The 72,089-nt window shown below is 44.0% G+C and overlaps 1 protein-coding gene across 1 annotated transcript; it reads left to right on the top strand.

The window, feature by feature from the left end:
- The first annotated feature begins 56,392 nt into the window (after nucleotides 1-56,392).
- Nucleotides 56,393-69,469, top strand: c15h16orf72 (chromosome 15 C16orf72 homolog). The gene is made up of 4 exons (XM_041206628.1): nucleotides 56,393-56,693; nucleotides 57,325-57,405; nucleotides 60,522-60,800; nucleotides 68,411-69,469. The coding sequence occupies exons 1-4, from the start codon at nucleotides 56,483-56,485 to the stop codon at nucleotides 68,653-68,655; spliced, it is 816 nt and encodes a 271-aa protein (XP_041062562.1). The 5' UTR covers nucleotides 56,393-56,482; the 3' UTR covers nucleotides 68,656-69,469.
- Nucleotides 69,470-72,089: the final 2,620 nt, after the last annotated feature.

Below are 72,089 nucleotides of genomic sequence, written 5' to 3'. Positions count from 1 at the left end.
GTCCTCGCACATCAAGCACTGAAAGCAAGCGTGCAGGTGCAGAAAGCAGTTAAGAAAGCAAATGGTATGTTGGCCTTCGTTGCGAGAGGACTTGAATACAGAAGCAAGGATGTCTTACTGCAACTGTACAAGGATTTGGTGAGAAAACACCTGGAGTATTATGTGCAGCTTTGGTCTACTTACCTAAGAGAGGGTACACTTGCCACAGAGAGAGTGCAGCAAAGGTTCACCAGACCTATTCCTGGGATGGCAGGATTGTCGTATGAGGAGAGATTGGGTCGACTAGGCCTGTATTCACTGGAGTTTAGAATAATGAGAGGAGATCTCACTGAAACGTTTAAAATTCTGACAGAGCTGGGCAGACTGGATACAGGGATGATACTTCCTCTGGCTTGGGGGGGGTCTAGATCAAGGGGTCACAGTCTCAGGATACGGGGTAGGCCATTTAGGACTGAGATGAGGAGAAACTTCTTCACTCAGATGGTGGTGAACCCATGGAATTCTCTACCACAGAAGGCTGTGGAGGCCAAATCACTGAGTATATTTAAGAAGGAAATAGATAGATTTCCAGGCTCTAAGGGTGTAAAGGGGTATGAGGAGAGAGCGGGAGTATGGTGTTGAGACAGAGGATCAGCCATGATCATACCGAATGGTGGAGCAGGCTCGAAGGGCTGAATGACCTACTCCTGCTATCTATTTTGCTATGGGGAGAATTTTCTCCCTGTCGTGCGTGTTGGGTGGGAGCACAGCCAATCACCGCCCGTGATTGGCTGTGCGCCACCATTTTACATTGACGGGCTAATTAAATCCCGCCCAGCGTGAGGTGCACCTGGAAGCGCTATGCGCTGCCTGTACGGGCCGGCTGTGGGTGGTGAGGGGGAGTGGTGGGGGTGGGGGGGGTTGCAGGTGGAGAAGGGAGAGTCAGGGCCTGCGTGCGAAAAAGCCCAAAAATCTCCCTGAGCCATGGAGCTGCCTCAGGGAGTTTAATCTTGCTGCGAAAACCTGAAAAAAAAATTGGAAAAGATTAATTGGACATGTCCCCACATGCAACAGTGTCACGTGAGCTGGGACATGTCTATGAATTTTATTTAAAATATTTTACTAAAGTTATAAAACCTTCATGGACCCTCCATCCCGCCTGTGGATGAGGTTCCACGAGAAATGCAAAGGCCGCCTGGGCTCTTCTCTTGCCCGCCAACCTTAAGCTTGGACGGGGCAGTCCAGTTAATGAGTCCAAGTAGTTAATTAGTGGCCTCAATAGGCCTTTGACAGTTTGGCGGGCTTGCAGCTGTCTCGGCTGCGCGCCTGCCGAACTGAGGATCAGAATGATGCGCGGTGATGTCAGGATGCAGTCTACCGCACGTCATTTTATGCGTCGGTGAGCGGGACCCACCCCTGCACGCTGACCAGAAGATTCAGGCCTATGTTTCTATCAGAGTATGGAAGGGAAAAAGCAACCTACAGTTTTCATTCAACCTCTTGGCATCTGCAACAGACATTTAATCAGCTTCTTAACCTCCTTTCTGGATACAGCACTGCCCTATATCTGAGCTATTTGCTTAAAAGGCATCTTAACACCATCTTGCTTCTCTAAAAATAGACTATGAATGTTATGAATGGTCTTTGTGGGAAAGCTATTCGTTACTTTACGGTGTGAGCGCTTCAATACTATTTTTAATCTTTTTTTCTTAAGTATTATACACCTGTTAGGGGGTGTTGATTAATGAGAACAATTAGCTGGCTTTACATACAGCCAGACCAACCCCCTCCACTTCTCTCTCTCTCCCCCCACCCAAACCCCCCCCCCAACACACCTTAAACCAGCTTATATTTCACCCCTTTCTTGGACTCACTCAAGTTCTGTCGAAGGGTCATGAGGACTCGAAACGTCAACTCTTTTCTTCTCCGCCGATGCTGCCAGACCTGCTGAGTTTTACCAGGTAATTCTGTTTTTGTTTTGGCTTTACTTACGTTGGGTTATACTGAATGATCCAGCAAATCTGTCCCTGGAATGACAGTGGGCATGTTCCAGGAAGCTGCCAGTTTCACTCGGTGTTGACCCCAGCCAGGGTCATAGGGTTTCCTCACCTCCACCCCTTGTCCCAAAGTATTTTACAGATTATGGGGTTTAAGGAGACAGGGAAAACAGCCAGGGTGTGTGTGAGTGTCAGGCGAGGTCAGGAACGTATTCAGCTATTGCATCCCCTGCCATTGTCTTGCCTGTCAACAGTCACTGTCAATGTCCTTTTGCGAGTAATGATCACTAAAGGGTGAGGAAAAGAAGCACTTTAACTGCAGTAAAATAAAAGTGCTTTCATCAATTAAAACCAACTGCAAACAGCCCGAAATGACATTGGGCGGGTGCCTAGAGGCAAGGATGATATTTCCTCTGGCTGCAGTGGGGGGGGGTGGTGGGGTCTAGAACAAGGGGTCACAGTCTCAGGATACGGGGTAGGCCATTTAGGACTGAGATGAGGAGAAACTTCTTCACTCAGAGGGTGGTGAACCTGTGGAATTCTCTACCACAGAAGGCTGTGGAGGCCAAGTCACTGAATATATTTAAGAAGGAAATAGATAGATTTCTAGGCTATAAAGGCCTCAAGGGGTACGGGGAGAGAGCGGGAATATGGCGTTGAGATCGAGGATCAGCCATGATCATATTGAATGATGGAGCAGGCCGGAAGAGTGAGCGCCCCATCGTCGTTGCACACTTGCGCAATATTTCGCTTGGCAGGTGTGTGCAAAAGTCGGAAGTGGGCCCGCCGACAATTAAAGGGGTAATTCAGCCCGTTGACGGAGCAATTTTCTCCGATTTTTTGTGGCCCGTCCAACCTGACGGTTGGCGGACGGGCGAATTGGCCGGGCGGCCTTCACGTTTTTCATGGAACCTCATCCGAGGGCGGGGTTATGAAATAAAATGAAAGTAAGTATCTGTGGACGGCATTTCCACCAGCTGTACTTTCAGGTGATTGATTGTGATGCACGGACATCTTTCTGCAGCTTTTTAAACCTTAATTTGAGCATTTTCAGGCCTGCAGCTTCCCTGAGGCGGCCGTCCCCCTTCTCAGGGAGTTCCCCGCCGCGCTCACCCACGCCGTGGGGACAGTCATTACCCGCCCACTTCCTGCCCCCACCCTGGCGGTGCCGAGCTTTTCAGCGTGTGTTTCACGTTGGTTGGCCGCTAATTGGCCAGCCAGCGCAAGATCGCCATCGGGGGCCGATCGTGGTAGAGGACCCATGTCCCATCTGCTCCCAGGCCCGCAGATCGCACCTGCCCACCAAAGGTAAAATTCAGGCCCAAGTTAGACTTGGTGACAGCCTTCTTTCTTGTGAGACCTGGTTAGCACTGTAGTGGTCAACGGTGTGTTAAACATCACCTGGTGTGGCTCAGGAACTCCACTCTGACATGGCGGTCTCCTCCGCATTCACTGCAGAAGAAGACAATTGGCCAGGAAGGTGCACGATTCATTGGCCACTGTTTTCTCTGGGCCCTCTTCACATACCTGGGCTTTTTGTTTCTGCTCACCTCTACCAATGCCCTTCCAAACAGTCAGACTCCAGAGGTCACAGCCGTCAGTGACTGTGTCTCAGTTGTCAGTGTCAATATCTGCCACCTTCATACCTTGCCTGCAGATGTCCTTGTAGCAGACGTATGGACACCCAGGAGGTGGTGACCCAATGGCCGGTTCACCGTACAGAAGGTCTTTGGGTATCCGACCAGCATCCATTCCGTGAATGTGGCCGAGCAGCACAGATGTTGTTGCCTTAGCTGATGGAATGAGCATACTCCAGGACGTCTGAGTTGGAGAACCTGTCCTGCCAAGAGATGTTGAGGACACATCTGAGACAACGAAGGTGGAAACTGTTCAGCCTATTCTCCTGCCTGGCATTAGTTGTCCGGGTCTCATCGCTGTAGAGGAGTGTGCCGAGGATACCATTGACAATGTGATGCTGGAGGTTGTTGGTAGCTTCATTAATCTCGTCTCCACAATCGCCAGCAATCAGTCACTTGAGGCTGAAATCAACATACAGATCGCAAACGCTGCAGCTGTTATGTCCAAGCTGAGTAAGAGAGTGTGGAAGAACAGCAACCTGACTGAGAGCACCGAACTGCGAGGTGACCAGGCCTGCGTCCTCACTGCACTCATCTACAGAGGTGAGACCTGGACTATAAAAACTGGGAATATACATATCAGATCAAAAAGCACCTGCAAAGAGGTAAGACTGTTTTGTTGTCGAAGCCTTTCTTTAATCTGAAAAGACAAGTGGATTGCATTTATAGATTGTGTGTGCTCAGGATTTCGAAAAATGCTTCACAGAAGATGAACTACTATGGAAGCACAGTGACCTCGGTAAGGTAGGAAAATGTTTCAGACGATGTGCACATCGCAAGGTCCCAGAACCAGCACTGAGATGAATAGCCAAATAATCTGCTTTAGTGACGTTGGTTGGTGCAGCCTCACTGTTGATCCAGAGAGAAGTATAACATGGTTGGATGTGACATCGGTAAGGGCAGTAGTCTGCACCAGTTTGGTAGGGAATTGACAGTTGCTGTTACACTGGTCAGTCTGTTTTCCACTTGAAATCACTGGGAAAAGTGTAAGATGAGCTGTTGATTTGCTGTTGGTCTGCTTCACAATGCTGGTGTTGATCAGTTCACTCTCCCCACTCCTCCCATATAGCTTAACAGAAAATGCTGAAACATTGGTAGATCTTTCCCTTCAAGTCATTTTGTTGGCTGACTCAAATTATTTATACAATGGTTCTAACGAGCCCGTCAGTTTCTCTTACTCGATGTAACAAATAACTTCTATCTTCAGGAGGCAATGCTGTCTGATGCAATGCCTTCCACTTCAACTTACAAGGCTAGTTAGAGACAATGCAATGGCTGCAATGCAGAAGGCACTTAAATGATCATACTGCCGATCACAGCTCACCAATCATTACCTTTTTAATGTTACTTTTAAGATTGGTTTAAAAGTTAAATGATCGCATTGGGGTTACAGGTCATGCTGACAGAGAAAGTGTTATCATTGGCATTTCAGCTCAGTGCAGTTCCACCAGAGTCCAACATTCGGTGTTACTTATGTAAAGTCACTGAGATTAATTTAGTGTCAGCGAGTTTGTTGACGCTTTCTTTTTGGTTCTGGTGAGGACACTCTCCTGACACTGAGCTTTGTTCACTTGCAAACAGCGATCGGAGAATGGGGCGCATCTCTGATTCACGGTATTCCCAGTTTTCCAGAGATTCTCCCAATGTTCTGCACCTGTTTCCCCATCCATGGGCAGAATTTTGCCATCAGTGAGCAGGGGGTGGGGCCCACTCACCGGCGCAAAAATGACGCGGGATGACTTTGGGGGGAACCCCTGACGTCATCCCACCCAATTTAAATATTCAGGAAGGCGGGGTCACAGCGCAATCAGCTGTCCACCCGCCGACCTGTCAATGGCCAATTGAAACCATTGACAGGATAATTAAAACAATTAACGGACTTGCCTGTCCAACCTTAAAGCTGGTGGGCAGGCCAGGAGCTCCAGCAGGGAATAGAAAAAACATGAAACCTCATCCACTGGCGGGATGAGGTTTCATGTCTGTTTTAAAAGAACTTTAATAAAGTTTATGTGATATTTATTAACATGTCCCATCTCGTGTGACATTGTCACATGGTGGGGACATGTTAATAATTTTTTTATTTTTCTATTTTTGAAGTTTATAAAACTTTCAGTGCTCTCCCTGAGACAGCACTTAGCCTCAGGGAGATGTGCGCATGCACGAAAGAGCGCACTTTAACAGGTGGGGAATCCCTCCCCCCCACACAGGAAGTGCATAGCACTTCCCGTCGGGCAGCCTGCGCCCTCAAAATGGCGGCGGGGCCTGTTTCAGCGGCGGCAATTGGCTGTTCTGTTGAAGGGTCATGAGGACTCGAAACGTCAACTCTTTTCTTCTCCGCCGATGCAGCCAGACCTGCTGAGTTTTTCCAGGTAATTCTGTTTTTGTTTTGGATTTCCAGCATCTGTAGTTTTTTGTTTTTATCTTAAGATTTAAGTTATTTACTTCTGTAGGGGCCACTCATAAGCATGCACAGTCCTCTGAAGAAATTTCTTCGACTCCAGCTATCCTCAGAGGTAAAGCTTTCATTTGCCATCTCTTGACTGTGGATGCCTCAGTCCCTTGTTTTGGTTACTTTTCAATTCTTCCAAGCTATCCTGCTGGTTACTTTCTTTGGAACAAGACTCTGTGAGGACCACTTTAGATTCTTTCACTAGCTTCAAACTAGGCAATCTTTCAGCTTCTGTTCCCTCACAAAATTCAAACTGAGAATAATCCTCAACCACATTCAACATGGTCAATGATGAAATTAGGTTTTTACTCTGCTTACAGTGCAGGCCAATGTGATGATTTTTTAATTTGGCTATCTCTTAATGAGCTGCAAAACAGGCAAGGTCAAAACTGCAACTAACTCTCCTAGCAACACTAGGATTTCTCTTTTGAAACCAGAGAATGTTGTAGCAATATTTAAAAAAGGGTGTAAGGGATAGGCCAGAAAATTATAGGCTGGTCAGTCTGACTTCAGTGGTGGGCAAATTTTTGGAATCAGTTCTGAGAGACAGGACAAGCTGTCACTTAGAAAGGCAAGAATCGATCAGGGATAGTCAGCATGGTTTTGTTAGGGGAAGATCATGTCTTACTAACTGAATAGAATTTTTTGAGGAAGTACCAAGGAGGATTGATGAGGGTAGTGCAGTGGATGTTGTCTACATGGATTTTAATGAGGCATTTGACAAGGTCCCACATGGCAGACTGGTCAGAAAAGTGAGATCCCATGGAATACAGGGGAAGGTGGTGAGGTGGATCCAAAATTGGCTCAGCGACAGGAAACGAAGGGTAATGGTTGATGGATGTTTTTGCAAGTGGAAAGCAGTTTCCAGTGGTGTTCCACAGGGCTCAGTTTTGGGGCCCTTGCTGTTTGTTTTATATACATTAATGATTTGGACTTAAGTGTGGGAGGCATGATTGGGAAATTTGCAGATGACACAAAAATTGGCCGTGTTGTTGATAGTGAAGAGGATAGCTGTCGACTCCAGAATGATATCAATGGTTTGGTTGAGTGGGTGGAGAAGTGGCAAATGGAATTCAATCCGGAGAAGCATGAGGTAATGCATTTGGCGGGGGAGGGGGAGGGCACACAAAGCAAGGGAATACACAATAAGTGAGAGGATATTGAGAGGGGTTGAGGAAGTGAGAGACCTTGGAGTGCATGTCCATAGGTCCCTGAAGGTGGCTGGACAGGTGGATAAGCTGGTGAAGAAAGAATATGTATTTCTCTCCTTTATTGGACGAGGTATTGAATACAAGAGCAGGGATGTAATGTTGGAACTGTATAAAACGCTGGTTAGGCCACAGCTGAAATTTTGTGTACAGTTCTGGTCACCACATTAAGAAGGACATAATTATCCTGGAGAGAGTGCAGAGGAGATTTAGAAGAATATTGCCAGGGTTTGAGAATTGCAGCTAGGAAGTAAGATTGGATAGGCTGGGGTTGTTTTCCTTGGAACAGTGGAGGCTGAGGGGTGGACTGATTGAGTTCTACAAAGTTATGAGGGGTCTACATAGGGTTGACAGGCAAGACCTGTTTCCCCTAGCTGAGGGGTCAATTACCAGGGAACATTGATTTAAGGTGATTGGTAGAAGTGTTAGAGGGGACGTGAGGAAAAGCTTTTTCACCCAGAGGGTGGTGGGTGTCTGGAATTCACTGCCTAAATTGAGGCTGAAACGCTCAACTCATTTAAAAGGTACCTGGATCTGCATCTGAAATGCTGTAACCTGCAAGGCTACGCACCAGGTGCTGGAGAGTGGGATTAAAATGAGCGGCTAGTTTGTTTTTTCTCTATTTATGGCTGGTGCAGACACAATGGGCTGAATGGCCTTTTTCTCCACCATATGTTTCTATGGTTCTAACCCCCATAAGTTCTGCCCATATCCATGACAATGTAGCCTGCTCTGGAATGTCCTCAAACTGACCTTTAGATTAAGCATCCCTCAATTACAATTTCTTCTTTGATCTGATGATGTAAATGGGGTTTACAACATTTCAGGATTCACCAAATGCTTTTAAACCAATTTAGCTCTAATTCCCAAAACAAAAACATCTCTCTGGACTGCCCATGTTGTAATGTACAGACGTCATGTCCAAAAATGAACAAAAAAAATTACATGAACCATGAACTAAATAATTTGCAACAATTGGACCAGATGTCCCCCTGAATTTATTGGGGAATGGATCTATACTCTGGCGTACGTCAAGAATTTCTATGAATGTGACCCTGAATTAATTCTTCCGTAAGTTGTCAGGTCTACACAAATTAATGGCAGGAGTCAGGGACAGGGTTTACAAAATGAACCAATCTGCCACTGTCTCCGTCTGAAACAGCTGCTTGCAACCTCAGTGCCTGATATGACCCTGAGCTGAGATTCCTATATTGTATTCTCTCCATCACAAAAAAAATGCCTATTTCTGCCTCCATAATATTTCCCGTCTCCACCTCCATAGCCACAATTAAGAAAAATCGGGAGTGATGTGAAGCAAAATCTCCACTTGCTATCAACCCTTTTATGCCATCGCATAGTCAAAATTCATCTCAAAATGTCATCATGCATGGTAGAAATGATATCATGGAATTTAAAGATGGTTAAATTATCTTTAAAAGGTAGAGTTACACACATGAGCATATTCGAACGTTTTTTTCTTCCCGATCTGAAGTGGTTTATCAAAGTTAGATTTCTGGAGCTACTGATGGTGCTGTTGTTTTTCAAGGGTTCCTAGCATTTTAGGTGAAGCAGCAATCTCAGCATGACCTATACATGTTAATCAGAAAACCTCTGCTTCCTGTTCCATGACGCACAGTGAGAAAAAAATAACAGACTAGCCACTCCACTTGGAGACAAGGCTTGTGGCTCACTCATTGAGTTTGAATTTTTGGCTCTAAACACAAATCATCTCAGCAGCAAAAGGGATTTTAAAAAAGGCTAATTAAAAGCAACAGTGCAAAATAGATATCCATCAGTGTGAACAACTTGCTCATGAGAAAAAGGCGTGGTGAAAATCCACCCATGAAGGCACTCGGACTATAAGACTGTTCCCATGGCTGATGCCAAATGTAAACACCAGCTGAGGAAGAGTCATTCAACAAAGTTCCCAAAGTCTGTGATCTGCTGTTCAATCTGCCAGTGTTTGTTCTGAGTGAAAGTGGGTCTCGTCAGTCCTCAAGGAGCTCATTGTGAAAAATGAGGTGATATTCTGACTATATTCTTTGATGTCAAAGGGCTAATGATGATTTAGACCTCTTCATGCTTCTTCATGAATGACCAATAAGAAACAAAGACACATACTTATATACTTCCTTTCACAATTCCAGGAAATCTCAAAACATTGAAGTATTTTTGTTGGCGCGCAGTCACTATTATAAATGGCAGAGAAGGTTCTGGCCAAACTTGCTTATCTACATTTCAAATGCTCATTGAATACAATAAAAAAAATCACTTGGTAGTACAGAACTTGAATATTGCTGAAAAGAGAGACACAGGCCAGGAGATTTCGGATGGCAGGGTTTTGCTTCCCGCCATCCGAAGAGTCGGCAGGAAAGACATCCCTGCCAACTCTGCCTGTCCCGCGGCTGTTTCATGCTAACAATCTGATTGGCCGGTAGCTCTCTAGTCCCTACAGGGACAGAAGCTGTAGTGAACAGAAGAGGAAGTCCATGAAGATGGCAGAGCCTAAATCCCGGGACTGGATGGAAAGGTAAGTTTTCAGGATCCCAGGGTGGAGCGGGGCGGGGGGGGGGGGGGGGGGGGGGGGGGGGGCGGGGTGGAACGTGGGTGATTGGAGTGTTGGGGAAGAGTTGGGGAGTGGTGTGGGGAGAGGAGGGAGGTTCAGCAGCCCTGAGACATTAAAGGGGGAGGGTGGGGGGGCGCTAAGCAGAGATTCAAGACAAAAGGGATGTTAATGATAGTGGTAAAGACTAAAGAAGGTGCTGATTCATTGCTTTAATCAACAATTTATATTTATAAAGTGCTATGAATATAGTATTACATTAACTGCATCATTGAAACGCAGGTTGGCATATTGTCCATATTGACAGATTGTCCTTTTAACCTCTCTCTCTTCCACAGCTGGAGCTATGCTGACTTGTTGTAAAACTTACGAACATGTTGAACAATGCTAAGCACTGTTTAGGCTCTCATTTTGAGGATGGCCCTATATGGATGACATACCAGAGGGTGACAGGCTGGCCTCAGCTAGGGTTTTGCGGATGTTTTAAATGACCATTCCTCCCAATCAACAAAAATACATAACCCTCTCGTTGTGATCCACTTCACAGTACCATACACACAAAAAAATCCTCCAAAGCTTATTTCATGCAACAGCACTTTTATTCCGTAAACCAATTGTTAATATATTTTTTTGTTTTCTAGTTTCTTGCTTACTCTGTTGTACATGGGGTGGTTGGGGAGGGGAGGGGGGTGGAAAGGGGAACCGGCTGTGCCCCCATTTCTTTCTTCAGCTTATTTACAACGAAAATGTCAGCTTTTGGGGAAACCACTCAGCTTCATGGCCTACAATGCTGTTTCCTTCATCTGTGTGTGATCGAGTTCCAAACCAGCCCAGGGCTGGCAAGGAAATCCCTTCTGTCTGACAGCTAGGGGGTCAAGTGAGGTGGCATGTTCAGCTGATATTGTTTATCCATGGGTTGAAAGCATCCTGGTCAGATAGATTCATTTTATGTAACCTTTCTTAGAAAGAGCAGGCTATAACTCAGTGTGAGATGTGACCTTTCTCCGAATGTTGTTCTCTTCATAAGTGTAGAGAGCCCATCGGCCACAATGCAGCAATTTGGGGTTTCTTCGAAAGTGCCTTCTGAAACCACAACCTCTACTGCCTAGAAGGATAAGGGCAGCAGCTCCAAGCTGCTCCACTCCACCACCTCCGAGTTTACCTCCAAGTCACACACCCTCCTGACTTGGAAATATATCACCGTTGATTCGCCGTCGCTGGGTCAAAATCCTGGAATTCCCTTCCTAACAGCCCTGTGAGAGCACCTGCACCACACGGGCTCCAATGGTTCAAGAAGGCAGCTCACCACCACCAAAAGGTGCTAAAATGCTGCTTGATACATAGGAGGTTCCCTCCCTAAACCTCTCCCCCCTCTCTCCCCCTCTTTTCTCCTTTAAGATGCCTCTTACAAACTGCCTCTTTGACCAAGCTTTTACCCACTTGTCCTAATATCACCACATGAGGCTCAGTGTCAAATTTTGTTTGATAATTGCTCCCGTGAAGCACCTAGGGCTGTTTTACTGCAACAACAACAACTTGCGTGTTTATGACGCAATTAATGTAATGACGACATTCAAGGCACTTCATAAATATAAACTGTTGATTAAAGCAATAAATCCTTAGGAATAGTTTATGTTTGCATTAGCTAAGTACCATTACCACATGTTGAACAGTATTTTTAACATAACTGTCTTTGAAGCATAAGGATAAATTCCCACGCTTCTAACCGAGAGCTGCACTAGAAAAGTATACAGGCCCAATCAGCATTCAAATACAGTGGCCATCATTCTGACCTGTGCTCCCTGTGAACTTAGCCCTCTACTGGGGGAAGAGTGGAATTGCTGAATTCCTCCCCACCTGGTCATATGTGAAATGTTCCAAAATTATTTAAAAATATAAATTTATTTCAAATGAGTTATGTAAGGAATGTCATATGAACACGCTAAAATTCCAAACATTCATATCTCGGCTTATTTTACTTTCCTAGTTGGTCCAAATGTTTTCAGTGATGAATCTCAATCACTGAAGAAATACAATTTGACCGAGTCTGTCCGCCTGTGCCGGTGGGCGTACAATATTCCCTTGGCCCTTTTTGAAGAAGAGCAGTGGATTTTCCTGGTATTCACCCCCTTGGCGAACGCCGCCGAGAAATGGACAAGAAGGCCATTCGTCCTTCTGCTGCTCATGGGACCCTGACGCTCACAGCTTGGCTGCTTAATATCAGTGGCCACTCCTCCAAGTGACTGACAGGCTGTGAAGTGCTTTGAGGCGGCTTGAGAGCATGAAAGATACCGACAAAAGCTCGGGCCGGATTTCCAGCTCGGCCCGCGGGAGGGTCATTGACATCCCGACTTGCGTGATATTTAGATCGGTGGGCGTGCGCCGGAGTTGGCAGTGAGCCCACGGACAGTTAAATTAATGAATTAAGGCGAATTTTCCCCTGTCCGTCCAATCTTACGGACAGCAGGCAGACGAAAAGGCCAAGCGGCCATTGGATTTTTGAGGAAACCTCATCCACGGGCGGGATGAGGCTTCCGCTGTTAATTAACAGTAAAATAAAAATTTTCAGGTCTCATTTTTAACGCGCCCCCTGCTCATGGGGCAGAGTCACGAAACACAAGGGAACGTGTTTACCTTCATTCTAAGATCTTTATTTTGAACGTTAGAAGCCTTCAGCTCCCTGAGGCAGCTCTCTGCCTCTAGGCCGCTCGTGCGCTGATTTCCGCGCACCCCCTCCTCCCTCCAGCCTCCCAGGCAGCGCTACGCGTTTCAGTGCACGATTCCAATTAACGGCCAGCACGAGATCGCGTCCGGGGCCCGATCGTGAGCGATTTCGATGCTGCTCCCAGGCCACCTCCCCCCCGTGCCTGCCCAGTAAGGTAAAAATCTTGCCCCAAGTTCTCTCCTTTTCGTTTTTCAAATACCCTTTACATTCCAAAGGCTGGGTCCCTTGATGATTTCATTGTTATGCACTGCGGCAACTCACCAAAACTCCTTCGATATCACCATCCAGACCCTTCAACCCCCCCACCACCCAGAAGGACAAGGGCAGCAGATGCATGGGACACCACTTCCTGCAAGTTCTCCTCCAAGGCACATGCCATCCTGACTTGGAACTATCCTGAGTAAAATAAAGTTTTTTTTCTAATTCTTCCATAGGATGTGTGTGTTGCTGGCTCGGCCTGCAATTATTGCCCAACCCTAATTGCCCTTGAGAAGGTGCTGTTGAGCCATCTTCTTGAACCACTGCTATCCATCTCGTGTGGGCACACCCACTGTGCAGTTTGGAAGGGAGTTCCCGGATTTTGACCCAGTGACAGTGAAGGAATGGTGATATAGTTCCAGATCAGGATGGTGTGTGCCTTGGAGGGGAACTTGCAAGTGGTGGTGTTCCCTTGCATCTGCTGCCCTTGTCCTTTTAGGTGGTAGAGGCTGCGGATCTGGAAGGTACAGTCAAAGGAACCTTGGTGAGCTGCTGCAGTGCATCTTGTAAGTAATACACACTCCTACCATCCTGGGTTGGTGGTGGAGGGAGTGAATGTTTAAGGTGGTGGCTGGGGTGCCAATCATTGTTGTTCTCAGTCATTCACACCAGGCACGTCATGGATTTGACACTTGGCCTGTGCTGATCTAACCAAGCTCAGCTGTGGAAATAACAGAGGGGACTACAACTAGCCATTGTTTATCTGGACTAGTAATGGGAAAAATCGAGCAGGTTTCCTGATAGAATTTGCCTGAGTCCTATAGTTAATCACATCCCAATGTGATTATTAGAATTTGAATTTGTGTTAACATCAGTTATTGGCCAGAACAATGGGAGTAGAAACTATAGCAGACATTTTGACTGCATCCCACATCAGGTGCGAGTATCGGGTATTGGCCAGAACAATGGAAATATCCAGAACAGAAACAAAAATATCTGGAAAAACGCAGCAGGTCTGACAGCATCTGCGGAGAGGGATACAGTTGACGTTTCAAATCCGAATGACCCTTCATCAGAACTAAGACATAAAGAAATTAGATGAACTATAAGCTGGTGGAGGAGGGTGGAACAGGAGAGCTCGATAGGGGATCAGTGATAGGTGAAGGCTAAGAAAAGATTGCCAATGATGTCATAGACAAAAGGACAAAGGGGTGTTGATGGTGGTGATATTATCTAAAGGATGTGCTAATGGGGATATTAAGGGAAGCAAGCTAGTGGCAGATGGATGGGGTGGGGGGAGGGATCGAAATGGGCTAAAAGGTGGCAATGAAACAATAGATCGAAATAAATTTTAAAATAGGAGGGAAAAGAAAAAATATAGTGGAAAAAAATTATAAATTATTGGAAAAGGGTGGATCGGAAAGTGGGTGGGGATGGAGGACAGAGTTCATGATCTGAAATTGTTGAACTCAATATTAAGTCCAGAAGACAGTAAAGTGCCTAGTTGGAAGATGAGGTGCTGTTCCTCCGTTTGCTGGAACATTGCAGCAGGCCAAAGATGGACATGTGGGCATGAGAGCAGGGTGGAGTGTTGAAATGGCAAGCAACAGGGAGGTCTGGGTCATGCTTGCAGACAGACCAAAGATGTTCCACAAAGCGGTCACCCAGTTTGCGTTTGGTCTCTCCAATGTAGAGGAAACTGCATTGGGGAGCAGCGAATACAGTAGACTAAATTGAGGGAAGTGCAAGTAAAATGCTGCTTCACTTGAAAAGAGTGTTTGGGCCCTTGGGCGGTGAGGAGGGGGGAAGTAAAGGGGCAGGTGTTGCACCTTCTGCGGTTGCATAGAAAGATGCCATGGGTGGGGGTTGAGGTGTAGGGGGTGATGGAGGAGTGGACCAGGATGTCCCGGAGGGAACGATCCCTGCGGAAAGCCGCCGGGGTGGGGGGTGAAGGGAAGATGTCTTTGGTAGTGACATCATGCTGGAGTTGGTGGAAATGGCGGAGGATAAACCTTTGAATGTGGAGGCTGGTGGGGTGATTAGTGAGGACAAGGGGAACCCTATCATGGTTCTGGGAGGGAGAGGAAGGTGTGAGGGCGGATGTGCGGGAGATGGGCTGGACATGGTTGAGGGCCCTGTCAACCACCGTGGGTGGAAAACCTCAGTTAAGGAAGAAGGAAGACATGTCAGAGGAACTGTTTTGGAAAGTGGCATCATCAGAACAGATGCGCCGGAGGCGAAGGAACTGAAAGAATGGGATGGAGTCCTTACAGGAAGCAGGGTGTGAGGAGCTGTAGTCGAGGAAGCTGTGGGAGTCAGTGGGCTTGTAATGGATATTGGTGGACGGTCTATCATCAGAAATTGAGACTGAGAGGTCAAGGAAGGGAAGGGAAGTGTCAGTGATGGACCACGTGAAAATGATGGAGGGGTGGAAATTGGAAGCAAAATTAATAAATTTTTCCAGATCTAGATGAGAGCATGAAGCGGCACCGAAACAGTCATTCATGTACTGGGGAAAGAGTTGTGGGAGGGGGCCTAAGTAGGACTGGAACAAGGAATGTTCCACATACCCCATAATATATATCCAATTAGTAACACTTAACAAATTGAAATTGTCTAGGTCAATCCTGTTGCTTTTGTAATATTAACTACTTAACAGTTAAATCATCAAGGTGGCCATTATACCAAGTCTGCACATTGGATGAGTCAGAACTCACTTCAATATACATCCTGGGTATCATGTGATATAACTCACAAAGAAAGGGTGCATATAATACCAGGGATTAGCCCCTCTAAACTCAGAACTCACAGGACAGCCAGAGGGACAGCCATTACAGAGGCCAAGTTTGATCGTTTTGGGTCTGCAAGAAACAGTTATATGAATCTATTGTATAACAGTAATAGTTATTATACTATTGGTGTCTGAGTAATACACTTGCATTTGGACAATACCCTCAAGCCTGAATCACATATTTAACTGTGTTAATATATTTCCAAACACTTCCCATTCTTGAGTTCCTTCCATTGATCTCCACTGAAAAGGCACATGTAGGAGCACCCAGGGTACACAGATCAGGGGCCATCATCCTATCAGTTACAATGTCCAAAATGTTATGGGGAGGTTGCAGAGAGAGTGAGTCCAGTCGCTTTGTGCTCAATAAGGGAACAAAAATTCCAAACTTATTATGATTGCCTGAGCCTGAGTAGCAAAGGGCCATGGGGTGGCTGACACAAAAAATGGGCTCACAACTTGGCGCAGCTTTGGTGAAGTAGTGTGCAACATAGTCATGGCAATCTTTCAGTTCTTTGGCACCATCGCACATATGTTAATATTGCTAACAAAAACAAAAATACCTGGAAAAACTCAGCAGGTCTGACAGCATCTGCGGAGAGGAATACAGTTGATGTTTTGAGTCTGTATGACTCTTCATCAGAACTGTGTTAATACTGCTACTCTGTTCTGTGAGCACATCAGTACTTTGTAAATGAGGGGTTCTTTGGAAGCCTGGGGAGGTCCCAAGGCAAACTATTTGTGTCATTACTGCGCCCCCTGTATGATTTTAGCCCCAGTGCGAATGAATGCAAAATGTTCCACTCAGATTCCCTATGCTGTCTTGCAAGGGAGCTCAGTATAAAACACATATCAGGAGGGCTGCCAGCTGTTGTTTTCTGAAGAGTTCTGTTGTAGGTTGCTGGTTATCATTTAGTAGGTCTTAATAAAGTCTTCGTAGTTTTAATTAGGTTAACTGCATGTATTTATTAACTACAAAAACTACATTTATATATCATATACAGTAAAGCGTTCAAACTAAGACCTGTCTCCATGCTTGCATGTACACATGGCTCTGTCCAACACTAGACTGACTCTTAGGTGCGGGTCATGTGTTCTCTTACATCAATGTGTGGGCGGTACTGTAATCAGTCCCACATTAACCCCGTGTGTGCCAAATCCTTATGCTACACCCTCCACCTGCTTAAGCTCAGTCGCAACATGAAAGTGATGTGGACTTTGAGTGCTGCCTGTAGCTTGACAACTTAATTTTAATCATTAGATGCAATGTTACCATTCTGTCCACCCTTGTTTTCCTTTAGACCTATGATCATTTGATGCCCACAGAATTCCTGCTCCCAGCAGTGCACTTCTGCAGGCCCAAGCTCATGGTGCCCATCTGCGCTATTCACTGAAAGCTATAGCACTGGTACAAAAATTAATCAAAAATGCTAATAGCACATTGACTTTTATCTCTGGGTTACAAAAGGTAGGAAGTAGTCCTTCAGTTGTAGCTTCAGAATCTATCGACAGGTCTGTATTCAATTTTCAACATCACACCTCAGGAAGGACATACTGGCCTTGAACAGGTGCTGTGTGGACCTACATGAAAGAGACCAGGGCTTAAAGGGTTAAATTATGAAGCCAGGTTGCCTGAACCTGACTTGTATTCTACTGAGTTTAGAAAGTTGGGAGGTGATGTAAGCGAAGCCTTTTAAAATGATAATGGGATTCAATAAGGTCGACAGAAGCAATTTGCTCGTGTCGGTGAATCCAGAACAGGGAGGCATAAGTCTTCAAATTAGAATTTTTGATTGAAAGTATTAGAGGCAAAATTAACCTAGAGGGTGAATTTCCTCAGGCCTTCTCCTCTCCTGGCACCAAGACTCAGGCAGAAATCCATTTTCACACATAAATAGGGTTTCTGAAACCTGTCATAGTTATAGGAGTGACGAGGGAAGAGCTCTGAGGACATCCAGCACAGAGTAAGAAGGAAAGAGAACATCCTAAAAAAATGCATTAGCATGGGATAGCAAGAAACATTTCTAAACACACCAGCAAGACCAATACAATATTGTTCTGCTGTTGGGCAATGTGACCAATTTGAATTGAGGGTAAGCGAGTGGTTGGAGAAAACATTGATCTTGTCAGGTGGCCATGAAGCCACCAAGGTCTCCCTCGCCAGCCTCTTTACCATGGGTGAGGCAACGTGAGTTCACAGCACCAATGCTGCTTCTTTCTCAATTGCTGTAGTTCAATGCCAAGCCTAAATTCTGTCTTGCAGGAAGGATTATATACATAGGTTACATAAGAAGTACGGCACAGAAATGGTCCCAAACTGTCCACGCCAACATTTATGCTTTACTTCAGCCTCCTCCCATCTTTCTTTATCGAAATTTATTAGGATAACCTTCTATCCCTGCCTGCTTCAAACGCTTGTCTAGCTTTCCCTTGAGTGTATCGATTCTATGCACTTCAACCACTCGCTGTGGTAGCGAGTTCCACATTCTCACCACTCACTGGGTTAAAGAAGTTTCTTCTGAATTCTCGACTGGATTTTTCGGTGACTATCTTTTGTCGATGGCCTCTAGTTATGCTCTCCCCAACTCTGTCCACTCTGCCGAAAGCTTTCATAACTTTAAAGAGCTCCATAAGTTCACGCCTCAGCCTTCTTTTTTCAAAGGGGTAACTACTCAGCCAGACTTCTCAGAGTAGTTTGAGGCATTGTTGGGGTGGAATCATCCCAGATTTGTTGCACTAAGTGCGGACGCGGGCAGAAAAAAGAACGTTTTATCCGTTGGCCGCAATGGGGGCTTTTCCCGCCTTATTATCCCAATCCCACGTCATTAATCACGCATTCCCGGGAAATACACCATTTCAATGGGTGGGTGGGTTCTGATTCGCCTGCCACACTGTCACCTCGCCGCTTCATTACACTGGGCGCCACATTGAAAGTGCAGCTGGTGGCTAACCTTCCAGCCCGGGACTGCTGTAAAGAATACACTGCCTCGAAAGGCAAGAAGACTGCACCCTCCCTTCTTAGCGATGTGTCCCTCGAGTGCCTTTTGGACTCTGCGGAGGCCCATTGTGATGTCCTCTATCCCCTGGCTGCAGGAGGGGCACTCCAGCTCGGTAGGCGATGGCAGTGGTGATCAGTGCCAATGTTGTACAGAAGAGGTTGGCCATCCAATGCAGATAGAGGATGAATGATCTCATCCTTGCAGCCAGGCTTTGGCAACCATCTCATTGCTCTGAACTCACAGACTCAAGCCCTTCACACATTCACTAGCATCTCACTCACTGCCAGCTCAAGGGACATCACCACTCACACTCTCACACACCCTCACATCTCCATCTGGCCTCATCTCCTCTGGAGGCTGCTTCCTCAGCCCTCACTATCTCGAGGTCACTTGCACAGATCAGCTTGTGCTCCAGTGCAGCCCTCGCCCTGCAGCCTCTTCACCACTTCTCCCCCTTCTCCATGCAAGCCCTAGCCCTGCAGCCATTGAAAAGCCACCCCGGCCTCACAGCTAGTCTGGTGGGTAAAGACTGACCCCAGAGACCCCGTAAAAGTGATGTGACGCTGCCTGTGAAGCCTGGTGCTGAAGGCTACGAGTGCTGCCCGAAGCAAGGTGGGCAAACAAGCCTCGCAGTCCCGAGGGCAGTGCAGCTCACCAGGTGCACATCACTTATATACAGCACACCGACCTGCTGAGAAGATCCAGCGTTGGGGGATGATTCCAGCGAGCTGGGCTTTTGTTGATACGCAGATGTATTACAATGAGGTTCCTGACCTCTGATGGTGGGAAACGCGACCGCCATTGACAGGTAGAGCAGACGATTGCAAATGGGTTTCACGACGTCATGAAACCGATTTTTGGCCTTCTTGCCATATTGTCTGCTCACATTGCCAAACACGCCTGATGTCAGCAGGCATGAAAAATTCTGCCCTTGGTGTTTAAACCTAAAGTGAAGTATGTGAGGTAATGGCAGCCTTTCTTTTGCCAGCCACCAAGTTCCAACTGAAGCAATGGTTCAAGGGGAAGGCCAAGTACCTGGTCAGGTAGGCAAGGCCGGTGTCTGGCTTTACCAGTGTCACCTACATCCCAAGAACAAATGAAATAAAAAGACATTGCAGCCTGAGGGTGCAATATGCTGGCACGCATGGTGGGATCGTGGGAGTTAGTGCTAGGTGCTTGCTATCTGCACGTACCAGCTATTCATTTCATTGCAGAACAATAGTCATCCTCACATTTGGCATCTTCCCTCAGGTGAGTTTGTTCCTTACCTGATCACAAGGAGGCTGCACTGTCTCTGTGGTCACACTTGTCCTATGCTTGCTGCACGCTGGCTCTGACAGGAGGATTTCATTCTGCCCCAGATTCAGAGCCCTTGCTCTGCAGTGCCTCCTGGAGCAATGCTTCATCAAAGAGTGGTCCTGGCACTAGGCCTTTGGTGAAACTTCATCTCCCTCCCAACACGTGAGCAGAGCAGTCACTTAATCACAGCGGCAAGGAGCTCAGCCCTTTAAGAACAACAATCTTTAAGCTACACTCCCCTGTACCTGGCGTAGCAGGCTTGAAGGGCTGAATGGCCTCCTCTTGTTCCTATTTTCCTTGCCCATTTGCACACACAGAGCTTCTGATACATACAGGAAACAGCTTGGCAGCATACTGAAATGAATGTAAGAGGTGACTCCACTAAATCTAGGATCACGAAAAATGGTCTCCTGTTTTGGGACTAGAAACAGCCAAGTACGGAATAATAGAGGAGGACAAGATGATAGGGAAGCGTAGCAGGAATATATCGGAGAACCTGACTGTAAGTTGAGGGGCTGTCACATACTTTAACCATGGCCATTGATAATGTAACAGTAGTTATCAAAGATGACTGAATGTAGGCTAATGTAATAGTCTGCTTGGAAAAAAGATACATTTTAGTATCAAAAGTTGTATTTTATTCCTGTCAATTAGCTTGGTTAAAGCTTTCTACTATATCCAATTAGTGAAAAATACATGTTTTCCTTTGGAATGGATATTTTGTTGATTTTGTGAATTAAAAAAAAAACCTGACAACACTATAACACTTCTGAAAATGAACAGAAACTATAAGTGCTACAGCACTAAGTGTTGGATAATGATATTAAAACCCAGCAAATATATCTGTATGTCATTGGTCGAGTACAGAATAACACGAGATATGATAATACTTTGTCACCTGATACATTCTGAACAACATGATAACCTCTCTGAGTATTACTATTGAACTGGCAGAGGGCAACAATGACTGAGGAAATAGACCTCCTAAGGGTTAGCAAGAACAAGGTCAACGAGCCGGGACACCTCTCATACAATAAACAAGCGTAAACAATTAAAAAGAGGATTATTAATGGGCATATAAGAAAGAAAGGTTTGCATTTATATGGTGCCTTTCATGACCTCAGGTGTGTTACAGCCAATGAAGTATTTTTGAACTGTTGTCGGGTGTAACATAGGAAACGTGGCAGCCAATTTGCACACAGCAAACTCCCACAAGTAGCAACTGTGATAATGACCGGGTAATCTTGATTGGAACACGTAAGATCCTGAGGGGACTTGACAGGGTGAATGTGGAAAGGATGTTTCCTCTTGTGGGGGAGCCTCTAACTCAGGGTCACTGTTTCCAAATAAGGAGTCACCCATTCAGGACAGAGATGAGGAAAAACGTTTTCTCTCAGAGAGTTGTGAGGCTTTGGAATTCACTTCCTCAAAAGCTGGATGAGACAAAGTTCCTTGAATATCTTAAAGGCAGAGGTAGATCTTGATAAGCAAGGGATGAAAGGTTATCGGGGGAGGGCAGGAGTGTGAGGTTAAAATCCAATCAGCCATGATCTTATTGAACGGCAGAGGAGGCTTGAGGGGCTGAGTGGTCGACGCCTGCTCCAAATTTGTACGTTCGACTGTATCTGCTTTTACTGATGTTGGCCGAGGGATAAATATTGTCCAGAACACTGGGTGAACCCCGCCCACTGTTTGTTCAAATAGAATTTTTTATACGCACCTGAGCGAGCAGTTGGGGACTCTGTTTAATGACTCATGGGAGAGATGGTACCTTTGACAATACAGTACTCCCTCAGTACTACACTGGAGAGATAGCCTTGATTTTATGTCCAAGTCCCTGAATTGCCAATTAAACCCACAGCTTTCAGGCACAAAGGCCACACTCACCACCACTAATGCAAGCTAAGTCACACACTTCCAATCAATGCATTGTGCTGTGAAGGATCCTGGTGTGCACTTGCTGAAACATTTGAGAGAACAAAGGTTATGAAACATGGAAATATATGTACCCAGCTCACCAGTGCAGAATCTGTAGATGCAAAAAGTGAAAAGTTTTGGCAATATCATCTACCGTGGGTGCACTTTTAACCCAGATACCAACATGGAGTTTCAGTTAAGTTGCTAGAATATATTGTTGGCTCTTCTGATGTCTTTGCCTGCCAGAAATAATGCTCCTGCACTTGCATCCGACCCCTCCATCGGCAACTCCCCTTCCCCGTGACCCCCACATTGCCTCACTCATCTGTGGCCTGGCTCACTCAGCAATCCTAGCCTCTGGTGGATGCATTATTGGCAGCAGCCACCACTCCTGGTAGCGCTGATAGCTTCCAGTCTCTGATTGGCCAGCAGCTCTCGGTGGGCGGGATTTTCACTGTCAGGGTCCTAAATTCCAGGGAAGACCCAGAGCTGGCCAGTTGAGAGCCTGACAGGCACTTAATTCAATCAGGCTTCCCCCACCTAAGTGACATCACTCTCCAGCCATTTCTCCAACTGATGGGTTGCACCCATGTCAGGAACGCTAAATCCAGCTCTTGGATTCTATAAAATAGCCGTTTGGTAGTGTGGAACTTGAGTATTGCTGAAAATAGAGACATGTCAAAGCTTTTCATGTTGCACTCTTCAGGATACTTCACAAGAATACCAATATAGCAGGAAAACAACGGCAGTTGTCCGGATGAGTGCATGACGCAAAGCTTCAACATGTCTCTTTTCTTCAGCGATCCTATAAGACATTAAGTAAGGGTAGATCTTCAGTGGCATCACTCACAGAGGGTCAGATTACAGTCTTTTGTTATCTTTGTTTTGCAGATCTTCTCTGTTCTTTTCTCCTGTCCTTTCAGTTCAGAGGTAGAGGCTGTGGTGGCAGAGCAGGGAAAGAAGCTGCCCAGGGCCATTCTCTGATGGCACGGTGTGAAATCTCCCTTGGCGACCAGTCTGAAATGGCTTCAGGAGGCTTAGGGTGAAGCTCACTGCCTGAGCAGAAAAATGTGCATGAACAAATGCAACCATTCCTACTGTGAAAATTCCCACAGGGAGAATAACCAGCAGGAATGGCTGGAAAACAATGAAGAGCATTCTAACATTAAAAGGACAGCAATAACTGTGGGCCTCAAATGTAATGCCTATTGTAAAGAGGCACTCACTTATCAGCCCGTATATTTGTTTGGGTGGGTTTGTTCTCCGCACTCTCTTGAAAGTTGGACAAGCAGATTATCAAATTTGAAAGACACTAGGCCCTGGAATTTTGTGCAGAAGTTCATTCAGGCTCCCATTGTAAGCCTAGTTAGAGACTGACCAAACAATACACCACAACATCAACTCATTTAGCAGAAACTTTGATGAACCCAATTTAGTCTGGAGTGCATGGGAAGACACCCAGGGCTACAAAATTGTTTGCATCATTTTTTGTGCAAGGGCGTTGCAATGTGTGACCTGCCCATAACAGTTCTGTTGCGGGAAGCAAATTGGTGCTCATTTATCTGATTTATCTGATCGTAGCGTGAGACTGAGCGGGTTCCTCGCTGCCGGCTTCATCTGTGCCACTGCCCGGGGGCCGGGGGGGGGGGGGGGGGGGCGGTGCTGGGGAATTAGCATTGTGCTGATGGCATGTGGTGCAGTCAACCTGCTCTTCTTAAAGGGAAGCTGCAATAAATACCGCTGCTGGAATTTAAAAGCTGGAAAATGAAAATAGGGCAAAGCAGAGCCGAGCAGGGTATCTGCATCTCCTGGAGCCCTATGGAGGAGATGGTTGTCTGCACCAGCTGTGGCATCTTGCGTTGTTGTGAACATTGAGGATGATGCTATGCTTCTGCCTCTCAATTTGGAGCTCTTTCTCATCCTTCTTCTGGTAAGGTAAGCGAGCAGCTGATGAACCCTTTGCTTCCCGCTCCCACCCGCTTCCCTCAACCCAACCTGCCCCTTCTGAATTCTTGTTTTCTTACGTTCGAGGGCTTTCGTCTGCTGAGACACAACAGCCCAGTGAGGAGGAGAGGGAGCACGATACTGATGAAGAGGCCTTGCTACTTAATCTGGATCTCGTAGCCACCAGCCCAGACACTGCAGATATCTCACAGGCTAGGATGGCGTTGGGATCAGAATGTCCGGAGTCGCTGGGCGCAAATGGGCTTCAGCCAGGTCAGGGGGGGGGTAAAGGATGATTCATGTGCCAGCTCACTGCAGGGCAGATGGATTGTGATGTTGAGGACACAGATGAGGACCTTGATGCGGTGCCAAACAGGACAGTGCCGATAAGGATGCACACTGATCTGCTGGGGGGGTGTTAGCTATCTTGCCAGACAGCCTCCTGTCACAGTCAAGGAGCATGAAGGAGTCCAACTCCAACTTGGCAGAGAGCATTGTGCAGCGATTGCCCTCTCCCCCGCAGCCTCTGCTCCATCTCCCCGCAGTGTTGCAACTGTCGTGCCCATACTTTGTGTGGCAAGATCTCCCAACTTCTCTGTCATCTCTGTGGCAAAGTCCAGGAATTGACAAATCCTCCAAAAATACTCCAGAATACTCCCAGCCGCCTTGAAAAGAAAAAAAAAAGACTTGCATTTATATAGTGCCTATCATGATCACAGGGCATCCCAAAGTACTTTTCAGATACTCTTAAAAATTGCCTCATCTGCAGTCTGGGTGCCTGGCACTTTAAGAATGCTGGTGCAGAGCTCATCTCACAACGTGGTGCTAGTTGATTGCAGAGCAATGTGCAAATTTGTGGTTTGACACTGCCTGGTCCATATCAGATATCCATTGCACCAGCTAGTTATGCTGTGTGTTACCGGGATAACACTTCTTCACAGCCTTCTAGTACATGTTGGACACAGCGGTATAGGGCGCCCTTCTCGAGTTGTGTGTGCCATGGGGTGTGCACCAGACCTGCCGGGCAATGCTGCATGTCCCAGCAAAATGATGCAAGACCTGGTGGAGACGAATTTCTCACACACCCCACCCCCACACTGCCAAGCTTAAAAGGCAAAAATAACAACATTACCATAATGGGAATGTTTATTTTGTTTCATAAAGATAAGGAACGAACTACATCATCAGAAACTGTTGCAGCACAAATATCCTGTTTACTGTCCCTTATCAGCCTTCCTTTTTCAATACGTAGTAACCTATAATATTGCAGCTTTTTGGTTCACAATTTGGTGCTTTACTGTAACAATGCCAGTCTTTGTAAATGAACCATTGGATTGTTAACCATACTTTCATACTGTATTTCATTCTCGCTTAGGCATAGAGATGACTCCCACATCTGAGAACACTTTGAAAGCTTCATTAAATGTTTATCAGTTAATAAGGATGGTATTCAGCAAACAGGAGAATATCAAACAAAGGAAAATATACTGCCATCCACAACCTCAAGGCGCCCCAAAGAGCTTTATAGCCCATTAAGTACTTTTGAATTGTCGTCACCTTTGAGATGTAGGAAATGCAGCAGCCAATTTGCGCACAGCAAGCTCCCACAAATGGCAACTTGTGTTTATGTTAATGCAATGTGTTAACCTGTTTTGATAATGTTCGCTGAGGGATAAATATTAACCAGGGCACTTGGGGTAACTCCCCTGCATGTCTTCAAAACAATGCTATGTGATCTGTTACATCCACTTGAGAGGGCAGACAGGACTCTCATTTAATCCCTAGCCACATCTTTTTTTAATTGGCAGTTTCAGACAAGCATTAGACCAATGGAAGATTGATTTTAAAAAAAATAGAATTGCACTGAGTAGTATACTACAGGATTAGACTGTTGGCTCTCATTATCAAGAGAAGGAAGCAGAAAGGACAAAATTTCGTTGTTTGAATTAGGTCTCATGTAGTTTGCTAACATTTGTGTGGATGAGGGTAGTGTAGTTGATGTAGTCCACATGGACTTTTGACAAGGTCCTGCTTGGGAGAATGGCCAAGAAGGTAAGAGCTCGTGAGATCCAGGGCAATTTGGCAAATTGGATCCAAAATTGGCTTAGTGGCAGGAAGCAGAGGGTGATGATTGAATGTTGTTATTGCGATTGGAAGCCTGTGATGATTGGTGTACCACAGGGATTGGTGCTGGGACCCTTGCTGTTTAGACGTGAACATAGGAGGTTCTCAGATGACACAAAAATTGGTGGTGTCATAAATAATGAGGAGGAAAGCCTTAGATTACAGGATGATATAGATGGGCTGGTAAAATGGGCAGAGCAGTGGCAAATGGAATTTAATCCTCAGAAGTGTGAGGTGATGCATTTTGGGAGGACTAACACGGCAATGGAATACACAATGAATGGTAGGACCTAGGAAGTACAGAGGATCAGAGGGACCTTGGAGTACATGTCCATAGATCCCTAAAGGCAGCAGCACAGGTAGATAAGGCAGTTAAGAAGGCATATGGGATACTTGCCTTTATTAGCTGAGGCATAGAGTATAAGAACAGAGAGGTTATGCTGTATAAAACCCAGTTAGGCCACAGCTGGGGTATTGTGTGCAGTTCTGATTACCACATTATAGGAAGGATGTTATTGCACTGGAGAGGGTGCAGAGGAGATTCACCAGAATGTTGCCTGGGCTGGAACATTTCAGCTATGAAGAGAGACTGGATAGGCTATGGTTGTTTTCCTTACAGCAGAGAAGGCTGAGGGGGGACCTGATAGAGGTATACAAAATTATGAGGAGCATAGATAGGGTAGATAGGAAGAAACTTTTCCCCCTTAGTAGAGGTGTCAATAACCAGGGGGGCATAGATTTAAGGTAAGGAGCAGGAGGTTTAGAGGGAATTTGAGGGAAAAAAAAATCACCCACAGGGCGGTTGGAATCTGGAACACACCACCTGAGGGGGTGGTCGAGTCAGGAACCCTCACAACATTTAAAAAGTATTTAGATGAGCACTTGAAATGCCATAGCACACAGGGCTACGTGCCAAGTGCTGGAAAATGGGATTAGAATAGATAGGTGCTTGATGGCCAGCACTGACACGATGGGCAGAAGGGCCTGTTTCTGTGCTGTATAACTCTATGACTATGATTTCTTAAATTATGTTTGTTATTGTAGGGTGGAGTCTATAATTCATACGAGGACACTGTGCTCCGCCATGGATTGACTGTGAATTACAAAGAAAACATTGACTTCCCCACAGTTTGGCAAGATTTATTCACTTTGCCATTTCAGTGCAGCTTAAGAGGTTTTGTTGACTTAAGCTGGTTTTTCAGCTGATGGGTTAGAATCATTCTGGGTTTCTGACCAAATTCTTATATATTTGGAGGAAGTTGTGAGCCTTTAGGTGCCCTGGCTACAGAGGTTGTCAAATTTCAATTCCTCTTTCTCATCTCCCTGAACAGTTTGGAAAATACCAGAGGGCTTGTCTAAAGTCAACAAAAACTGCTTGCATTTTAATTCAGGTATATTAAACCACCCTTTCCTGAAGATTAAAACGTGGGAGTCCTAATCAAAGTGGATATTTGGAGAGACCCTATTCACTTTGCAGAAGAAGCTAATCCACTCTGATAAAAGGTTTCCATTTTGGGGCATTACTTTTAACAGGTCTGGTGGTCTGCACATTTCAGGCTTAGCTCAGCTTTGCCAGACAGTGATTCAAAAATATTGGACAGTAACACCATTAACAATCTTTTCTAAACAACCCTGTTTCTCCTCTCCCTCCAGCTTATTAGGCACCCCATATTCAAGCAATAGGGGGCCAGTTATCTCAGTTGACTATATAGATGGCTACTGTGTAGTTCAGGATAATGCCAACAGCCTGGGTTTAATTCCCATTCTGGCTGAGGTAGACTTGGGACCTGCCTCGTTGCCCTGCCCCTGAGAGTGGAAGGCGATGAAAACACTGCTGAAGAAAGACTGCCAAGTAGAACAGCTCAGGATGAAGCATCAACAGACAATGAGCCAAGGCCAGACCTGCCTTTGGGCAGAGCACACATGATATGACATGACATTCAAGCAATGCAGCTTCTTAAGTTGCAACCATACAAGTTACAGGTTGCTACCTATATCTAGACTGACCTTAGCTTTAGGTCGTGTGCCTTCTTATATCATCATGTGGGTGGTACTGTACTCAGTCCCATGTTAACCCTTTAGGGGTTGCCCTTTTACTACACCCCCCCTAAGTCTTTATCCCCTACAAGTTACAGATGGTGGCCCATTGTAATAATACCACCATCAGCAATTAGGAGCTGTCTGCACTAACGCCACTTCCCTCCACTTTGCCTATATCCTTTTTATCCTTTTCAGTCCAGTTTTAAATTACATCATAATCTCATTTGCCATTTGTGATAAAGCACTCTGTGCTCTAAAAAAAAACTGTTTGAAAGCCACTATTCTAATTTCACCCTCCATTTTATTCACTTTGGGTGGGTCTTGAAGTACAGAAAATCTGAAAAGAATTTGATCGGTCCTGCTGTCACTACGTGTGATGTGTACTGCTTGGAAACCATGAAGCAGTCTTGTTGAAGTTACACAGAAGTTTTTATTAATATTGCTGAACTATCTACATATCTATAGTAGAGGGTAAAGGTATGGAGAGGGCCCTATCCCAGGTCATTACATGTTGCTACCTATATCTAGACTGACCTTAGCTTTAGGTCATGCGCCTTCTTACATCATCATGTGGTGGTACTGTACTCAGTCCCATGTTAACCCTTTAGGGGTTACCCTTTTACTACACCTCCCCCTAAGTCTTTATCCCCTACAGTTTGTTTCAAGTCTTACATCGCTATAAGCCTTGTGTGCTTAACTTTAGTGCTGCAGCTATAAACTATTCTAACTCTAAACTATTTCATGATTAACATTACAACATTAACAGCATGTATTAACAATGTTCTTACTACCCCATCTCCCCACTTCAACTCTTTGAAATTGGAGATTCGGCTGGGCTGGAGGTCTTGCACCCCTGCCACGTCTCGTTTGGCGTCCGGTCGAGAGAGTGGCAGGCACTAGAGGTTCTTGATCTTGGCAGTGGTTTTGAGGTTGTATCTGGATGTAGGTATGGCTTTACATGCTTCTTCCATTGAAGGTTTGCTGCACCACGCCTGGCCGGTCTGGCTGATGTGGTGATCATTTCTTTCTGGGTGGACGAAAACGGTATTCGTCAGATTGTCAGTGGTGTTTCTTCTTCTTCCACCTTTTCTGGTGTCTGGAAGCTCTCTATGGTTGAGGGAGAGCCATCCTGTGGATGGAAGAAGAGTAGGGAGGTAGCTCACCTTTGTGTAGTTGTGTTTGTGTGATGCTGCTGTTTCAGCATGCTGGTTGGTAGTGGTTGGGGCTGTGTGTTGGTTGGAGTCTCTACCATCTGCACCGTGGTCACTGGTGGAGGCAGACGCTTCTCTGGAGGTCATTCTGGCTCTGGTGTCACCTCCGCTAGGGGTGCTGCACAGTGTGTTGGTCTGGCCCTTGGGTGGGTTCAGGGACCTGAAGTGAAGAACAGATCTTTGGAAGGATGCCTTTCAGGCTTGGTGGAGACCATGGTTGTCTTCACATCTTCTGCTGGTTGAAGCAGATTGCGAGCTATGCAGGCGTCTCTGCTGAGGAGAGAAAAGGGCTGATCCTGTACAATTTGGGCTGTGGTTTAGTGGTATTGTCACAGGGCTAATATTCCAGAGATCCCGCGTAATGCTCCGGGGATCTGTGTTCGAATCCCATCGTGGCAGATAATGAAATTTGAATTCAATAAAAGAAAAATCAGGAATCAAAAGTCTGACCATGTGGTAAAGCTCCATCTGGTTCACTAATGTCTTTTAGGGAAGGAAATCTGTTGTCTGTACCTGGTCTGGCCTACATGTGACTCCAGACCCACAGCAATGTGGTTAACTCTTAAATGCCCCCTGAATGAGGGCAATTAGAGATGGGCAATAAATGCTGGCCTGTGATGCTCACATCCCATGAATATATAAAAAAAAATTATTGGGGAGGTGGTGGCATAGTGAGATCGCCATTGGAGTCATAATCCAGAGACCCAGGGTAATGCTCTGGGGACCCCAGTTCAAATCCCACCATAGCCGATATTGGAATTTGAATGCAGTAAAAAAAAAATCTGTCAGATCTCCCCTCAATCTCCTTTGCTCCAAGGAGAACAACCCCAGCTTCTCCAGCCTAACCTTGCAGTTAAAATCCCCCATCCCTGGAACCATGTTGTTAAATGTGCACCCTGTCAAGGACCCTCACATCCTGTCTAAAATATGGCGGCCAGAACTGGATGCATTAATCTGTCTGTGACCTCAGCAGAACTTTATCCAGGTTCAGCATAACTTTCCTGCTTTTATTCTCAATACCTCAATTTATAAACCCCAAGATCCCATATTTTCAGTAGCTACTCTCTCAATATGTCCTGCCACAAATCTTAACTACTGAACAGAAGCCACCTGGAAATACAATGCATTGGTATAACGATCGATACTGAACTGAGTTTCTGTCTACAGTTGCCTGCACTGTGGAGTGAATGAAAAATGAGTAATTTGTCAATAAAGACAATGACTATGCATTTATTTGGGAGAAGTTTAATGTAATAATTTAATTTAATGTGGCTAAAGAATGCAATTGGCTTAACAAAATACATTCTATATATCATCTTAAACATGTCCTCACTGTCTCATGTACAAAATGTGCAGAACCTTTGGAAAAATATGTTTGATAATGCTTCAGACTTTGAAAAACGTTATAATATTAAGTGAAAGTTGAAGGTATTTATTCATTTCTTTAAAATTAGCTTTTTAATGTCAAAATTTCCTCCTCACCTCAAGGCATGGACTTGCTGCTGGGTTACACTTTCACATACTCTTGTTGTCCTCTGGGCACAAAGTGTGCCAGAGCTAGGTGTAGATGAATATTGCAGACTGGTTTTACTGCAAAGGATTCAGATGTTGAATCAATGAGCCCAGTCTGCCAACAAGGATTGATGGGCAAATACCAGGGAAGGGTAGGTGCGTTGATCACCTTGCAAGCTAACGTGCACGCAATGTCCCAGAGCAGGCCGGGGTTTTGCGCAGAGCATGGAGATCATTCTGTTCAGCGTAGACTGAACGGTCAGATCCATGTGCAGAGCAATGTCACCCAACCTAATGAAGTCTCTGCGGACAGGGCTGACGGTCTCCATTGCAATTTACAACACTGCCAATGGAAGCCCAGCAAGGAGCCAGGTTCCAGAGTGACACATCTTCCTTCACTTTGCTCTCACGCAGAGCAGAGGAATGCTGAGACGCAGTCACAGGAGAGTGAGCTTGGCTGCTGACACCATGCCTGCTCCCCTGCCTCACTCTCCCCCAATGCCCTTCTTAGCGCCAAACACCCAGACTGCCCCCTGCTCCAAGCTGAGATGCTGCAGTCTGCAGCCAAGCACTCAAGGGCCAGAGCTGCTCCAAGTTGCTCAAATATCTGAGGAGCCCTCAATAGAAGCTCAGCCTTCCACCTCCTGGAACCATTGGATTGTGACTGGGAAGCAGAAATACAGGCTGAGTTATCCCCCAGTAATCCAGGGTGTTGCCCCTGCTGAGATGAGGTAACTCAGGACCGTCTAGGGATCGAACCTGGGCCAGTTCTTTATGGCCCACTGGGTTTTCAAAGGAGGCCCTACTTTAATGTTTTGATTCAATTCTTATGAGGAGAATTGTTGTGGTAATCTGAGGTGCAATACACCTTTAAGAGAATGTGAGCAAGTTGACCATGTGACTGTGTTACCCAATTGCTGTGTAGCGCGGGCTGCAATGTTAATCAGTAGTTTAGAATAAGGTCTGGTTGGAGAAGCACACACGGGCCAAAATTTTCCATTAGGCAGGCGGGCAGAGCTGGTGTTGTCACAGGCCGCACCGCCATTTTGTGCGGGTGGGCCAATTAAGGCCCGCCCAATGCATTTCTGACTCCCGTGGAGAGCGGGAGTCTTAAATTTGCGGCGGGCGTGTAAGACCGCCAGGTCCAATGGTCACCCGGTGGTCTGTTTAACAAAAGGCCCGGCAGCCTCTTTTAGGCTGTTCGCTATGGCCAGCAGCGGGTGGCACCGCAGGGGGTCTGAACAGCAGGCCGATGTAGAGGGAAGGCCAGGGGAGGAGGGCAGACTGCAGGTTGTGGGCCAGGAGCAGGGCAGGCTGCAGGGTAGGCCAGCAGGGGGTCAGTGTGCCCCTCGCTTTTCTGATGATTGCCTTGCTGCCCTCCTCGAGGAGGTGGCAGCACTGCAGGAGGTCCTGTTTCCCCACGATGGGAGGAGGAGGGCCCCCCCACATGACAAAGCGTGCCTGGGAGGAGGTGGTGAGCTCCTGCGATGTGGTGCGGTGCACCTGGATCCAATGCCGTAAGCGCTTCAAAGATTTGTTGCACTCTGGAAGGGTGAGGACCATGTTGGCATTGGGCATTTAACCCAGCAGGTAGCCTTAGCCTTTGAGGGTGCCCCTCCCACCAACCCCGCAAGTCTTACTGTCGTGACTACGTTGACTCATGTTGGGCATTTCTCGTACACTGGGTGGGCAAGCAGATAGTGACCACGCTTACATCAGCCTCAGTGGTTCATGAGGAGATGTGTTTTCCCTGCACTATGTGTTGGTCTTAGTCACACATGAGTAGTCTGGGGGCAACCTGCAGGAGATGCAGCTTGGCGCATACTCAGAACTCCAACCCATGTCCTATTCACAGTGATGAGATGGTGGAAGGGGACCCTCAGGGTCTCGTGGCCAAGAGCCATTTGGTGCCCTCAGCGCTGCACCTAGTTGTGCCTCCTTGCCATGGGAGCCAAGACCGTGTGTTTCTGAAAGTGATGGATGCAGAATGTGTCCAAGTTGGCTGTTGTTGGGAGGTGGGGTGGGGTGGGGGGGGGGTGCGGCTGCGGGGGGAGCAGCCATACTATATTTTTGTGACCGATCCGCAGTAGTGTGGACACTGGAGGCCTCAGATGGGCCACTGTGGTTGGGGTGCGATGTGCACGTGCAGAATACATGAGCGATTAGCCCCAGTGAATGGTGTTCTCTGTTTTGCAGGAGAAAAATGCGCATAATGCATATGAACATTCATGCACTGGAGGTGGCCAGGCCCAGCTGGTAATATTGAGCCGTTTTGAGCAGGAGGCCCTGGAGCTTGAGAGGCGCCATGCGCCCAGGCCCACAGGTGTTGGTGAGGCTGGGGTGGAGCGGCCAGGTATTTGAGGTCCACAGTCCCATCCACTCTGTCTTCCCACCAGCCAAAGCACTGATGATTGTTGGAATCATTAATGTAGCAACATTGTTCATTCACAGACTGATAGAGTTAGACGTGTGGGCCACAGACAAAGGTCCTTCGGCCCTTTGAAGATGCGTGTGTCCAGCACCTTCCAAAATTGCCTTATCCCATTTCTGACCACTATCCCCACGCGACCTCTGCATTCTCTCAACTCCAATCACATCCCTCCCGTGAAGCGCTGATCACAAATGAACGTAGAAATATAGCTGTGGCCTCAGCAGCGTTTTCTGCACTTGCAACATGATCTCCCTGTTCCTACATTCCTCGGCTAATAAAGGCAAGCTTGGCATTTACCTTCTTAAACACCTTATGTACCTGTCCTGCTACCTTAACAGACCTGTCGACATGCCCAGCAAGGTCCCTCTGATCCTTCTTACTTTCCACGGTCCTACCATTCCTCATGTATTCCCACAACTTGTTTGTCTTGCCCAAGTGCATCATCTCACACTTATCCACATAACATTTCATTTGGCATTCCTTAGGCCATCTGACCAGCCCGTTCTTATCTGCCTGTGATGTTTGGGCCTCCTTCTGACTATTTGCCACCCCACCAATGTTCATCTCCTTAGGTTCTGGAAGGTTGAATGTATTATGAGCCTGGGGGAAAGGGATGAAATGTGTTACTGTGTGCACGCTAACTGATCCACTGTCCTTGTTGTTATTTTCAGCATCATCAGAAGCTGCTGACCAGGCCCCATTATAGATGCCCCCTCTCACACCTGAGGGCCCTGAACTGTCACCTGGGTCACACCATTTCAGCGAGGCAGGCACCAGCGCAGCGACTACCACATCAGTGTAACATTGGCTAGTGTCCCGGGGCACAGTGGAGAGGGAACTACACAACCACTGGAGGAGCTGGCAGAGACAGAGAGTGCTGATGGTACCAGCAGCCAGAGGACTGCAGGGGACCAGGCACATGCTGAGTCTGGCAGTGATGATGTGCCTCTGGAGTCATCCGCAACGCCGCAGCTGCAGGAAATGCGGCCAGGTTAGCGGGAACATCTGGAAGCGTTGCATGAGACTATGCTTCGCTTGGTGTCTGTGGTGGAGGAGTCCTCGCGGAGCATCACTGATGCATTGAGCCTCATGTCAGAGCGCCATGCTTCCTCCATGGAGAGAGTGGCGACTCTTCTGGAGAGGAGCTTCCAGCAGAACAACCAACTTCTCCTGGGGATACATTCAGACCTGCAAGCCCTCACAGCGCCTGAGGCCACAGCTGGTCATTGGCAATGTGGGAGATGGTCTGGGCACTAAGTGTCCCAGCTCGGTGCCCATCCATCTACGGTGAGCAGGGAGGTCCGAAGCAACCTCATGTCAGCGCAGCAGCTGCCTGTCGTCTCTGCGGACTCCTCTCAGGGCGCTCCGGATGAGGGCGGCAGCTCCTCCGCCCCTCTCCCAGTGACCACTTCATCCGGTGAGGCAGCAACGATGACTGGGGAGATGCCGGCTGTGGAACTGGCCACTCACTCTCAGGCAGGACCAGCACAGGCTCTATGGGCTAGAGGACGGCCGCAACATTTTAAATTTAATTTGAGGTGTCGCACACCTAGGGACAGTCGCTTGCTAGGTAGCAGCCTTAAAGCAACTGACAGAGCACAGTGAGTTCAGGACGTCAATTAATAACACGTTAAGAGACCGATTAGTATGTGGGATTAATGAAGATGCCATTCAAAAAAGGCTGTTGTCAGAAACAAATTTAGACTTCATCAAGGCGCTGGAGTTGGTGTTCGCAATGGAGACACAGTCAGGGATTCAGAAACAATCAAGGGAGCACAAAATGGTGCCGAACTTCACATCGGGAGAGAAACACTGGTGAGAAACAGTGCGGAAGCGTGAGGCTCCGCAGAAAGGTGGGAAACAGCCACAATTAACAAACCAGCAAAAATCAATGGTTTAACAGAGAAAAACCACAACAATAATGGCAGAAGTGAAACCAAGCAGCCTGCAAACGAACAACAATTTAAAAGAATCGAGTGTTTCCACTGCTAGCATAATGGGCACATTATGCAATATTGTAAAGACAGATTCAGAGAAAACTTAAAGCAGAAAGGTAGAAACTGTGAAATCCACATAATAGAGGAACCTAAAACTTAAAAATGGATAAAACAGAGCTAATCTATGTGACAGTGGAAGTCAATGGGAAACCCATCAGAATAGAGGTGGATACAGCGGCACCCACAACAGTTAAAGGGGAACAAACATTCAAATATCTGAACGGAGGAGAACACTCATTAAATCAGGAAAATTCAGATGCTAAATTAAAGACGTATATTGGTGAAGACATATGAGGAACAGATACATGCAAGGTTCCAGTACAGTATGGAAATCAGTCTGTCAATTTACCCCTGATAGTGGTAGCAGGGGAGGGTCCAAGTCTACTTGGTCAGAACTGGCTTAAGGAAATAAAGTTAGAGTGGACCTAGAGTTTTCAACTCAGAATGAAAGACCTGCAAGAATTATTACAGGAATTTGTTTCCATTTTTGGGGGGAGCTTGGGAAGATTCAGGGGTTGCAAGCTCAAATCCACATGGATTCTGGGGCAACCCCCAGATTCGTGAAGGCAAGGTCAGTCCCCTATGCATTACGAGAAAAAGTTGATATTGAATTAGACAGGCAGGAAAGGTTGGGAGTCTTACAACCTGTACAATATTCTGAATGGGGGGTGCACCCATAGTTCCAGTACTAAAGCCTGACCAGAGTGTGAGAATATGCGGGGACTACAAGTTGACCGTTAAAAAAGTGGCCAAACTTGAGAGGCGTCCTATACCGAAAATGGTGAATTGTACTCCAAGCTGGCAGGGGAAACCGCATATACGAAGATCGACATGAGCCATGCTTACCAGCAAGTCGAACTAGAAAAGACCTCTCGAGGTTTTATGACTATCAACACCCGTAGGAGGTTATACCAATATACTAAGTTACCCTTCGGAGTCTCATCAGCTTGTGCCATTTTCCAACAGACAATGGAAAATTTACTTCAAGGTTTGCCCCATGTTATAGTTTATCTCAATGATGTCCTAGTAACAGGACTAACCGATAAAGAACACCTGGCTAACCTGGAAGAGATATTGAAACATTTCTCACAGGCCGCAGTATGTTTGAAAAGAGAAAAATGTATCTTCCAAGCAAAAGAAGTGGTTTGCCTGGATCACAAGGTGCCATGAAGAGATATTAATGTTATTGGAAATTATTTTTAAATTGGACTTATAGTAGGGTCCATGTCCATGTGTGTGTCTTAATTGGATTAAAGCCAGCTAGTCTGGGCACTTTGATGTATAGTAGTTTGAGATGTTAATTAGACAAACATAAGGAGTACAAAGTAAAGTGCAATTTGCATTTTTAAATAAACCATTCAAAAGAATGGGTAAAATCTTGCACCTAGCTGGGAGATACCAAGCAATGTGTTTATATTACTAATAAAATCGGTGGAATGAAAGGATTATTGTTAGGAGAGGTAAAGTTTAAAAACCTGGTAATACAATGGAAAATTTACATTCAAAGGGGAAGCTAAATATAAACAGAAAGGAGTTTGTGTGTGTCATTCAGAGGCATTTAAGATCTAACTAGCCTGTAAGCCTACAACTGTGTCTGCAAAGGAACCAAATTGCAAGGAACCTCATTTTGAATTCGTAAGGTCAAATGTGCTTTGCCTGGTGTCTGTTTAAAGTCTGAGTTATTGTTACCTTGGTGAAGATTTACCTGGGAGTGATTAATTTGGGGATTTGTTTAAAAGTTATTATGGTAGTAATTTTTAGACATATGTGTGTGTTAATTTGTTGTTAAATTAATAAATGTTTAATTTAGTTTTATATAAAAAACCTCTTGAGACTTGATGGGTTTATTTCTGAATTCAGAGCTGCATTTCAAACATTCCAATTGAAAATATAGGTTATGACCGTTGTTCAAGTTTCCCTCTGGATTTAAACAGCTCAACCTTAACCAATGGCGCCAGCACCGAAAAATGCCATAGAACTCATGCCCTTCTTGGGAATGATTAATTATTATGGCTGTTTTCTCCCAACTTTGTCAACAGTACTGGCTCCATTATGCGGCTTGCTTAAGAAAAACCTTGGCCAGCTCCACAATGATGGGCTTTTATGACAGTAAAACAGTTGTTACATTCATCGGCCCTGTTGGTACATTTTGACCCAAAGAAAGAAGTAATTTTGTCCTGTGATGCACCCCCTTATGGAGTAGAGGCAGCACTTTCCCACTGGGTGTCAGATGGCTCCAAACGGCCCACTGGTTACGTCTCAAGAACACTTAACAGTGCAGAACGAAGATACTCACAAATAGAGAGAGAAGGCTTATCCATTGTATTTGGCATTAAGAAATTCCGCCAATACATCCATGATCACCACATTACCATTGTATCTGACCACAAGCCACTACTAAGCTTGTTCGGGGAAGATAAGGTAATACCCCCAATTGCCTCTGCACAAAGATGGGCACTGATTCTAGCTGCTTACAAATGTACTTTTATCCACTGGCTGAGAAGCCAGGTTGCAAATGTAGCGCACTGAGCCGAGTACCTCAACAAGACAGCAATGTGAACATCCCAATTCCTCAAGAGCTTGTCTTGTTACTAAACTTTCTGGATTCGTTACCACTACCTACCAAACAAAAAAGAGAGTAGACAGATCGCGATCCAGTTTTGTCTCATGTAAGGGAACAAGTCTTACAAGGTTGGTCAAATGAGCCAAAGTCTGTCGACATGAAGCCCTGTTTTAACAGGAGATACAAGCTCACCTACCAAGATGGTAACTTGTTGTAGGGATTGAGAATCATTATGCCTCGAGAAGAAGAAAGCCATTATTGACCGAATTGCATAGTGCTCAGCACGGCATGTCTAGAATGAAAATCTTGGCACACAGCTACTTATAATGGCCAGGGATGGATACAGAAATTGAAAACTTAATCAAGAGCTGCATACAATGTCAACAGGTACAGAAATTGTCCCCTTCTGCTCTATTGCACCCCTGGGATTGGTCAGGAAGGCCATGGGTCCACCTCCACGTTGACATCGTGAGGCCTTTTTTGGGCACAATGTTCCTCTTGATTATAGACGCTCACTCGAAGTGGATATCTATGAGGTGAGGTCACCCATATCTGCCTCCACCATAGACAGATTGCGTCAGAGTTTTGTGATACACGGGTTACCAGAGATAATAGTGTCTGATAATGGAACGACATTCACCAGTGGGGAATTCCAAAGATTTACAAGTCTCAATGGCATAATGCACCTTACGCCTCACCACACCATCTTGCATCCAATGGTTTGGCTGAGAGGACAGTCCAGACCTTCAAGTCTGGTATGAAAAAACTGGATGGAGACTCTATTGCAATTAGATTATCATGTTTCCTACTCAGCTATAGGACTACGCCACACATGACCACCGGTATTGCCCCCGCAGAGTTATTGGTGAAGAGGCGTCTCAGGACACATTTGAGTCTCACAAGACCAAATTTAGAGGGGAGGGTAGAGGGAAGTCAGGTGACCCAGAAAAATGGACACAATTGCCACGGTCATGAAAGAAACTTCACTGCAGGAGAAGCAGTTTTTGCAAAAAACTTTGGAGATGGGCCCAAATGGCCATCAGGTGAAGTTAGTGTAGTGACAGGACCGCTTTCCTATCACATATCAGTCGAAGGTCGGATAATTAGGAGACACATAGATCACCTCAGGAAAAGGGAAACAGATATACAAGAAAGGATGTGCCAAGCATTCCCGTTGGAGTCTACGCCACACATGAAAGGAACTCCATTTGGATTGGTAGTACCTTTAGGATCCGTTGAGCCTGAGAGAGTCGAAGAAACAAACTTCCAGGTTCCTGCAGGAGATCCTAGTGGACAGACGACTCCTGAGAGGGAGGCCTCGGATAAACCATCTGAAGTCGTAGAACTACAACGTTCGACATGTTTGAAGAACCCTCCAGAGAGACTGAATTTGTAAATAGTTTATTTATGTAAATAGTTGATATATTGTAAAGATTGTAAATTGTACTTTTGAGTAAAGGGGAGGGATGTGGTAATCTGAGGTGCAATACATAAGAGAATGTGAGCAAATTGACCATGTGACTGTATTACCCAATTGCTGTGCAGTGCAGGCTACAATGTTAATCAGTAGTTTAGAGTAGGGTCTGGTTGGAGAAGCACACATTGTGTTAGTGCTCTGTGACTTGTGTGAATAAACAGTATGTGCTTCATTTTACATTGGTCTCTGCGTCTGCAGTATCTTGTTTACCAACTCACTCACCTGTAGATAGGCGTGCAACCGTGTTTACCAACTCACTCACCGGTAGATAGACATGCAACCGTGTTTACCAACTCACTCACCGGTAGATAGACATGCAACCGTGTTTACCAACTCACTCACTTGTAGATAGGCGTGCAACCGTGTTTACCAACTCACTCACTTGTAGATAAGTGTGCAACTGTGTTTACCAACTCACTCACCTGTAGATAGGTATGCAACCGTGTTTACCAACTCACACACCTGTAGATAGGCATTTAACCGTGTTTACCAACTCACTCACCTGTAGATAGGCGTGCAACCATGTTTACCAACTCACTCACTTGTAGATGGGTGTGCAACTGTGTTTACCAACTCACTCACCTGTAGATAGATGTGCAACTGTGTTTACCAACTCACTCACCTGTAGATAGACGTGCAACTGTGTTTACCAACTCACTCACCTGTAGATAGACGTGCAACTGTGTTTACCAACTCACTCAGCCGTAGATGGGCGTGCAACCATGTTTACCAACTCACTCACCTGTAGATAGACGTGCAACTGTGTTTACCAACTCACTCACCTGTAGATAGACGTGCAACTGTGTTTACCAACTCACTCAGCCATAGATAGGCGTGCAACCGTGTTCGCTGAGCAAAGCGACCCGACAGAGAAGGAACATAACAACTGTTAACATAGCAATGCTGTCCTGCTGGAGATTGCAGTGGGTTAACAGTCTAAGGTTTTAAATACATCTCATGTTGTTTTTGTTGTGAAGTGGTCTTGTGGTGCAGTGGGCAGCATCCTGACCTCTAAGCCACAAGCTCTGGGTCTGAGTCCCATTCCAGGACTTGATAACCATGGAAGGTATGTTCGTAACAGGAACGAACAGGTTGATTACCAACCTGTAAATCCTTCCAAAGTGACTATGGCCAGTGGGAGAGTCTCCGAGTCAGTCATGTTCGACGCAGAGTGTTTTTCTTTCTTTATTCATTCACGGGATGTGGGCGTCGCTGGCTGGGCCAGCATTTTTATTGCCCATCCCAACTGCCTCTTGAGAAGGTGGTGGTGAGCTGCTTTCTTGAACCGCTGCAGTCCATGTGGTGTAGGTACACCCACAGTGCTGTTAGGGAGGGAGTTCCAGAATTTTGACCCAGCGACAGTGAAGGAACAGCGATATATTTCCAAGCCAGGACTGCGTGTGGCTGGGAGGGGAACTTGAAGGTGGTTGTGTTCCCCTGCATCTGCTGCCCTTGTCCTTCTAAGTGGCAGAGTTTGTGGGTTTGGAAGGTGCTGTCGAAGGACCCCCTCAAGTTATAGCCTCCAGCAGCAAGCTAGTGACATGTTCCAGGAAAAATTAGCTACAGAAACAGATGTAAGCATGTGCTTTGTCTGCCTCATGTGTCACTGGGTGTGTCATTGTCTTTTCAATAGCAATATTTTTTGAAGTGTTTATTTTGAAGGTGATAAAATTGGTTTCTGATTTCCAGGTTTCTGATTTTTCAAGCAAGAAACTCCAGAATGTAGCCAGCTGTCATGGAAACATTTAACCATCTTGTCCACCTTACCTCTTCTGAATCACTTGCTTAATCTTTCATGGACTTCCAGCCTTGAGAATTACAGGCTTTTCCAACAGGTTTTACCACTGAACAAGGGTCATACGGACTCGAAACGTTAACTTTGTTTTCCTCTCTCCACAGATGCTGTCAGACCCGCTGACTTTTTCCAGCATTTTCTGTTTTTGTTTCAGATTTCCAGCATCCACAGTATTTTGCTTTTATCTAGGTTTTACCATGGGCCAGCCACTAGGAGGCAGAGATTTTTCTGACAGGATTTACCCTGACCCACAATGATAAATTTTCTCAAAGGAGAAGATTCACCAACTGCTGCAGAGAATGAATATGAACTTGATAAGACTGACTGGAATTTAATAATGTGCCAGAATGCACTGACTTTGATTTTTCAACAATTAATTAATATCAAAATAATTATTTTAACAATAACAATTTTTTTTTAGAGAAGGTGTTACTTTTTAATGTAGTTCATAGGTGATTCACCTTTTGCAACTGGCAATTGAAGGTATATATTTATACATTTTCAGCAAACTTGCCCCTTTTATTTATGATTTTTTTTTGTTAATAGATCCTTAGGTAAGTGTCTATTGAAAAAAATTGTAAATTGAGCTTGGGGCATTAATTTTACACCCTCGAAACAGGTTAGTCAGCACGTTAAGAGAGGAATAAAGGACAGGTTAATGTTTCAGTCAGTGCCCCTCAGTAGAACTGAAAGTTGGACATGCAGTTTAATAGCACTGGAAAAGCTGGGGATGGAAAACACAAGCAAACAGCCGATACAGGAATCACAAAAGTTCATGTTAATGGGTGAATACTCTGCAACTTAATTGAAAAAAGCTGGAGATTGTCAGATGATCCATGGAATCCTGTCAAAGAGACAATGTACAGATGCTGCTGAAAGTTATTCAGAGATCCACCTTGAGAGTAAAATTGAAAGCAAAGGTGAGAGAAACTCTGCAAAAGTACAGACCTGGAATTAAAATGGAATAGCTGGAAACTGGAGGATTTAAGCTAAGATTTGAAGTTACTTAAAGTCAATGCTGAGACTATAATGCAGCAGAGTGTCTGAAATAAAAACGAGATACTGTCCCTGATGTTTGTATCAGGCTTGGGCAGAACTGTATGCGAGACCAAAGGTGGCAACCAGCAGCAGGGATGGAGGGGCTGTGGGTTCGGTGGAGGTTGAACTGGCGAGTCACAGAGTGTTCAGGGTCACACTTACAAACAGAACGGATGTGTTCAGCCAAGCGGTCATCTAATCTGTGTTTGGTCTCTGCAATATAAAGGAGCCTGCATTGCGAACATGGGAACACAGAAGTAGGTGTTGGTCATTCAGCCATTCAGGCCTGTTCCACCATTCAATTAGATCATGTACTTCGACTCATTAATCCACCTTAGCTCCTTTTCTGTTAATGCCCTTATTTAACACAAAATTATCCGATCTCAGTCTTGAAAGCTCTGATTGTCCAGACACCCACAGTCTTTTGTGGGAGAGAATACCAGATGTCCCCTACCCTGTGTGAAAAAAATGCTTTTTCAATTTTTTTCTAAATAGCCTAGCTCTAATTTTAAGATGATGTCTCCTCATTTTTGATTCCGCATCAGGGGGAATCATTTCTATCGACTGTCTCTAATCTCTGTAACATTTTAAACACCTTGATCAGATCAATCCTTGACCTTCTATACACAATGCACTATGAGCCAAGTGAATGCAACCTGTTCTCATAACTTATCCCTCTGAGTCCCTGTACCTTTCTGGTGAATCTGAGCTGAAACTTCTTCCAAGGCTAATACATCCTTCCTGGGGTGCAGTGTCCAAAACCAAAAACAGTGCTCCAGATGGGGTCTGACGCATATGACAGAGATGATAGCCTACTAGGTTAGAGGATGTGCATGTAAACTGCTTAGATTGAAGTGGGGACATTTGATAGAGCTGTGCGAGGTGATGAATGGACACGTGTTGTACCTGATGAAGCAGCAGATGCTGTAGGAAAAGGCTGGAGAAAAATTGGGATAGTGGAAGAGTGTGCAAGGTCATCATTATTTTAGGACATTTCTGGATAGCAGAGAGGGGATGGGAGAGGGGAGGGAAAGGTGTGACGCTCTCCTGAAGGTTAACATGTTTATCTCTCTATCGATGCTGACTGACCCGCTGCGTGTTTGCAGCATTACCCGTTTTCGTTTCAGAATTGCGGAGCTTACAGCATTACGCATTGTGTTTACTGGGATTTGGATCAGAAGCATCTGCTTAAAGGCCACCTGACAGGATGTTCTGGGTTGGATTTGAATCAGAACACTTTCTCCTCCGTATCCTTCACTAACTTCCTCGCTGTAGCGAATGCCTTGCATTTATTATGTATATCCTCTCTGTCCCTTTTAAATTGCTGGACAACTGCTACCAGATTCCTGTGAATCCCGCCCAGTCTGAACAACCTGGGATACCTGCGGAAATTTCTCAAACTCAAAAAATGTAACAAACAATCTCCCTGTTGAAGGACATGAGAAAGGGACGAGATCATTCGATGACAATTACTTGGATATTTCTGTGATCTCCCTTGGTTCCTTCCTTAAACTGTGCATGACCTCCCACTTCGCCTCGTTCATTTCCTCCTTTATTACTTCATCCCAATCTGCACACACATCTGATTAAAGTGTTTCTCTTCTGTTGCCCCATCTGACTTTGTTTTGCTGAGGGGCGAAAAAGTAATCCATATTCCTTAGGGAAACCACTTAATTAATTAGTTAATGGTGTGAGAATGTGTTCAAGGCTTGTCTACTGTTGAAATGTGTTTCTTTGTCCCATCCGGGATGTTATTCTGGGACTCAAGTTTGGGACATGAGCCTTTGTATATTGTCAGTAATTAAAAAGATCTGACCTTATGAATGTGTCCTGAAAGATGTCGTCATACTTAAACATTTAAGACATGGCTGTAACCCCAACCGTACCTACCGCTGCTGAGTGGGCTACTTTTAGCTTTGTTTTACTGATGAATGAGAAAGACTTTGAAGCTTACATTTAAAGAATTTGGATGGTGGTGCATGTAACAAATGCTGACGTGAAGAATAACCATGGCACCAGTAAGAGTGAATGTCCCAACAAGTTCCTTCATTAATCAACATCGTCTGTCCAGTGCACTTTTGTGTTTGGATGTAATACAGTAGTTGCTTGGTGAGTGGATATTGCTCTGTGTGTCTAATGACTCAATACCCTGAACTTTCTTTCATGGGATATGCTCCCTTTACCACCCGCACTGACATCAAATGTTACTTGCCCGTACATAGCAAATAAAACTTGCCCATTCTTGAGTTGGTAGTACAGCCTTTGTATATTAACACCATCTTTTTCTTTTAGTACCAGTGGCATGCTGACTGTGTGGTAAGATTAAAGGGACAATTTTAACCTCCTACTCATGGTGTAGTTGATTTTATACTCCAACTAACTTTACTCTCCAGTGAAGTCAAGTGGAAAATACATTGAAGGCAATATACTGTGGATGCTGCCAATCTGAAATATAAATTGAAAAGATTGGAAATACTCATCAGGTCTGGCAGCATAAAGAACTAGTTAGATGGCAGTTAATTGGCTGGATTAACGCAGAATCGTGGGGACTCCCCGGACCTTTGAAAATGACGGATGTGATGCGGATCGAGAAATCCGTTCCTCATTTCTGAGAGGTCTCGTTTTTGCTGGGAGAGGAAAAGAGGTGGGGCGTGGCTCACAAATAAAGGAAACGGAACTCAGCAGGGCTCTTTGAGATGAGTGCTGTGTTCAAACAGATCCTGTTTTTGCTGTAGTTAGGGCTTTATCCTAAAGTGTGGGAGTCGCGATTTTATGGAGGAGATGTAAATGCTTGTGAAGGCCGAATAAGGCCTGTAGAACTGCCAATCTGTGAAGTTATTTAAATCCCCTACCCCTTAACAATTAAAAAAACAGCCTGCCTGTGTCAGTGAGCGGTAAAAAGACTCAAGCTGTATAGTTATTTAAATCCCCAGCACTTGAAAAACTTGAAGACAAAACAGCTTGCCTGTGTCAATGAGAGTTGAAAAAAATTTGTTCTAACAGTTTCATTTCCCCAGTAGCTTCATTATATCACTATTAATGATTAGCTGTTTCCACAACATATCACTATCCCAGCAGGGGGTTGTAAGCTCACAATTTGACAGGTCGAAGAGGTTATTGAAGTGTTAGCTGTCTTGTTTGTTTGTCTGTTTGTTTTGATAAAGGATTAAGGATGTAAGGAGCTTTTAAGGTTTTGAATGAGCTTTCATGAATTTAAGTGTTTTTTCTTATTATTGTGAAGGCTGCGTTAGAGATTTAAACCTTTGTTTTATTTCATATCAACATGGTTCCTAAGGTCTACATATGGTGGATACTGGGTGAGTTGACATGAAGGAGTTAAGGACAAGGGGTGGTGTGTGGGGGCATAGGTTAGCATGAGTTGACATTAAGGTGGCATGGAGCATATGAAGCATCATGGGGGGGGTGGGTGGTAGACATGAGTTGGCGTGATGGGGGATGGGGACTGAGTGGAAGAGAGGTATGAAGGATGAGGGCTAGAGGGCATAATATTTCACAAAGCATAGAGAACTGAGGTGGGCATTTTAGCAGCCCTCCTCACCACTTGGCAGCCCTGTGGCTTCCTCCGATCTGAGGCCTGACACCCTCCCACACCCATTCCTTCTCCTCCTCCTCCTCCTCCTACCCCCCCCCCCCCCCCCCCCCCCCCCCCCCCCCCCCCCCCCCCCCCCCCCCCCGCCACCACCACCACCATCCCAAGAGTGTGAAAATTACACCATTCAGGGCACTTTTCTCCTGAGGTGAGTGCAGTGAGCGGGGAAATTTTCAGACTCATACTATTTTCCTCAGGAACGAAAATGTGACCCAATATTTCCGGTGGGTGAACTTTCCTCAGAACTGAAAAATATGACAGATATGACAGATATTAACAAGTGCAGATGCAGGGAAAGGAGGAAGGGGGAGGCAAGAACAAAATGGGAGGCCTGTGATGGGGTGAAGGGCAGGAGTGAATAAATGGCAAAAGGGTTGATGATGCAAGTCCAAAGAAACAAAAGACAGGTCTAATCTAGGGGATGTAAATAACAACAACATAATCATTACCAGTGGGTCCAATAAAATTGGTAATATAGGGTGGGTGTAAAACTAATGTTCCACTGCACTTTTTTGCTACAGTGCAAGTAGCTTGCCCCGTAACTTCGGCACTAGCGTTTCATGGAATGTGTAGCGTAGAATCAGGCCATTTTAGAACAGAGATGAGGAGAAACATCTTGAGCCAGAGAGTGGTGAATCGATGGAATTCAATGAGAATGGGGTTGAGAAACTTATCAGCCATGATTGAATGGCAGAGCAGACTCGATGGGCCGAATGGCCTAATTTCTGCTCCTATGTCAAATGGTCATTCAGCCCAACAGGTCGACACTGGTATTTATGTTCCACATGAGATTCCTCCCACCCCGCTTTATGTAACCCTAAAATAAAAACAGAAAATGCTGGAATTACCCAGCAAGTCAGGCAATATGTGTGGAGAGAGAAAAGCAGAGTCTATGATTTTAACTTTGTGTATGTGACTGGGTTTTGAGTGAATTAAAATCATCCCCAATGTTTCAGATCCACTATTTTGCCAAATCCTAGATACTGCTCCACGATAATGGCAGAAGATAGCAGGACTGGTGGGTAAGGTGGTTCAGGCACACGGGATACTTTCCTTTACTGGCCAAGCATGGAGCATAAGAGTTTATGCTGGAACTGCATGAAACACTAGTTACATCCCAGTTAGAGTGCTTCATACAGTGCTGGTCACATTACAGCAAGGATATGATCGTACTAGAGAGGATTCACTCATGTGTACTCTGCCCAAAGGCAAGTCCTTGGCTTATTGTCTGTTGTTGCTTCATCCTGAGCCATTTTTTTGCAGTTTTAGTCAGTGGTGGTTTGCCATTGCCTTCTACTCTCAGGGGCAGGGCAGGCTGAAGAAGAAGGGTCTCTGAAGGAGGGTCATACAGACTCAAAATATTAACTGTTTCTCTGTCCATAAATGCTGTCAGACCTGCTGAGTTTTTCCAACATTTTCTGTTTTTATTTCAGATTTTCAGCATCCACAATATTTTGCTTTTATCTTAACAGCCAGTTGATAGTTTATGAGTCACACATGGCCTTTACTGTCCTGAGCAGCTTGGACACAGGTCAATGTTAGTTCTGGTCTGGTCCGACTTCTTCTGTTTCTTTCCTTCTCTTTCAGCTGTCTTCTTTCTTATGTGAGCTTATGTACTGTGTGCTGGACCCTTTCAGAGAGCCCTTTTTTTATCCCTCTCTAACTCTGGTATTCAGGATTCCTATCATAGTCAGTAAAAGCAATTAACTCACACCATTCATAACACTGTCAATAGAATCAATACACCATTCAACTGTTACATCAATAGACCATTGATACACCATTCACAGTTACATCAATAGACCATTGATACACAATCAATAGGTACATCCCGAACTACAATTAACCATGCTTAACCATGCAGATGACTTGGAATCTAAATTGCTCCTTGGTAACACCTTTGGTAACACGAATACAAGAAAGTTTAGCAATACAATCAAAAATATGCAAACAGCCTCGTCATTTCGAATGGAGAAGAGCACGGTTGATGTTTTGAGTCCTCATGACCCTTCAACAGAACTAGGTAAAAATAGGAAAGGGGTGCAATATAAGCTGGTTTAAGGGGGGTGTGGGGTTTGTTGGGAAAAGAAGCCAGTGATAGGTGAAGATAACCAAAAGATGTCACAGACAAAAGGACAAAGATGTGTTGAAAGTGGTGATATTATCTAAAGGAATGTGCTAATTAAGGGTAGATAGCAGGACAAACAAGGTACAGATAGCTCTAGTGGGGGTGGGGTGGCGTGAAGGAATATTAAAAAGGCTAAAAGGTAGAGATAAAACAATGGGTGGCAAACTGGAGGAACAGCACCTCATCTTCTGACTGAGCACTTTACAGCCTTCTGGACTGAATATTGAGTTCAACAATTTTAGATCACGAACTCTCTCCTCCATCCCCACCCCCTTTCTGTTTCTTCCCCCTCCTTTTAGTTTTTTCCAATAATTTATATAGATTTTTCTTTTCCCACCTATTTCCATTATTTTTAAATGTATTTCCACCCATTGTTTTATCTCTACCTTTTAGCCTTTTTAGTATTCCTTCACCACACCCCACCCCCACTAGAGCTATCTGTGCCTTGTTTGTCCTGCTTTCTACCCTTAATTAGCACATTCCTTTAGATAATATCACCATCTTCAACACCTCTTTGTCCTTTTGTCTGTGACGTCTTTTGGTTATCTCCACCTATCACTGGCTTCTTGTCCCAACAAACCCCGCCCCCCACCCTTTAAACCAGCTTATATTTCACCCCTTTCCTATTTTTACTTAGTTCTGTTGAAGGATCATGAGGACTCGAAACGTCAACTGTTCTCTTCTCCACCGATGATGCCAGACCTGCTGAGTTTTTCAAGGTATTTCTGATTCTGTTTTTGTTTTGGATTTCCAGCATCCGCAGTTCTATGCTTTTATTGTCATTTTGAATTGTCCTTTTCCTGTCTCTTAGTGTTAAAGTGTACATTCCACAGATAGCCTGAATCACTTTAAACTGTTTGGATTTCCATTTTATCATTCTGAATTGTTCTAACTTCTTACCCTTTGTTCTTTAAATGTCTAGTTTCATGCAACATGTTATTCCTAAACATTGTGTGACATCCATTATTTACATCGAACCTAATCAATGCAAACTGTAATCTCCCATTAAAACACAGCCCATCAGTTAACTCTTTGCTGACCAAAAGCCCACATACATTTACAGGTACAGGTAGACACCATGTGCTCTATCTCCAGGACTTAACAACAGAAGAGAGGCGGGCAGGCCATAGAACCATAGAAGCATAGAAAAGTCAGGTGCATAAAGAGGTCATTCAGCCCATCATGTCTGCACCAGGCAAAAAGAGAAAAAAAAAATCTAGCCGCTCATTTTAATCCCAATTTCCAGCACCTGGTCTGTAGCTTTGCAGGTTACAGTACTTAAGATGTAGATCCAGGTACCTTTTAAATGAGTTGAGCGTTTCAGCCTCAACCACTAGCTAAGGCAGTGAATTCCAGACACCCACCACCCTCTGGGTGAAAGTGTTTTTTCTCATGTCCCCTCTAAGCCTTCTACCAATCACCTTAAATCTATGCCCCCTGGTAATTGACCCCTCAGCTAGGGGAAGAGTGTCTACCTTGACCATCTGATGCCTGGACCTATCAACCAATTTTCCATTTTTGTTGTTATATTTCCATCAATTAACCTATTGTATAATGACCATGTTAGTAAGGCAGGTCCTTTTAAGGATAAACCAAGACAAGATTCAGAGATTATTGAGAGCAGGTGATGTTCATTGAAGCCTGTATTTAAGAGTTAGGTTTTGCCCAGTGGAGCTCTGAAGAAGTCATATGGATTTGAAAAGTTAGTTCTGTTTCTCTCTACACATATGTTGCCAGATCTGTTGTTTCTCCAGCGTTTTCTGTTTTTATCTCAGATTTCCAGCATTTTGCTTTTATTTTGGTGTATAATCCTGCCGATGTTTAGGATGGTTTCAGATGCTAAAATCACAAAAATGTTTGAACTGCATTTCATCACATTCATGGAATGGTGAGATCCTTCAAACCTCATGTTTATGTGGCAGCTCATCCTTTTGTCTTTTATATGTCCTTCTATAAACTAATGATTCAATAGTGGAATCTTATCACAGAGCAGATGAGGAGAATGACTGTCAACAGTATAAGCTTACAACTTTGTACTTTTTGGCTGATGGAGTGATGGTTTTATTTTTTTGGATTTCACTCAAGATTTTGTTTTGGTCTTTGTGCTCAAATCAAGCCTGGATGCCAACTCCTCAAATATTATTTCTATAAAAGTTGCCCCTTGTACTTTTGCCTAAAAAATTCGTCTTGAAATTTTGGCTTTTAAATGGGTTATATTCAGTACATTAACCATATTGCCTTTATCTATGAAACTAGATATCTCTTCAAAACAAAACTCCATTAGATATGCTAAACTCTTTCTCTCATGCTCTCCCTCTCTCAAGCATGGCACTGCTCCCAAAATTTAATCTAAACTTCAACTGCATAAAGGTTCTGAAATTTGTCCTCTAACTTTTCTTCAACTTTTTTTTAATATACTAGTCAAGAACATAACCACTTGAGGCTGAAGAGAAAGATTGACTAAATGCTGTGAAGTTGTGCAAATGGCACATACTTGGAATGCAAGGCCTGCATAACTGCCAAGAGCCAAAACCTTGGGCTTAAAATATCAGATGAGCCAGGGCAAAAAAGAGAATTTAATGAGTACATGTAATAATCTAATTATAAACTTTAATTTAAAAAAATTATTTTGGATATTGAACGCTTCATTTGTGGAACTCCCCAAAATAAGTGCACAGAATCTTTCCTAATGAGCATTTGAGTGGCTTGTTTCTATTCTTCCCTCCTTTTGCTTGGTGGGTTCTCCTGATGACATTTAGATTGTGTGGGTGTTTTTTTAACAACAGCAGAACTTCCAGGTAACAGGGAGACACCCACTAGAGATGGAAAGGGGAGGAGGGGGGGGGTGGGGGGGAGGGAAACAACCTTTCTGCTTTCCTCTTTCTTCCTGTACTTGCAAGAGCCTCAAAAATCAAAGTGCTGGCAAGCCCTCTTAACCCATGCTGTGGTTCCTTTAATTAGAAATCCTTCCTTTGCTGGAATGGATTTGTCATCCCCCTCTCACTTCCTAATTAGTCAGGGAGCTCAAAGGGACAGCAGAACCTTGGCAAAGCTTCACCCATTAGGAAATAGGGCTGACCTGAAAATGGTCCCACTATTCTGGCAGGCACAAAGTCCACAAGACTCTACCCAAGTGTTGAAGATAGAGGGGGGACAAATACAAAAACCATTAAAAGTAGTGATTTAGTTTAATAATTAAGGCCATTGGAAAAGCAAAGCACTGGGTTCATGTCTGGAGGAATTGAACTGAAAAGCTGAGAAATTTTGTTAATCATGTAAAGAATCTTGGTTAGACTGCACTCAGTATACCATAGACAGTTCTGATCTCCATCTTTAAAAAATATATATAGAAGCAATGGAGAAGGTACAATTAATAAGGTGTACTGAAATGAGACGTTATACCTACCAGAAAAGAACTAGGTTGTGGCTCTTTTCTCTAAAAAAGGGGAAGACTGAGGGGTCATCTGATAGAGATCTTTAAGATTATGAATGGATTTGCTAAGGTACATTTGGAGATGTTTTCACTTGTATGGGAGACCAGAACCAGGGGTCATATATACAAGATAGTCGCTAATAAATCCAAGAGGAAATTCGGGAGAAACTTATTTACCCAGATAGAGGTTAGAATTTGGAAATAGCTACCGCAAGAAGTAGTTGAGGTTACTAGTATAGATGTTTTTAGGGGATGCTAGATGAGTACAAGTGAGAAAGGAATAGAAAAATATGATGAAGAAAGGTGGGGTTTGGATCATGTGAAGCATAAACCCTAACATGGAACTGTTGGGCCAAATGGCCTGTTTCTGTGCTATAGCTACAATGCAACTATTTAAGTCTTTAGCCATTTATTATTGGTAGTCTTATAGTATGTTCCCCTTCTCTTGCTTCATATATTCCCAATCTATTCAGCTCAGCTTTTCTGCTGTTTTTAGTTTGAGGCAATTGATGAGAAATAGTGTTAGGAAACCTATGACAGCCAAAGTGTAAGAACAGGAAGTAAGTGCAAATAGGAAATGCATGCTAGAGACAGACTTTTAATATACTGTATATAAATAAAAATTCAATTCAAAAAAATGTGCAGAACTATATTGAGAAGGGCTATGTATTTTCTCAAGGGCTCCCATTAATTCTAATATCAATGTTTATTATCATGTGGTCAGACTTTTCCACACCACTTTTTCATTGTACATTTTTTTGCTTCCCATGCCTTTTAACTAGCATGTGTAACAGGAAATCATTTGGTCCAAGAGTATAAGATCTTGCTGTCAACCCTGCATACTTTAGTTTTCCCATACTTTCTTGACCTCGCTCTGTATAAGATTCTCTTATTCTCTATTGCTTTACTCACCTTTCTAATGGTATTCCAATACAAATTTGTTCCCTTGTAGTTAGAACCATAGAATGTTACAACACAAATAGGTATTGTTGTCTTCCCTACAATTTATGGATTCCGCTTCAAAAACATAGAGGAGCAGTGAATTCCATTTTCTACTGACTCTCTGTTAAGAATTCTTTCTAATTTCTGCTTTAATTCTGTGCTTCATTATCTGAAAATTGCATCTCTAGTTACTGTCTCACCAACCTGTGGAAACAGTCTGTCACAATTTAACCTCTCTAACCTTGCAGTTTTCTCTATCGGGTTCATTTATTCAATCTTCTCAGCTTTTGGCTAAAGCCCTAACCATCCAAGTCTCCGCTCGTAACTGTAACTCTTTAGTACTGGTCAGATCTTAATGAATCCATGTTGTGCCTTTTCCATTTTTTAAATACCCTTTCAATAATGAGTCTAAAAACACTCCACAATACTTGGTACAAGACTTTAGTAACTGTAACCAATGTACCTTTTTTGGCCTTACTCTAATCTTTAGGGAACAAGGCAACAATTTGGGGGGCAAATAGAGAAAATCATTTAAATAGTTAGAGCCATGTTTATTTTCAGTGAGCAGGCAAAGTAAGTTAGGCTGTTTCATTTCTAAAATAATTCCTGAAAGGAACGCAGTTGCTATCTTTTGATAAGTTATTAGCAAATCAACCTGTATAAATTTCAAAACCCACAACCTCTACCACAAGAAGGGCAAGGGCAGCAGATGTATGGGCACACCACGACCTGCAAGTTCCCCTCCAAGTCACATGCCATCTGACATGGAACTATATCACTGTTCCTTCACTGTCACTGGATCAAAATACCGGAACTCCCTTCTTAATCATACTGTGGGTGTACCTACAACAGACGGACTTCAGCGGTTCAAAGAGGCAGCACACAACCGGCTTCTCAAGCGCAATTAGGGATGGGTAATAAATGTTGGCCTAGCCAGTGATGCCCATATCCCATGAATGAATAAAATATACATGTAACTAATAGTTAAGTATATAGATTGTTTCCTAATAAACATATGAATGTAAAAATGGCATATTGATTGTTACTAAAATTCCCCCTTAAATAAACCTGGTGGCTTTGCAATAAGAAATAAATGATGATGAAGCTGTGGGATGTTACTAGACTCTAACTACAGAGTGGCATCAAATGTTAAAAAGTGCTTTATTCTCAAGAAAGTAATTTTGTACCCCACGTTTTAAAAGTGCAGTATTGAGGGTGCCAACTTTCATAGGATAGATGGCACAGAAACAGGCCATTCAGCCCAACCAGTCCATGCATGTTAATGCTCCAAAACAAAAACAGAATTACCTGGAAAAACTCAGCAGGTCTGGCAGCATTGGCGGAGAAGAAAAGAGTTGACGTTTCGAGTCCTCATGACCCTTTGACCGAACTGAGTGAATCCAAGAAAGGGGTGAAATATAAGTTGGTTTAAGGTGTGTGGGGGTTGGGTGGGGGGAGAGAAGTGGAGGGGGTTGGTGTGGTTGTAGGAACAAACAAGCAGTGATAGAAGCAGATCATCAAAAGATGTCACAGACAACAGAACAAAAGAACACATAGGTGTTAAAGTTGGTGATATTATCTAAACGAATGTGCTAATTAAGAAAGGATGGTAGGGCACTCAAGGTATAGCTCTAGTTGGGGTGGGGGGAGCAGAAAAGATTTAAAAATATTTAAAAATAATGGAAATAGGTGGGAAAAGAAAAATCTATATAATTTATTGGAAAAAACAAAAGGAAGGGGGAAGAAACAGAAAGGGGGTGGAGATGGAGGAGGGAGGTCAAGACCTAAAGTTGTTGAATTCAATATTCAGTCTGGAAGGCTGTAAAGTGCCTAGTCAGAATATGAGGTGTTGTTCCTCCAGTTTGCGTTGGGCTTCACTGGAACAATGCAGCAAGCCAAGGACAGACATGTGGGCAAGAGAGCAGGGTGGAGTGTTAAAATGGCAAGCGACAGGGAGGTTTGGGTCATTCTTGCGGACAGACCACAGGTGTTCTGCAAAGCGGTCACCCAGTTTACGTTTGGTCTCTCCAATGTAGAGGAGACCACATTGGGAGCAACGAATGCAGTAGACTAAGTTGGGAGAAATGCAAGTGAAATGCTGCTTCACTTGAAAGGAGTGTTTGGGCCCTTGGACGGTGAGGAGAGAGGAAGTGAGGGGGCAGGTGTTACATCTTTTGCGTGGGCATGGGGTGGTGCCATAGGAGGGGGTTGAGGAGTAGGGGGTGATGGAGGAGTGGACTAGGGTGTCCCGGAAGGAACGATCTCTACGGAATGCCGATAGGGGGGGTGAAGGGAAGATGTGTTTGGTGGTGGCATCATGCTGGATTTGGCGGAAATGGCGGAGGATGATCCTTTGAATGCGGAGGCTGGTGGGGTGATAAGTGAGGACAAGGGGGACCCTATCATGTTTCTGGGAGGGAGGAGAAGGCGTGAGGGCGGATGTTAATGCTCCACTCCAGCTTCCTCCCATCATCTAAATCTACCATGCTAACCATCTATTCCCTTCTCCCTCAAATGCTTTCCCTTAAATGCATCTACACTATTCCCTTCAACCACTCCCTGTGGTAGCAAGTTCCACATTTGTACCGCTCTGGGTAAAGAAGGTTCTCCTGAATTGCCCATCGTTGGATTCCTGGCTTATATTGATGGCCTCTAGTTATGCTCTTTCCCATATAAGAGGAAACATTCTGTTTTTTTCAGATGGGACTTTAAAGTGAGGCCCACATACCTGCTTGGGTGGATTTAAAGATCCCGTGGCACTATATCAAAGAAGAACAGGGGGAGTTCTTCCCTGTGCCTAAGCCAATATTAATCAGAATCACAAAAACAGATTATCTGATCGTTATCACATTGCGGTTTGTGGGAATTTGCTGTCTGCGTTATCCTACATTTTGACAGTGACCACACTTCAAAAAAGTGCTCTGACGAAGAGTCGTACGGACTCGAAACGTTAACTTTGTCTTTCTCTCCACAGATGCTGTCAGACCTGCTGAGCTTCCTCCAGCAATTTTTTGCTTTTGTTGTGAAGAGTAGCATATAAATGCGAATCTCTCGGTTAAAGGGTGTTATCTCTCAGAGACAGCCCACACTGAGGTCGTCAACTCAAGTTTGGCGAAAGCATCTTCCATGCCCCAACAGGCCCGTGTCACGTGACGTGCTTGTTTCTACTCAAGCTCCAGGTGAAGGGACGCCTTGCGGGTAAAGCGCATGCGCCCACTCCGCCCCTCCCCGCTCCGCCCTTCCCTCCCTCCCGCCCGCCCCACCCGACACGCGGGGGCCGGCCCGCGCGTGCGGCGCGTCGTTTGGCGTCCGAGGCGAATGACCTCAGACGTTCACCAATCAGACGGTGGACGTGGCGACGGGAAGCCCGCCCCTGCCGGGCGTCTGACCAATGGGAGAGCGATGGAGGGTGGGCTGGTGGTGGTGGGAGAAATGTGTGAGTTTAGGTAGGGGAGGGGGAGAACCCTTAGGTGGTGTCGGCGGGGGCTAGGGAATGGGGGGCGGGGCCCAGACGATGGGGAGGGGGGCGGGGCTTGCGGGGGGGGGTAGGGGGGCGAACGGATGATGGTATCGGCGGGGGCTAGGGAATGGGGGGCGGGGGCTAGGGAATGGGGGGGCGGGGCCCAGACGACGGGGGGGGGGGGGGGGGCGCGGGGCTTGCGTGGGAGAGGGGTGCGAACGGATGATGATGGTGTCGGCGGGGGCTAGGGAATGGGGGGCGGGGCCCAGACGACGGGGAGGGGGGGCGGGGCCCAGACGACGGGGAGGGGGGGCGGGGCCCAGACGACGGGGAGGGGGGGCGGGGCCCAGACGACGGGGAGGGGGGGCGGGGCCCAGACGACGGGGAGGGGGGGCGGGGCCCAGACGACGGGGAGGGGGGGGCGGGGCTTGCGGGGGAGAGGAGATGGTGGTGGAGGAGGAGAAGCAGCAGCAGAAGGAGAACTACGCGCATGGGCATTAAGCTTCCGGCCATCAACGCCGTGGGGGCTTTTGACGGGCGCGGGCGGCGCGTCCCTTCAGTTTAATAACGTCAGCGAAAAGTACAAGCGGGGCGATTGTTGACGGCGCGGACAAGGTTTTAATGTGGCTCTGTGTGTAAATGTGAAGAGAGGGGGGGGGGGGAGGAGGTGAGGAGGAGGAGGAGGAGGAGGAGGGTGGGCGGGCGGGCGGGGGGGGGGTGGGGTGAGAGAGAGAGAGAGAGAAAGAAAGACCGGAGGAGGAAGAGGAGGAGGAGGAGGAGGAGGGGGGGGGGGGAAATAACAACCAAAAGAAAAAAAAATAAGGGGGTGGGGGCAGGGAGGAGGAGGAGGAGGAGGAGGAGGGTGGGCAAAGAAAAAAAATCCATAATATAATAATAACAAGAGAGAGAGAGAGAGCGAGAGAGAGAGAGAGAGAGAGAAAAAAAAATCCCCCCCCCTCCCCTCCCCTTTGAATAAATATTTATATGAAAAGAAATTGTGAACAATCGATTTATCATGGAGGATAAGAAAGATGAACACGAGTCAGAGATACAGGAACATTGCCCTGAACACTGGTTTTCCAAATGGGAGAGGCAGTGCCTGGCGGAGAGCGAGCAAGAGGAGCAAACCCAGGAGGAGAGGGCGTCGCTAGAGGAAGAGCAGACCCAGCAAAAACTTTGGCATTTATTTCAAAATTCGGCCACCGCCGTCGCCCAGTTATACAAAGGTACAGGACCCCGGCGGAGATCCAACAACCCCCCCCCCCCCCCCCCCCCTCCTCTTATTTTTTTTATTATTTCTCTGTTTTATTATCATTTTTTTTCCTTTGTTGTTTTCCTTCTTCTGGGGAGCAAATGAAGGACGAGAGGGAGAGGGAGAGGGAGACGAGGAAGGTTGGGGGGGAGGGGGTGAGGAAGACAGCAAAAAATAATCTCCTGTTTTGTCGGTGTTTTTTTATTTTTCCTTCCCCACACACATTGTTTTAAAAAATATATATATATATATATATTCAGTTTTTTTGGGGGGGAGGGGGTTGTGTATGTGTTTTTGGGGGGGGGGGGGGTGGGGAAAGAGACCCAAAGAAAAAACAGTCGCAACCAAAATGGCGAAATCAAACATGGCCGGCGAAGTGTCTCCCTCTCTCTATCCAACAGGGGTTGTCCATCTCTTTTTTTTATATAGTGTGTGTGTGTGTGTATATGTGTGTCTAGGTACTCAAGTTTGCATTTATTGCTCTCCCAATTTTCCCTCCCCCCCCCCACCTCTCCCCATCTCTCCTCTTCTCACCCCCCCCCCCCCACCCCTTCTCTCTCTCTCTCCCCCCTCCCCTTCCCACCAAACCTTATGTGTTTTTGTAGATCGAGTCTGTCAACAACAAGGGCTGTCACTATGGGTCCCGTTTCAAAATGCTGCCTCGGCTGTCACCAATGTGTATAAAGGTAAATTCAAACCCTTTCCTGTTGGCTGCAGTTATTTGTCACTTATGACTTTTATTTTGTGTGGGGGGGTGTTAAACTCTGCACTCTAATGGGGGATGGACTCTTTTTAATGTTTGCATGCCTCCTCCTCCTCCATTAGAAGTACAGTTTAAAAATAATGTAGAGTGATGCTATATAATTTAATTGCAGTTCCTAATAACCACCAGCAGCACATATGTGCCTCAATGAATTATCAGGATTGAAGATGAAGCATTGAGATTGTTTGAGGCTTAGATGCAGAAGCTTGCTTAATAATTTGTAAAAAATCATGTTTGCGTTTTTTCCTTTTTAGTCTGAGTGTAACTTTCAAGAAGTGAACTTAATTTTGTTTATTTTTTTGGATTTTTTGGACTTTTTGATTGGATTTTACTTTCCTGAATAATTTTACTGAACTGAGATCAGGACCTCCCCTCTCATTCTGGTGTCCCTGGCATGACTCATGGTTTTGGGAAAGCTAATGCAGTCAAAACAAAACTGCTGCAATACATATCCATTCTTGCAACAAACGTTTGTGAGCCATTTTATTGTGACAGTAGTTGCTTCCAGTTAATTATTTTTCACTAAGTTAAAATTCTGTTCCGTTTAGTATTTAACGTGCAGCAGTTTGCACTTTCTTCTGTGGGATGACGTGGTTTTTTTATTTGACAGTTGGGGGAGAATTTCAGTTCAGAGGTAATAGCACCTGTACTTTGGTTCTATGGATGGCTTTTTTCTCTTGTATAACATTTGTGTAATTACATGATAAAAATATTAACCACAATTGTGTGCACGACACTATATATAACACATGCATAAACATTGATTTTAATTTTCAAGTAGATCTTCCAAGAACATTTAATCTGTTGATTGCATTGCAATGCAATTGTATTAAAAAAAAATCATTGGACTTCACATTTTTACACTTTAAATTGTGCAGAGCATTTACTGAGCAATTCTTGAAGTAGAGAGCGATAATAAAGAACTAGGAGCTGCCTGCAATCCTACTAAATTTTGACACTTTTTAAAAAAAAGTAAATTTAAGAAAAAGTCCCATCCTCTCCTGTCAGGTTTCTGAATGCCATTGTTAGGTTAAGTGGAGGTCTTTTGTTTCCTGTTCTAATGTTCTGCACCATCCTTTACATGGGCCACAAGAGTGTTCTTAATGCTATGCCCATCCTAACAATGCAAAACTCATCAAAGCCTGAAGGGAAATTTGAAAAAGAAAATCAGTTGTGTGTCTGACTGCTTCATGCCACAGTGTATTGGAGCACTCCAACTAGCTACATTAGTTCAATGGAATCTCTGATTTTACATTTTACCCATCTGTTCTTTAGCAACAGAATAATGCATCGTGCGTTTTGTTGTGAAATATTTCTGATCTTACAAAACAATATGTAGTCTGGACATACGAGCACTGCAATGGGCGTGTTAAAAAGAAATATACTTGCCAAAATCTGACCAAGATTAGTTCAGTATATCTCAAAAATTGGTTTATTCAGAATTCAAATTAAGCATTTTGACAAAATGGTGAAGGAAGTGTTAATTTGAATTAACCAACTTCACAATACAAGTAGCAGTCATTTTACAAAAGGAACTCTTTGACTAGCATGTTAGTTTGAATGGGCAAAGATAAGATTAAATTTTTTTGGCATAATTAGCATTTTTTAAAATTGCAGTTGTAGTATTGATGAAACTTTCTTGAGAGTTATTATGTTCTTTCTTGCTTGACAAGACCTGAGTTATAGTGATTTGGTCAAATGCCTAAGTGGAATGCGGTTTTATCTGGACCTTCCAGAAGCATATTTGGGCCAATGAAATTTAGTCAGTTGTGGAAATTTTAAACGTTCTTCTTTTCTGTAGTTTCTACACTGATTTCCAAATTGTTAGTAAGACAGTACAGTTTTAACAAATATGGATTGGAGCAGAAATTTACTAAAATCTCCAGTGGTACATATTAGTAACTAACTGGGCTTCCATATCCTGAGATTCAATTTCTTACCTCTGTGCCTTTGGAGCATCTGCTGTACAATCCCCATGTTGCAAATATTGTAATATTGAGAAAGGTTCTTTAATACATTTTCAGTTTTGGGCAGCTCCCATTGAGTTTGATCCCTGTATGAGTGCACACAATTACTTCTGAAATAAACGCAGTGTGTAAAACTGCCTGAAAAATGGACTCAGAAGCGGCATTCTTTTTGGTGATCAAAGGAGCTGGATCTCTTTGCATCTCAAGTTAGTTGCGTTCAAAGCTTTCACATTTCCATCAATTAGCTTGACTCAAGTGAGCTGTGCACAAAGATTTAAGTGCATGAGATTTTTTTTAAAATAAAAATTAGTTTAGTGTGAAGTCCTTATTTTTCATAAATTGGTGTCCAGTAACACATTAACCAGTTTTAAATTGCTCATTTTTGTTTAATCTTTGCTTTCCATTTCTTGGCCCACTTGGTAGCCTACCTCCCGAGTCACGAGGCCCACTCCAGACACATGAGCACAAAAATCAAGGCTGCCGCTCCAGTGTAGTACTGAGGGAGTGCTGCGCTGTCAGGTGCCGTCCTTTGGATGAGATATTAAACCGAGGATCCTTCTGGACGTAAAAGGATCCTGTGGCACTATTTCAAAGAAGAGCAGGGGGGTCCTCCTGGTGTTCTGGCCAATCTTTAACCCCTAACCAACATCACAAAAACAGATTATCTGCTCATGATCGCATTGCTGTTTGTGGGAACTTGCTGTGCACAAATTGGCTGCTGTTTCCCGCATTACCACAGTGACTACACTTCAAAAGGTGCTTCATCGGCTGAAAAACACTTTGGGCCGTCCTGAGGTTGTGAAAGGCACTATATAAATACAAGTCTTGTTTCTTTGAATCTCAGTACGTACTGTAGCTGAAATAACCTTGATGTGGTTATGTTCATTATGTTTAATCAAATGAGATATAGCCACAAATTTTGTAAATCATGCAAATTTGGTGTCAAATTTAATTCCCAAATTCTGTAATCTTGAAAGAATTTGGTCTTAGAAATTAGATTGTGCTGTCTAGAATGTTTTTGATTCAGAAATTCCTAGCTATGCTGAGAAATTTGTCGCTGTTTTTGTTTCAGAAAGTATTGAAGCTCATCGCCGAAGCTATGACTTAGGAATTCAGGTCGGTTATCAACGACGTAATAAGGATGTATTAGCTTGGGTAAAAAAGAGGAGACGAACCATTCGAAGAGAAGATTTGATCAGCTTCTTATGTGGAAAAGCTCCACCACCACGCAACACCAGAGCTCCCCCTAGACTGACAGTAGTAACCTCTCCCACTAGAGCACCTACAACAGAAACTAGTTCATCTGTAGAGACTGACTTGCAGCCTTTTCGTGAAGCCATTGCACTACATGGTAATTATAATGTTAAGTGGTTAAGCACTTGGGAAAAGTAGATGTGGATTTCTGAGAGCTGCTAGTTCTCTCTTTGACATGCACAGGCTGAATTTCAGCATTGTCAGACAGATTGTATCTCAATTTTGACTACAAAATAGTTTAACTGATGGCATTGTGAAATGTTGCTATATTGTAATCTGGAAATCCAACATAATTCATCAGCTGCTCCTGCATCACGATAAACATTAATTACAATTACAGCCAAAAGAGCTGAATGGGAAATGGATTCAAATGTTGTTTTAAGATTTATGCTTTTAAATGTTGGTAGCACACTGCATTAGATTGCTATCCTGATCCAATGCAAACTCATACAAATGGTACAACTGAGTAAAGAATAATTGAAGATGAGTTGGGCAGCACGTCTGAATTTGTTCATTGACTTTCTGCTATTGTAATTATAGTTATCAGGTCACAGCCAAGTGATCCACACGCATACCCTTCTAACTCATTTTTGACCACCTTTTTGTTCAAGTTTTGTAGAAAACTTCTAGTGTCTAGAGATGCAAAAGGTAGACAAACCACAAGCTAATGTCTGTTTTCCATAGCTTGTTTTTCCTGGGGCCAGAGGCTGTAGCTTGATGGACACCACTCTGCATCAAGCATGGCTGAGCAGATATCTCTCATGCTCTTAGGCCTGCCATAGGCATGTTGGAAGGGCTTGCAGCTTTATAATCAACCTGTTTGGCCACATTATGAAGGCATCTTCTGTGGCCACCAAGTCCTGGAGTAGAACTCAAATTTGGAGCTTCTTGCTCAGAGACAGGGACGCTACCCACTAACCACAAGACCTCCCTGTTCATGATATATCCAGGCAAATTAAGTTTTTGCATCAAGAGGTTTAAATTACAGGTGCTTTGGGTGGGTGCAAAGGCCATTCTAGTTTGATGTATTAACATCCAATGTCAGATTTTTCTGTATTCTTTCCGTCCCTCCTCCTCTCCTGGAAAGAGGTGCTCGTATGCTATCTGAAACTGCATTTCCACTGGTGCTTCTGCAATTAGGAGTGCAAGAGATCAGTGTTCATGAATTGGCTGCTTGTATTGGCATTGGTAAAACCAACACCTTTTATCCTGGGAGCAGGATAGTGGACTCAAGATTTTCTTTGGTCATTGAATGCTGTCAGAATAAGGGAGCTGGTTTTAGCCATGGACCCATATGGAGACCCAGCATTCAGAAACTTCTCCTTCAATCCAAACATCAAAGTGCCTCATATGTACCTTGTCATACCACTACTAGTTACTAGCATGGCCTACCTAGTATATTCCTGGGAACTCTAAATAGAACCAGTTTAGGATGGCTGCCTGATACTCTGTTTAAAAAAAGAGAGAATAACGTAGTCTTCCCCACCTAATCCAAATACCCATAACTCTGCAGATTAAAGAAAAAAATCCCTGTTCATTTATTTGAAAGTGTAAATGTGATGAGTGCACTCTGTTAAGTGTAGGGTTGTGGCCTGTTTCATGCCGTGTTCTCTTTAAATTTAGAGTTAATGTAAATTTACTTAGCTCTTTAAGCAATCCAAAGCTGTTGATGTGATTGCCTACCCCAGTTTGTATACCCTAACACAGGAAGCAAGTTATGTGAAATCAGTTATCCAATTTGGAGCCTGTGCTAACATTTTATTCAAGTATTTGTGGAGGTTGTATATCATATTGCACAGATTTGACACTTCGTGACAAAGACAAACACCATCCCAACAAGTTCTCAATTGAGTTCCTCCTTTGTTATGCAGCTAGGAATAGTGGAAATTCTAATCTTTTATATTATTTACCCAAAACATTTTGCAGTGGTGATAGTCTCATTTTGTTGTTTCAACCTGTATTTTTATAAGCGATATTCAACACTGAATGTTCACAAATCTTAATTTCCCTCCTTTTTTTAATCTATCTTTTTGTCTTTCCTTATTTTGTGGGGTCACTTGCATTTTTGTTCCATTGATATCAGTATCGCAGGTGACAACCTTGCATCAGCCTAAATAGTCACTGCTCTAAATGAATATTTCAAAAGCTTTTTCTGCCTTGTATGCTAAAAACCTGCTAAATGCTGAGATGAGTTTTGGACTGTTTATCCAAAACCGCATGTTTCCATTTCTGAAACTTCGCTCCTGTCTCAGCTCATAGGCTGCTGGAATCCTCTTTCAAGCCTTTATTGCCTTTAGACTTGCCTATTCCAATGCAATCCTGGCAAGCCTCCCACACTCTGTAAACTTAAGATCGTTTTAAACTCTGCTGCTCATGTCTTTACTCACACCAAGTTCTGTTCACCAATCACCATATGTTCACTGACCTACATTGGCTTCTGGTTAAGCAACACCTTAATTTTGAAATTCTCTAAATTTCAGTTTTCAAATCCCTTCATGGCCTGACCTCTTCCTATTTTTGTGATCTCCAGCCCCACGGCCCTCCAATACATCAGTGCTCACCCAGTTTTGATTTCTTGAGCATCTCCGATTTTAATCGCTTCACCATTGGTTACTGTACTTTCAGCTGCCTAGGCTGTAAGCTTTTGAATTCCCTCATGAAAATTCTCAGCCTCTCCACCTCTCCTCAAAACCTGCCTCTCTGACCAAACTTGTGAGCTGTTGGCCATCTGCCCTAATTTTGCCTTTTGTGACTTGGTGTCAGATTTTGCTTTACAGCACTCTCGGATGCACCTTGAGATGTTTTATTATGTCAAAGGTGCTATGATTCTACCCAGGCTGCAATGCTGCATGATTAGAATGTGAATCATCCTGGTTTTTTAGGCATTTTCATGTTTGGCATTGGAAGAAATTGTTGAGAAAAATGTCAGCAACAGCCTCTTTGGAAATACAAGCCAGCTAGCTATGAAGTAGGCTCGGCAGCATGAGGGAGCTGAATCAATATTCTTGGTGGTGTACCATATGTGGGCTTGTGAATGCATTCTTATTAATTACTATCGCTGTAATTTTCTCCAAGCCTTTGAGATCTGCGCTCCTCCAATTCTAACCTCGTGTACATTTCCTGATTTTAATTAATCCTTCATTGGCCTTTCGCTGCTCTCACCCTAAGCTTGTCTGCCTGGCTACCTCTTTAAGATGTTCCTTTAAAGCGTACTTCTTTGACCAAGCTTTTAGTCATTTGCTCACGCCTTAAATGTCTAGGTGTCAAATTTTGTTTCGTAATGTTTCTGTGAAGTGCCTTGAGACATTTTATTACATTAAAGGCATTATATGCACAAGTTGTTGTTGTAATGATTCAGGCTGTCACTACTTAGAGGCTGAGCTCCTGACCCATCCCCCACCCCCTTTATTGTTGCCATCACTTGAGTTTGGGGGTGGGGAGGGGGTGGGGGGGGGTGGGGGGTGGGGGTGGAGAGATGGAAGAGAGAATGAACAAATCGGTGGGACAAGACATAAAGACCTTAATCATGAGTAGCTGGTGCAGATAGTGAGATTTCACTTTTGGTATTTATTTTAGATTCTTGTAATTTTCAGTAAAATTCAGCAGTTTTTTGTAACCCTTAATTTCCTGCTTATTAACCATATTTGTTTTGCGTTCCTTACCCTTTTCTGAATTGTGTTCGTATGAGGTTAATTCAAACCTCGGGAGAGATGGGTAGATGTGAACTACAGCACTGAGCTTAAGGTGATGGAGGGAACAGGTAGGCTGATGCATGGTGGCTGTTAGTTGTTAGGTCACGTCTTTAATGCCTGACCAGACGAATTGTGCAATTTATCTTTGGAGGCTGGGAGACATGTGTAAAGGAATAAAATGGCCACAGTTTGTATTTGAGCAACTTGTTTGACCCATCAGTTTTGAAGCTATTACCCAATTGCATTGGGGAAGTTTGGCTGAGAGCTGTTTCCCAGAAACTTCATAAACTGATAATAGTAATTGGGGCAGAACAGAAAATGTCAATGCGGCATTGCTTTTGTGTTGCAGGAGCAGTACTCTATGTAGTGTATATTTCAGTAATTTGGGTCGAGCATAAATTATCTTTTCACAATTGATTCTGAATTGAATCTTTAATAGATTCTTAGCCTCTGCTAATTTAGGTGGAAGAGCTTTGTGTAGTCCTTGTCAATTTAATTTGAATTTTTAAGATGAAAGCAACCAAGTATGGTTAGTCTGATCTTTAATAATTGGAAAAATGCTTAGAAAGTGCTAGTGTTATTGATGTGCTAGAGAGTTATGGGAAGAACTTGAAAGATTTTGACAAGTTTTTAAATCACATGAAAACCATTTCAGGTTGTCAAGGGATTGCTTTGAAGAATGCGGACACTATTTCTATGCAAGGTTATATTTGATATGTAGTCACTTGGCAGGTACTGTTTTGGTTTGCAAATTGTGTGGTAATGGAGGGCTGTATTTAAGCACCCAATTCAGAAGTTAAAATGGTTTTCTTGTGCAATTCACTATTAACAAAACCACTGGACATGGTGGTTTCTGCTATCAACGCAGGTTTAAATGTATCTTTGTTTCATAAAATGGTGCAGCCTTCCCCCCCCCCAACTTAAAGATTGCTGAGCAGCTTGCTACTTGGGTTTAACCTAAGAGTTTAGGTAAAGTCTAAGTATTGCAGTGGTGCGTACAGACATGTCTGTGTTTGCTTTCAGTGGGGGAATCCATTCATTTTCTCCCCTGACCATTGAACTGGTTATGATCCTCGATGCTGCCTCTTTGCATCAAAGCTGAATTCAAGACAGTGATTGAATCTTTATCTCAGTATTTGGTGGTGCACCAGTTAGTGATTTATTGTAAACACCAACTCAGTTTGTTTAACTCCCTTAACCAGGTTTTTATGGAATTGATTGAAACATATAAGATCTTGTGGAACCTTGACAGGGTGGATGTGGAAAGGATGCTTTCTCTTGTGGGAGAATCTCTGTTCAGGTGTCACTGTTTAAATGGGCAGCCCCTTATTTTTAAGGTAGAAATGAGCAAAATTGTTTTGCGGGTTGAGTATCTTTGGAACTCTCTTCCTCAAAAGGCAGTGGAAGCAGCATCTTTGAATATTTTTAAGGCAGAGGTAAATAGATTCTTTTAAGTAAAAAGATGAAGGTTATGGGGGTAGGCGGTAATGTGGAGAGATCAGATCAGCTACAATCTTATTGATTGGCAGAGCAGGCTCAGAGTCAAGTGGCCTACTCCTAATTCGTACGTTTGTATTGAATTTTTGCCCCACTGGTTCTGAAAGTTAGTTTTAGTTGGGTGTTGAATTTGCCCAGGATATTTAATTACTGGTAAATGACAGTGTTGTTTACCAGTTGTTTCCAATACCTATGTTTGAGATGATAGCTATTTGTTTATGCTTACGTTATAAATTTGCTTGACGCCAATTTTGTAACTGTTATTGGATGTCCGAGATATGTGCTCATCTGATTCTGGCCTCTTGAGCACCCCAGTTTTAATGGCTCAACCATCGGTGGCTGTGCCTTCAATTGCCTAGCCCCCAAAGCTCTGGAAATTCCTCCCTAAACCTCTCCCTCACTTTCCTCCTTTAAGACAGTCTACCTCTTTGACCAAGTTTTTGCTCATCTAACCTAATATCTCCTTATGTGGGTCAATGTCGCACTAGTTCTGTAATGCAGCTGTGAACTGCCTTGGGACATGCACTTTATAGGAACCATAGCCTCTCTGGTATGTTGTTAAAGTGACAGGTGCAGCCTTCAATGTTGAATTACATGTGGCTATTTGACTGAGAGAGCATCTTAAGAGTTCAGTCGTTATGTCTGACATCCACATACTTACTTGCAGTAAAGGCCATTTGATAGCAGCCAGGGGCAGGAACTCTGGTGCTCTCTCTGCAGTTTGTATCTCTCCCTTTTTGGCTCTCCTCCCTGACTCATGAATGAGGCCAGGAGTAATGCCTCTTTGTTTTTTGTGGCTTTTATTCCTTGGATCAATTCATCGAGTCATTGACGAAGAAACCCTTGTGAAATACTGTAATGGTGTTTTTCAGGTAAGAGAAGCTTTGACCAAGGTACCATTAACTTGTTTTACTCACTTACGATGCTGCCCAGTGTTAAACAGGCTGCCAACATTCACTGGTATATACATTAAAAAAAATGACTGCTTGGCTATGATATTAGAGGGAGTTATAGCTCCTTTCCCTGTCTGCATCAGTATTCCAAATAAAATGATGGTAGTTTTGAACCAGTTTTTTTTTTCTCTCACTGTTGACTTCTGAAGACGAGCTTTGTGAGGAACAGTTCCATGGGTTTTGTTTGGTTGAGGTAATTCAGCCATGTGGGCATTCTTTGTGTGAACTTGGAAACTGAGCATTCGTAGGTTATTTTATCATCAGGGAGTGCCAAGTTGAATATTTGCACATCAGTTTTAGGCACATGTTACTGTTACATCTTCAACTGGAATAATGGAAAGATTTGTATGCAGCCTTTACATTTATAACCTATTATGTACCAATTAAATTTGCTAAAAATTCTGTTCCAATGTCAGCTATTTTGGTTGGATTTTTACTTGGCTTACTGGATCATTCAGTAATGGGAAACATATTCAGCTTAATGGTCACATAAGCCTAAATGGTGTTGGCTTTTCATGAGATTTAATTGTGTTTAGAGGTTCTGCTAGTTTCATGTATGCCTTTTCACTATTGCAACAAGGTGATTCTATATGAAATGTCTGCTCCCAATACAGTTTCAAGCAGACGGTTAAAGGAAAGAATTGAATACAAGGTTGTGACTGTTGAAATTAACGTTAGTATGCAATTTCTCTGGCCAAAGTTTTACTGTTACACTCCCTTGCTTTCACTGCTCTGCTCCTTTCTCCCTAACACCCCATCTCCCTCTCAACACCCTAATACCCCCTCCTCCTACCCTGTCTGTTTTCTGCTGGTCGTTTGTTATTCTCTGAGCCTTAATGTTGACTGTTGACCTCCTCATTCAGGCAACATGGCAACACAACCTGAGCTGATCCTATTCTCACCCCTAGCATGCACTCTCAGCAATGAGGAGTAAGTAATCACAATCAGGAGTAAGAACTCTAGCCAGATGTTTCTCCCTGTTTGTTTTGTAATGCATGGGCTCTGATTACCACTCTGAGATTGGTTTGCAACACTGAAAGGGACTGAACCAGGGAACTTGTGGTTCAGCTTTTTATGGGTAAAATGCAGCCATTGGAGGAGACCCTACTTTACATTTCAATAAATTATTTTAGTTATCATTGGATCTTTGATTCTGACACCAAGGTAGCTCATTCGCTGGATTGAATGAAGGTTGTTCACATTACTGCTTCTTTATAAGTTATCAAACACTACTTGCTCTTGGGAAAGTACTATTGATGCATTGGTCATCTCAGACCTGATTTAAATTTTGGTGAGAATGTGTTGTTTTGACAGGCTTCTGATATGTGCAATATTGCTGCATCAGCAGTTACTCTGAACCCATCTATTCGTTGGCCTGAATGATTAAATGGGATTAGCTGTGTCTTCAAGATGTCTTTGTGAGTACTGAAAAGCTGGTAGTTTCTTAAAGTGGATTGGCAAAATAAGTGAATTGGCAAAATAAGGAATTTGGTCAGTGAACTACATCAGAACCATTGCTATTTAAACTGACGATTCTTAACGCTTTGCTTTTTTTGTCTCCACAGGTCTTAGTGGGGCAATGGCTAGTATAAGTGTACGCTCAAGTACTCCAGGGTCTCCCACTCATGTAAGTGGTAGCTCCAACACTTCTCGCAGGAGAAATGGACTCCATGACGTGGATTTGAACACTTTCATATCAGAAGAAATGGCGCTCCACTTGGACAATGGTGGCACTAGGAAGCGTACCTCAGCCCAGTGTACTGATGTCATCACAGACTCCCCAACGCACAAGCGCAATCGAATGCTTTGAACTTTTATATGGTCGCTGTGCTACTTGAAAGCCACTTGATACTCGACACTTTCTTGAATGGAAATGGAGGGCCATCATAACTTGTTTGATTGTGAAAGTACAAGTGAATTCAATAATGATTGCCATAAAGGAAGTTCTAACTAATGCAGTAGATGCCTCTTGTAATTATGGCTTTCCCAATACTGGTCTTGTGACAGAGGACATCCAACCATTTGTGTAGTAGTTAGCAAGATCATCATAGGTAAACACATTAGATTCCAAGCTAAAGTGACCTTAACTTGTTTCCTTTTAAAAGGAAGGGGAATATTGGATGTTAATTTGGTTAAAACTGTTAATTGCCCTTTTTATTTCCTTCTGTGTTGACTGTCTGCTTCAACAGTATTGCCAGTATATCACTGATAGTCTATGTTAAAATGGCATCTTCTGTCAAATCTGCAGACTTCCATTTTACAGCACTGTACTAAGACAGTACTGGTTTTTGTATAGTGCAAACATAAGTTGTATCAATATTGGACTATTTTTAGTTAAACTCAAGCAGCTGCTAATTCTGTGGATTGTGGAAATGGTGCTATGATGGTCATGCAATTAATACTAAATATCAAATCAACATAAAGATCTTTATTGGATTCACTTCTTGTGTTTTAGTGTTGCAAAAATTACAACAATAATATTGACTTTCCCATAAAAATTCTAAAAAAGTACTCTTATGTTTAAATATATAAATATATATAAATATATGTAATGTATATACTAAGCATTTGGATGCTGGTATAGTACTCGTGCTACATAATGTAAATAAAATGTGCACACCAAACCCTGGAGTGGATATCCGAAATTAGAATTGCATCATGGTCAGTTTAAACATTTCCTTCACATAGTGGAGCTGGTCCAGTCAGTCAGGTAGTTCGTGGGACGGAGTCTTTGACAGTGGGTAAAAAAATTACAACTTGCTCAGTTATTTGTGGCCTGCTCACTTTCAAAAATTGTCTACAGTAGTCTGTTAAAGGAAGTGAACTGTTTTTCGTATGAAGATATGTTTGTGTAAACATACTTGCATAAACCTGGTGAATTGCTTTTCAAACCAGTTTTTCACAAAATAGTTTATTTCTGTAACCTCTGCTTGCATTTTTGTGGAGCGATGTTTGAAGAAGGATACTTTAGCCTTTAAGTCTCTTTTGGAGGAATTTTAACTTGTGAATTTACACTGTGGTAAGCAGGCTTAGCAAAAAACCTTTTGCTATCTACCCTAATTTTAATGGAGCAACCCTTGCTTCAGCTAATTTACTTTTTGATAAAAAGAATTCCACAACTGAAGGTCACTACATAATCCAACAACTTGCACAGAAACTTAAGAGCTGTTGTACACACACACTAACTCGAGCAATTTTGCCCATTTGCACATGCAAATGCATCTCCTGGCAACTATTTTGAGTTGTCTTGTTTTCTCACTGGGAAACCTATGCAAAGTGCAATTTAACTGTTTTAAGTAATACTAAGTTTGGGGGGTGGGGGGGGATGTTGCCTGTTACACCCACCTGTTTACTGGCATTAGGAGATCCAGCCACCCTATAAGATGGCTTTTTTTCCAGCCAGAAGCAGTTGGGGTATGCTGCAAGTCGCTTTTTTTTCCTTTATACAATAGAAGTATAATTTTTAGGTAGTTTAATTACCTTCCACCTACAATTCGCTCTTTCCCCATTCACCGACCTCAAGCCAAGTATAGGTCATATTAGTAAGTATTAAAATATAGCTTCATAGTTGGTTGCTGGAGAAGCTTTATTTTAAAAAAAATCAATCTTTGAAAGTGCATGAAGGACATCTGATACAGAAATTCTTGCAAAAATCAAATGGTGAGAACTCGGTACATCTGTAAACACTGGCGACCTATACGAAATTTTAACAGTTTACTTTCTTGGATACTGGGCTAATTTTGAAATTGGTAGTGCTGGGAACTGTCATATGATCAGTTTGACTGATTTTAGGCAAAATGTGGAGTTTAAGATGTATTAAGTTGTGTGGGGGGTGGGGGGGGGGTGGGGGGGCGGTGGGGGTGGGGCATGTAAAATAAATTTGCTCATGCTACAGTTTCAGAGAAAACACCTTTTGAACCAGCATGTTTTTCTGGGGGTGGGGAGGATGAGCATTGAGTTTGAGGAACATTTTCGGGGCGGGGGGGTGGGAAACTTGTGTGCATTCTAAAAGTCAAAATAAGGCTTTCAGCAAACTTTGCACTAACAGATTTTCAGTTTACAGTGACTGACATTTGCATGTGTACTTTCTTCTCATCACGTTATTACCATAAGCCCCTCTTGCTCTTTTGCGGGAGTTTATTTTTGCCACTTTTCTAGCTTCATGTATAATGTAAATCAAGGTAGGGATAGACCACCACCACCGAGGCGATTGATAAAATTCCATAGAATGTTTTGATAAAATTGAATTTTAATAGTGTGCTGAAAAGGTATTGCCTAATGCCTTGATGGTGTAAAGCTACTTGGATGGCTTTCTAAGTTGCACGCTGTTTGTTTTTCTTGTTAAGTCGTATTTTCATTTGGTGGAAACCACTGTAAGCTGTAATTGCCATTTCAAGAATAGGTAGCACTTAATTTTTAATGAGTAAAACTGTACCAAACTGTTATTTCATCTAACTGTAGCGTGCACTTGGAGAAAGAATAAACACCATGCAAATCAGACATTGCCTTTTTCAATCGCACTTGTCTACTTGGAATTGATTTTAAAATTTGCTTCTTTTTAGGAGTAAATTTTCTGTCTGCCTTCCCCTCCAATTCCCTCCCCTCGAGTTGCACTTCAGTTTTCTGGAGGAGAAATTAATAAATTCAGATTGGAAAAGAAATGTTCTACCTACACTTATCTGTGGAGAAATTAGGGTCACTCGATCTTTTCAATGCAGCTCTGAGATGGCCGAATTTTTTGCCGGTTGGTTTCAAATATTGTATGCTTGCAGCTATTGCGTTACAGAAATTAACAAGTTTTGGTTTCCTTTTCTTGTCCTTTTTCATTTTTTTCTTATGTAAGTGTGGGCCTTGCAGCAAAGTCAGTTGATGGTGCACCAAATCTCTAAGTGCATGATACTGGTACCAATTAGTGTTCAGGCATAAGTTAGATAGCTTTCAAAATGTGCAGCGTTTGCCATGTAATATATTTTAATTTTAAACAATGAACGTGAAGTCAAAAGCTTTTGATTGAAAATATAATTTTTCCCCCCCGTTTTATAGCCAAAATGCTAGCTTATAAGGTTTAATGGAGATTTTGGCTTCTTTCAGACCCCAAACTGTTTTACTTCATACACTCAAACAGCCCATCATTGAATACTACTGTACTTTTGGAGTGTCTGATTTTAAGTATGATGGTAATAAAGAGCTATGAATTGTATTATGCGTCCAGTTTGCCTGACAATGTTTCAGCCAGTAGATTAT

Source organism: Carcharodon carcharias, chromosome 15 (assembly GCF_017639515.1).
Source record: "Carcharodon carcharias isolate sCarCar2 chromosome 15, sCarCar2.pri, whole genome shotgun sequence".
NCBI lineage: Eukaryota > Metazoa > Chordata > Chondrichthyes > Lamniformes > Lamnidae > Carcharodon > Carcharodon carcharias.
Note: the sequence above shows the minus strand (reverse complement) of the source record. Positions and strands in the feature narration are given on the sequence as shown.

Excerpts from the sequence above, each read along its gene's own strand:
- c15h16orf72 (XM_041206628.1), top strand. The coding sequence starts at position 56,483 with ATGGAGGATAAGAAAGATGAACACGAGTCAGAGATACAGGAACATTGC. Across the intron at positions 56,694-57,324 it reads CGTCGCCCAGTTATACAAAG|ATCGAGTCTGTCAACAACAA; the intron begins GTACAGGACCCC and ends GTGTTTTTGTAG. Across the intron at positions 57,406-60,521 it reads TGTCACCAATGTGTATAAAG|AAAGTATTGAAGCTCATCGC; the intron begins GTAAATTCAAAC and ends TTTTTGTTTCAG.